The sequence below is a fragment of the Saimiri boliviensis genome, chromosome 5 (genome assembly GCF_048565385.1).
Source record: "Saimiri boliviensis isolate mSaiBol1 chromosome 5, mSaiBol1.pri, whole genome shotgun sequence".
Lineage (NCBI taxonomy): Eukaryota > Metazoa > Chordata > Mammalia > Primates > Cebidae > Saimiri > Saimiri boliviensis.
In genome coordinates, this window is record NC_133453.1 from 48,942,308 (window position 1) to 49,014,396 (window position 72,089).

The window sequence follows — 72,089 nt, forward strand, 5'->3', positions numbered from 1 at the left end:
CCCTGAGCCTCTGGAGGTCTAGGCTGCCGTGAGCTATAATCATGTCATTGCACTTCAGTCTGAATGACAGAGCAAGACACTGTCTCAAAAAAAACAAAAACAAATAAAAACCAAAAAAAATAAAAAAAGCTTTCCATCGAAACTGTTTATAGATAGTATGAAACTAACAAAATATCATTTACTCAATTATATATTTTCATAGCAGCAATTTTAAAAAGACATGGAATTTCACCACTATTCCTTTCTTTCTGGAATTAGGCATTGTTTTGATAATCTTGGTCAACTGAAAATATTCTCTCTGTAACTATCAAGTTGGTGTGAAGGTTTTTTTAGGAAAAAAATGCTTTTCTATTTTAGGCTGAATCACAATACATATGTATAGACATCAGTTTCTCGAAGAAGAGGTATTTTTAAATAGTGCATAAAATGGCGTTTAAAATAAGCCGATTCATCAGAGTTGCCTCCCTTGCCTAATAAACTATTCTGAGATTAATTAAATGATTCGATTATTCAGTTCAAGTAAACAAACATTAGTACCTAAGTGTTAGTTTCTACATGGGACACAAAGAGATGCTGCTCCCACATGGTAGGGGAAGGTTAGCTAAGGGCAGAGCAGCTGTCCCAGGAGCTGGGAGATGAGCAGGGTGAGCCGGGCAAAAAGAGTGCCAAAAGCTATGAAGATGCAAAGGAGGGAGGGAACAAATATTTGTTGAAAAGAAGTTATCCTAGAATACATCAGACATTCGTAAAGGTAGCTGTGGAGGCAGAGGCTTGGGATGAGGCTTGAAGGATGAGAGAGTTTGAAAAAAAAAAAAAATTCCTGGGCTTGGCTCCAGAGCACAAGCATTCAGCAAGTCCAAATATTTAAGATACTGTAATGATTTTTAAAAGAATATGCAAAATATTTTAATTTCACTCTTTCTAAAAACATTTATCTCTTTCCACTGTGGTGAACTTATCCAAGTCCCTGGGTCCCAGCCATTTTTGGCAGCCTTTTAATACGAAACCACAAGGATAGAAATCCCACCCGCCTGGAGACCTTTTGCTTTTGTGTCATAGTCACCCTGTCCCCAATAGCTCATACTGCATCTTTATTTGTGCTTGTACTGAGGATGGAATTTCTTATGGCTTAATCCACTCATTCAACAAATATTTAGTGAGCATCTGCTGTGTTCTAGGCATTGCCAGCCACCAGTATTAGAAAGAGTGAATATAAATCTTCAGGGAAGTGCAAATCAGAGCCACAATCAGGTGTCACCTCACAATTATTAAGATGGACATTATATTAAAAAAAAAAGTCAAGACAAGTGTGAGCAAGCATGTGGAGAAATTAGAATCCTTGTACACTGCTGGGGGGAATGTATAATGGTGTGGCTGCTATGGAAAACAGGATGGAGGTTTCTTTTTTTTTTTTTTTTTTTGGAGACGGAGTTTCGCTCTTGTTCCCCAGGCTGGAGTGCAATGGCGCGATCTCGGCTCACCGCAACCTCCGCCTCTTGGGTTCAGGCAATTCTCCTGCCTCAGCCTCCTGAGTAGCTGGGATTACAGGCACGCGCCACCATGCCCAGCTAATTTTTTGTATTTTTAGTAGAGACGGGGTTTCACCATGTTGACCAGGATGGTCTGGATCTCTTGACCTCATGATCCACCCGCCTTGGCCTCCCAAAGTGCTGGGGTTACAGGCGTGAGCCACGGTGCCTGGCCCCGCCTTTTTTCTTTCTTTTTTTAGACGGTGTTTCACTGTGTTGGTCAGGTTGGTCTTGAACTCCCAACCTCAGTTGATCCGCCCGCCTTGGCCTCCAAACTGCTTGGATTACAGGCATGAGCCACTACGCCCAGCTGGAGGTTTCTTAAACAATTAAAAATAGAACTACCATTTAATCCACCAATTTCACTTCTGGGTATATACCCAAAAGAATTAAAATCAAGATCTCAAAGAAATATCTGTACTCCCACATTCATTATTAATGGCCAAGATAAGGAAACAACAAACATGTCTCTTGACAGATGAATGGATAAAGAAAATGTGGTATATACATACAGTGGAGTATTATTCAGCCTCTATGAAAAGGAAGGCCTACCGTACCCGACAACATGGATGTACCTAGAGGACATTATGCAAAGTGAAATAAACCAGTCACAGAAGCCCAAATACTGCATGATTTTACTTACAGTAGGTATCTAAAATAGACTCAGAAACAGAAAGTAGAATGGTGGTTGCCAAGGGCTGGGGGAAGGGAGAAACGGGAAGTTACTGTTCAACAGGTATAAAGTTTCAGTTATTCTGGATGTTAAGTACACAATACAGTGTTGTTAAATTAGTACCTTGTAATTTAACAACACTGTATTGTGCGCTTAAAAATTTATCAGGAGGGTGTATCTCATGGTAAGTGTCCCTACCACAATAAAAAAAAAAAAAAAAATCAAGCTAAACAAAATAGAAGGGTGAATACACCCTTAAAAAAATCAGGTATAAACACGGGAGTCAAAGATAGAAAACAGAAAGGTAGCTGGAGCCACAGGGCAGAACTAAACCACTAGGGCAAAACATTCTGTAGAGGGATTGTGGGAAACAAACCACCCAGATTAGGGTCTCAGGCCCAATATTTCCTAAGTACTCCAGATTAGAACAGTATGTACATCCGGCCGGGCGTAGTGGCTCACACCTGTAATCCAAGCACTTTGGAGGCCAAGGCAAGCGGATCACCTGAGGTCGGGAGTTCAAGACCAGCCTGACCAACATGGTGAAACCCTGTCTTTAAAAAAAAGAAAAAAGAAAAAAAGAACAGTATGTACATACTAATTTTTTGCTACTTCGCCAATTTGATAGGCCAAAAACAACAACAACAACAAATGTTTCTTGTTTTTCCCTGGGACTGGAACAATATCACAGGCTTCTGGCCAAAGTTTCTATCCCATCAACTCCTGGCTGATCCCCTGTGAAAAGTGTCATCTTCTAGTTCTAGTTCTGGAGCAAGCTCCAGGATATATTTCAAAGGCAGCATCAAAAGACCGAGTTGAAAATCAGAAGGTTCCCTATGGGCTTCCTATTCTTTTTTGGTCTGAAGTGAGGGCATATCCTTCGGTAGAGAAGAGATCTGTGGTCAAAGACATGATCCCATCCTTTAAGGTAAGACTAGCTCCAGTTTAACAAAGACTGCCTTTATCTCCTGGGATCGAGATAGTACAATACCCTACACACAACGCAGTCCCCCAGCACACATAGGATGACAGGAGCGCACACTGGTCGTTCCCCTGCAGAGCCACCTGCATGAAAGGAAGGCTGGTAGGCACTGGTATAACTCAGTGAATGAGTCATGTCCTCCCCTGTAGACGAGGTGACTAGTGTGCCTGCAGCTAAATAAAATTCTGGCAATGCATTGGCTTTGCTGGGCCAACCTCTCCCCGTTCCAGCAACATATTTAGCCAGTTTCTTCACCTACTTGTAAAAAGAAAAAATGCAGCTGGGTGACATGTAGCCCCTTTGGGATTTGTAATCAGAAAAGGAAGATCAAGAGCTAAATAGAAATAATTAAGGTCTTCATTTACTGTGCTGTTTGTAAAAAGCTTTGTTGAGGCATAGTTTATGTACCATAAATCTTATCCATTTAAAAACACAATTTAAGACATTTTAATAGATTGACAGTTGTACGGAATTTGCCATCTCTCCATCACCCCCAAAAGATCTTTTACATTCAGTTATAGTCAATTCCAGCCCCCAAACAACCATGATTCTGCTTTCTGTTTTTATAGATTTGCGTTTTCTGGAAATTTCACATAAATGGAATCATACAATATGCAGGTTTTTGCTTTTGGCTTCTCTCAGTTAGTATCATGTTACTGAACTTCTTCAACACTGTAGCATGTATCAGCACTTCTTTACTTTTCACTGCTGCAGAATATTTCATTGTATGGCTAGATCACATTTGGTTTTTTATTCACCAGTTGATAGACATTTGGGTGGTTTCCAGTTTGGGCTATTCCTAATAAACCTGCTATGAATATTAACCTACATGCCTTCATGTGAACATATGTTTTCATTTCTCTTGTGTAGCTAGACAGGAGTAGCATTAGTAGGGTATATGGCAAGTTTTTGTTTAACTGTTTAGAAACTGCCAAACTATTTTCCAAAGTGGCTACATCATTTCCCATTCACACCAGCAATGCATGTGGGGTCCAGTTGCTCCCTGCCCTCCCTAATACTCATCTTTTTCACTACGGTATTTTCAGTTGGTTTATATGTTTTGAAGACAGACTTTTCCTACCCTCCAGGCCCAGAAACCAGCATGGCTAGGCATAAGATTTGGGCCCCAGATGGCTAAAGCTCTTGAGGCTGTGGTACCTGGGGAGGAGCGTGCTTGTGAGATGGACAAGCACATGCTGTAACATGGAAGGGATAGAGCAAGGCCAGATACCTCCACTGTCCAATCTATCATTCAAAGCAGGAAACCCACTTCTTCTAAGAACAAAGCGTGTCATTCAAATTAGAAATTATCTCAACTTGTTCATGCAAGGATTTATGAACGTTTATGAGCACCTTTAGTGAGGGGAAGAAGGGTATTTCTCATGTACTGCAAGAAATCAACTAATTCAACTTCAATGTATTTTTTATATCTGTTGCAAGAAAAACATCATGCTGGGAGAGACACGGGGCAAAACAAAATCTCTAATTAATCAAGGTTAAAATCTGTTCACTCCAGCACATGAAAATAGGGAAAAGAGGTAGGATGGGAAGGAGGTGGTACTATTGCCTCTGATAAAAATCGTTGAGTCACAGACACCTTAGCATGTGTCTAAGTCGTCAGTATATGGGGGTGTAAAGCAGTAGGACGTTCAGCAAATGCTTTAAAAATTAATTTGGGGTTTTTAATGATTATAACCTCAAAATGGGCATATATGCAGTAATAATTCTGAGAGTTTTAGCTGCCTTCCAATTAGTGACCCCTGAAGAAACTTCTGAGTAGATCCATTTATGACTCATTGCTTATGACTTTTAAGCTATTCCAGGGTTTGTCAACATCTTGTGAAATTAGATGGGGAGGGCTAAGAGGAGGCAAACCTGGAAAATGAGACAGTTTTGTGAACATGAGTTACAGGCTTGCCTTGTGTGGGTAGAGAAGGGATTCAGTTGGCTTCTCCATGTCTTATAGAATAGCTTTTCTCATTATCTCTGAGCTGTGAACCAATGGTATGCTAGAAGCCTGTGAAGTGTGTTTAGGGAGCAAAAGCCAGTTGGGTATATTTTTCCCAATTCTATATTCAGTGTCAGCTATAACCAGCAAACACCAGGAATCAGGCCTTCCCTTCGTCACCCACCCCAGAACCAGTTGTTGAATATTTGCCAGCACATCACTGTAAAGAACTGTACAAGGTCTCCAGCAAGGCATTCTGGATAATCTTCCTCTGAGCTTAAAGAGAGTTCTGAGGCTGACCTTGGAAGGAAGCTACAAGCACTACAAAAGTCTCAAATGGTTTAATACATGCAAAAAGAATAGGTATAGATAGGCTTTTTTGGCTAGAAGAATGACAGCAAAAGAGTGCCTCTGGATTCAACACAGAAGCAAACATTAACTGTGGGGAGTAGCCATCGGGAATTAAACTCGCGATCTTGTAAGATTGATAAAACAGCTTCAGAAATTACTGTGATATGAGACAGAAAGTTGTCAGAGGCACAATGTACAAACAAGAGGAGATTATTCAGAGGAGGCAAAGGCTGAGCCCACCACATGGCCAGATGTAGGGCCTCTCACAGGTGAGAAATGCCCGGGCTGAATTCCTTTCTGAGTCTCCTGTTGCACTAACACGGGAGGAAATGCTACAACAGGATTACAAACACTGCGGTTTGTTTCTACTAAATATATTACTACTTTGAACATACCTCCACACAAAATATAATGCCATACAATTGCAATCTTCATAACATTTTAGAAGTTATTGAAATGTTAAGTCACTGTGCATTACAGGGGATTTGGTTTCGATGGAAAGTAGTCTGATAAACATCCTTTTTGAAAACTGTTAGTGAATCTCAGTGACTACTTGTTTAACTTCTGTGGGAGGGCCGTCTAAACCTTAGGGCCATCTCGAAAGGAAAGTCCCCACCCTCAAAGCCAGGATTATAGCAAAGTTCATGACCTCCAAGCAGGACTTTGTCATACACAGAAAGAAGCATTTATCCAGTAGAAGTAGGAAATTCTCATTTTTGCTTAGGTGAATTACCCCGATAACAAGTAGATTGCCCTCAAATACTCAATTGTATCTCTATGGTATTTAATGATAAAACTTCCATAGCCTTCTATTATAGGTTTTTAAAAATAACATCACCTCCTGTTGACAATTCAGAAGTATTGTTACTCTTTGCTCTCATTATGTGACAGGGTAACTGATGATACAGTTTTGCCTTTTTAAGGGTTTGTCTGCTGCCCACTCAATGCTGAAGTCATTTCCTGGTGCTGTTGGCACATCTGGCCCCTGCAGCTGAGTTTTTTCTGGTTGGCAGTTACCCTGTACACTGGTTTGCTGCTATTTGGAGAATCCGATAAGCAGCTTGTTTACAATTGTTATGATAAATCTGTAACGTAAGAGATGGAGCTGCAACCTCTGACCCTGATGGGACTGTATAACCCACCTTCTGCACAGACTTTGTAGGCTAGAGCTGTGCCTGGGAGCTTGGTTGTTGCTGGAAACATGGCGTCACAATGAGGAGTTTTTAATATACTGTTATGGGCTGAATTGTGTCCCCCTCAAAATTCATATGTTGAAGTCCCGATCCCCGGCATCTCAGAATATGACTGAATTTGGAGATTGGGTCTTTAAAGAGGTAGTTCAGTTAAAATGAGTCATTAGTGTGGGTCCTAATCCAATAGGATTGGCGTCCTTATAAGAAGAGATTAGGACACAGAAAGGCACAGAGGGAAGACCATGTGAAGACACAGAAAGAAGATGACTGTCTAAAAGCCAAGGAGAAAGGCCACTGAAGAAACCAACCCTGCTGACACCTTGATCTTGGACTTCTAGCCTTCAGGATTGTGAGAAAATAATGTTTTGTTGTTTAAGAGACTCCGTCTGTGGTACTTTGTTACGGCAGCCCGAGCTGACTAATACACTAACCAGGCAGCTTTCACCTGTGGTGTGGGGTCCTGAGATTATGCCTGAGTAGAGAACAGTGAGAGCTATCCATAGGCCCCCCCTCACCAAGCCCATGTCTCAGGACAACTCTTCTACTTAACCTGTTGATATTATTGCTACCTTTAAGGTTTTCTATGTACGGCGCCACCAACTCACTGAAGAGAAAGCGGGAGACGGCTGGACTCTGCAAGGCGACAGAGAGATGAGCTTCGATATACACAGAATAATGAAGAATTTAAGCAGAAAAAAAAAAAGGTTCTCCTATGGGAAGATGGATTCTGAGCTATTAGTTAAAAATTAAGAAAAACACCGGAATGGTTAATTCTTACCAAAATCTATCAGTTCAATTAGGTGCTGAGACCAAAAAACATCATAAGTTGTGAATTTTTATACACAAAACATTTTTGTAAAGCACAAAAGTAAATCATCAGGGTATCCTTGAACAAAAACCACAGCGAAAGATGAATGAATATGTAAAAACCTGATTTGAATAATTTTTAAAAGACATCAGATAAAAAGAAAAGGCCTAGAGAGAATGAAAATTTGAAGGGAAAGAAGAGACTTCGAAACGAGGGCAGACGGGTCCAGGAAAAAGAGTAAGAAGGAACAGAACTGCAGTTTCTGAAAGTATGAAGATGAAGTCTTTGTAGACCTGTGCTGTTTCCACCAAACCTCCGAGTGCCAGACCTAATGAAAACTTCCGAAGTTTGAAAGTCTTGCTTTAGGATACATGAAAGACAATCAATCCTTGCCTAGTAGGTAATAGACAAGTGTTCTATTCTTCTCCCAGTTGTTGGCTGGACCAAAAAGAAATGTATATAGATTTGAAGTTGATTTGTATCAACATATTGGTGAATGGATAATATTAAAGGAAACCTGATGTTTGAGAAATTCTTAAGGAGCCGAGGCTGAATCCAGGGTGAGCAAACTCACCCACCCACCACTGATTCCAGAGCCTCTGCCTCAGATAGAATTCACTTGTGTCCTCGTGAGGCACAAACCAAAGATACCCTAGAAGTCTGGGTGGGGTTAGAGACACAGAACAGAGACTCTAGGTCTTTACATATCTTCAAGGGGATTTCATTTCTTGTTTCCTTACTAGCCTTAAAATTTTTCCATCTTAGAAGTGGGAGCCATTTCTAAGAATACACAAATAAAAGTATGTTTTTCCACTGTTCGTAAATGTTAAAGTAGAAAAAACTTAAACCAACTTAGAGCCCTCTGAAGTCCATTACTGCCTACTGAAAAGCAGTGCCCTTGTTTCCACATAATGCCTGGCAGGTGATTTCAGGCACAATCTCCTGACTCCAGGACTATTATCCCTGGGCTCGGAGATGTCCCTTGCAGATTGACTCCAAAGAAAGTCAGCATGTCCAGACTTGGTGTGGCTGAACCCCAGGTTCATGATCTGATATGATTAACACATTAGTTCCAGACGTAAGCACCGGCAAGCAAGGGGATGAGGCCTGGCAGAGCTGCTAACAAGTCAGATTCCACAGAACCTGACAGACTGGAAAAGCAAACACAGATGAGCATGGCCAGGTGTCCATAAATTGACCACTTAACTTCACCTGATTTTTCTTCTCTGGTGACCAGACTAGCAAGAACTTTAGCCACGTAACTCACAAACCTATGAGCTCTAATTAAAGTCTGTTAAGATCTTTGTAATCTGCCCAGACAACTGCTGTGGGAATGCAGAAGTGCTCATACACAGTGCTGCTCTTAATCGTTTGTTGTTGTTAGGATTCTTCCTGTTTCATAATAATGATTCAGCACATAATTGGCTGCAAAGATTCTATTTTTGTTGTGGGGTAGGAAGGCCTTATTTGCAATATGCACTCTTCCTTCTGACAGCGGTGCGACGTAAGCACCATTATGCATGTGCACAGCAGGGATGATGGATGGCCCTGAAACACCCATGCCCTCTCCTCAAGCCTCCTCTGGACAGAGGAATCAGGTATGAGGTGAACAGTCAAGGGTAGGGTGGAGGTGCTGTCTCTGGGCTGTCACTGAGGTGTTCTCCATGTGCACACATTGACTGGCATGTAACTCAAACCCCGTCTTTGATTTGTAAGACATTTTAGGTCTCATTCTATGACTTGAGATGTGAGTGCTAGAACAAAACAATTGACTTGCCGGGCGCGGTGGCTCAAGCCTGTAATCCCAGCACTTTGGGAGGCCGAGGTGGGTGGATCACAAGGTCGAGAGATCGAGACCAACCTGGTCAACATGGTGAAACCCCGTCTCTACTAAAAATACAAAAAATTAGCTGGGCATGGTGGTGCATGCCTATAATCCCAGCTACTCAGGAGGCTGAGACAGGAGAATTGCCTGAACCCAGGAGGCGGAGGTTGCAGTGAGCCGAGATCGTGCCATTGCACTCCAGCCTGGGTAACAAGAGCGAAACTCCGTCTCAAAAAATAAAAAAATTAAAAAATTAAAAAAAAATTTAAAAAAATTGACTAGGGGTGAAAGCTGAGCATTTAACTTCAGGATTCATTTAATTCAGAATCTAAAGTATACACCCACCACCAACACCCGCACAGTCCCAAACACCATAGAATTTTTTTTTTTTTGAGAATTTTTTTTTTTTGAGAATTCCATTCTCAAACATAAGCCAAATAAACACAAAATCTTTGAATCTGGAGGAAACTTACAGGTCTATCCAGTCCAAATTTCTGTACAATATGAAATCTCTTGATAACATCACCAGCATATGGTCATGTACCCTTTGTCTGAATCTCTCAAGACAGTCGGTAGATTTTTACCCTGATCCTAGTGAAATGTTCCATTTGGTGCCTCTCACTGCCAAGGGTTTCTTCCAGGCCCTGTGCTAAATTTTGCATGTACTGTATTTATTTTTTTTTTTTTCTTAAAAAGGGCCCCCAGAATGTATAAGCTTCTGGCCCCACAAAACCTGAGAAAGGGACAATAATACCTTTCCAAAGAGCAATGCAAAATGCTTTTTTATACTGGAATTAAATCTGCTTCTACACGTTCACCGAAAATATGAGAAACATGTTCTCAGTGATAAAGTGATATTTCTGAAATTGAGTGTATTCATTCAGTGAGTATTTAACAGAGTTATCCTGAAGTCCTACGTTTAGATTTGAAAACACTTGCTCTGTTTTACACCAGTACCTGCACTCAGGCTGACCCCTCTTCCTAAAAGTTATTACCTTTGTTTTGTCTAATTATCTCCTACTTTGCTTTCAGATCTCAAATCTTTAGCTCCTCAAGAATGTCTTCCCTAACTTCTGGACCAGGACAAACCTTCCTACACGTGGTGTCATCACACCATGCTTCTTCAGGGCACACACCACGTTGTAGCTTTTTGCTGTTGTTGTTGCTCACCTAAGGAAGTGTCACCTCAACCACATTGTAACTTTCACACATATTTGCATGAGTAGATTTCACTCTAAATAACCCACCAAGCTGAAAAATGCATGAGGCCCAGTCATTACCTCCCTTTTCTCACCTCTGCAATCCCAAACTCAGCACAGAGAAGACACTCAAGACATACTCACAGATTGAATCAATAATGCACAACAAGGGTTAACAGCAACTGGTAAGAAAACATCCTCTAGACTTAGGTTAAACATAAATTTAGTAAGAACTGAAAAGTCAGCCGGGCGCGGTAGCTCAAGCCTGTAATCCCAGTACTTTGGGAGGCCGAGGCGGGTGGATCACGAGGTCAAGAGATCGAGACCATCCTGGTCAACATGGTAAAACCCCGTCTCTACTAAAAATACAAAAAATTAGCTGGGCATGGTGGCACGTGCCTGTAATCCCAGCTACTCAGGAGGCTGAGGCAGGAGAATTGCCTGAATGCAGGAGGCGGAGGTTGTGGTGAGCCGAGATCACGCCATTGCACTCCAGCCTGGGTAACAAGAGCGAAACTCCGTCTCAAAAAAAAAAAAAAAAAAGAACCGAAAAGTCCACATGATAAGGAATTACATTTTAGCTCATTATGAAGTACAATTTCTGATAATGATTGCTGTCCAACAGTGAAATGGGCTACCTTAAAAAGCAGAGTAGGACACTCAAAGGTACATGTTCCCAACTAGGAAGGATTAGATTTGGACTAAGATCAGATAGAGCATTTAAAATTTGTTTCAACTAGAAATCTTGTGGTCATTGAGAGATAGCTTTTGTTAATGACAAGATGATGATCTGCATGTGTGTTAATATGGTACTGTGTTTAACGAGGAAGGCATTAAGCAGAATGAAACGGTTTCTGTTAGAAATTTATGTTCACTGGCAGGGCGTGGTAGCTCATACCTGTAATCCCAGCACTTTGGGAGGCCGAGGCAGGTGGATCACGAGGTCAAGAGATACAGACCATCCTGGCCAACATGGTGAAACCCGGTCTCTACCAAAAATACAAAAATTAGCTGGGTGTGGTGGTGTGTGCCTGTAATCCCAGCTACTCGGGAGGCTGAGGCAGGAGAATTGCTTAAACCTGGGAGGCGGAGGTTGCAGTGGGCCGAGATCGCACCTCTGCACTCCAGCCTGGCACCTGGCAACAGAGCAAGACTCCGTCTCGAAAAAAAAGAAAGAAAGAAAGAAAGAAACTTATGTTCACTATAGATAGGAACTAACACAGAGGAGTAAGTGTATGTAAGCAGTAACCACACTGGAAGGGGGAACCCAGAAAGAATGTGCCGTCTCACTGAGTAGAGAAAGATCAGAGTTCAGAGCACTTAAGGTGTCTAGGATTTGTAACACTGAATACTATCAAGGAGGGAGCTGCAGGGCCTGGGAAATACACAGCGAGGTCCATTCAGGTATTTGACTGAGTGCTAATCTGGGCAAGCATGAGAGGAAACCACCCCAGGGTGGGGAAAGAACCATGAAAATCAGTAGGCGGAAAAATGTTTGGAACTTACACAAGGCTGAGACTAGTTAATGGTCCTTTCAGCCAGAATGGAAAGACATCTTAATGCAAAGGACATCAGGTGTTGGCAAACTACAGCTCACAGGCCACATCGAGCCCACATGCTTTTTCAACAGCTCACAAGCTAAGAATGATGCGTATTCTTGAAGGACTGATAAAACAAAGAAATATATGCAACAAACTATGTATGGCCTGCAAAGCCTAAAATATTTACCGTGTGGCCACTACCAAATAAGTTTACCAATCCTCAACATAGTCTGTAGAAAGTTATCAGTTTTATTATTATTATTGTTGTTGAGACAGTCTCTGTCGCCCAGGCTGGAGTGCAGTGGGATGATCTCGGCTCAGTGCAACCTCCACCTCCCAGGTTCAAGCGATTCTGATGTCTCAGCCTCCCAAGTAGCTGGCATGACAGGCACATGTCACCACATCTGGCTAGTTTTTGTATTTTTAGTGGAGACTGGGTTTCGCTAGGTTGGCCAGGCTGATCTCAAACTCCTGACCCCAAGCGATCCACCCACCTTGGCCTCCGAAAGTGCTGGGATTACAGGCATGAGCCACTGCACCGAGCCTGTTAACAGTTTAGTAGTGGATATTAGTTAGCCCTAAGATAAAGACTGCCCTGGACCTACCCTAACAAACTGGGGAGCAATCCTCAAGAGGATTCTACTTGTAACTTTACTGTAACTTAGCTTGCAATGAAACAGAAGCCTAATACTATTTAATGAGATACCACAAAATTAGTTCCCTAAAATATAAAATTCATATTGGTCATTCAGTAAAAATTTGACACACTTGCAAATAATAGGAAAATATTACCCTGTGTATTTATTGCTGTATAACAAAGTACCCCAAAAGTTGGTGGCTTCAAACAATAAACATTTCTTATTTCATGTAGTTTCTGTGAATCAAGAGTCCTGGCAAGACACAGTGGGGAATGCTTGTTTCTGCTTTAAAGCGCTTGGGGGCTAAGCTGGAAGACTTGAAGTCTGGGGCCTGGAATTATCTAAAGTCTCATTCCTCTGTGTTTCACAGTTAGTGCTGATTGTTGGCCACCTTTTGTGAGAAAAGAGTTAACAGAGCAGATGTGGTCATATATTCCTTGCATAGCTCTAAGAGAGCCTAGAACCATGATTGACCCTTTGCCAATAACTGGGAATGTGGCTCTTAGATGTCAGGGATTGATGATTTTGTTGTGTACACCCGAAGCAATGGACTGTGCTATGCTAGCATTTCAGGTTGCTTTATACAAGTATCAGGATGAATGATGTGCACCTGGCTTCATTCTTGGAGTCCTGTACTTCAGTTGCCATGGTTGGTTGCATAGCCAGATACGCTTGTGTGACCAGCATGCCAAAAATTCTTTGGATCCTGGCTAGAGACACTTCACACATGTTCCCGTAAGTTGCTGCTAGAGAGAAAGTACATCCCGTGTGGCCTCTAATGAAGACGGACTCTGAAGCCAATACTGGTCCTCTCTGGACTCCACCCAGTAAAAATATTTGTCCTGCTATTTTCTCCGTTATCTTTTGTCATAATAAACTGTAACTGTGCAAATAGCCCTCTCTTGAGTCTTGTGAGTCCTGACCAACCACCAAACGTGGGGTGGTCAACATATATTTATTACGTCATTGTTTCTGTAGGTCAAGAACCTGGAGTGACTTGACTAGGTGTGGGGCTTGGCCAGGTCCAAAGGGTCTGCATCCAAGCCCATTTACATGATGGTTGGCAGGAGGCGTCAGCTCCTTGCCGCCTAGATTCTCCACAGAGCTGTTTATGACATGCCGTCCCTGAGAGGAAGTGATCTGAGATGAGTCAAGAAAGGGAGAGAGAGGCAAGGACAGGGGCTGTGCAAGAAGCGGTAGTCTTTTATGACCTAATCTCAGAAGCGAAATAACATCACTTTTGCCAGATTTTACTGGTCACACAGACCACCTTTGGAAAAATGTGAGAGAAGACTACACAAAGCTGTGTTTACCAAGAAGCAGGGATGATTGGGGACTATCCTAAAGGCTGATTACTATACTAGAATAGCTGTATTAGCATGAGACAAAGGGGACTCTAAGAGAAGGAATACTATTAGTGATAAAGAGGGACATTTCCTAACACTAGAGGGGCCAAATTCTCAGGAAAACTGAAAATCTTAAAAGTGAATGCAGAGCTTCATGCCAAATTCTGTCCCAAATAGAGATTTTCTTCATGTGTGTTTATAAAAGGAAAGTTTTTGTGGTGGATTTTAGCATATTTCTAAGTCTACAACAGCATCTTCACTGCAGTTGTCTTCATCAGCACCAAGAGACTCTAAAGACCAACTATTTTCTAATTTTAGAAAATAATTATGAAGATGCTGTAACAAAAATAAAAGTTCATTTGCAAATAGTTCTGCTTTAAGTAAAAGTACAATGAGAAAAAAAAAGTCATCTAGGAGTTAAGAAAGGGCATGGGGATTTCAAGAAATCATAGTTGAGCAAGGCAAACAGGAAATCATAACCACAAACCAGGAACAAGGCCGAAGCAGCAGAAGGTGACGTTTAGGTGATGCTTATTTTTAATAGTTGATAGGCAGGCAAAGTTTGACACTGATGATGTCTGGGAAGTGAGGAGAAGATGCCGGAAAGTCTGTCAACCAGGCTATGAGCTAAGAATGTGTCCTGCTCACCATTGATACCCTGGCACCTAGCATCATACTAAGCACATGAAATAACATATGAGTAAATTAATTTTTAAAATATTAACTTTTTAAGAACAAAACAGCCAATGGAAGATCTTTCCAAAATGTACCAATAGTTTTAAGACATCATTTGAATAAGAACTCTAGAATATAGACTTTTTTTTTTTTTTAAGATGGAGTCTTGCTCTGTCACCCAGGCAGGGAGTAGAGTGGCATGGTCTCAGCTCACTGCAACCTCTGCCTCCCAAGTTCAAAGGATTCTCTTGCCTCAGCCTCCCAAGTAGCTGGGATTACAGGTGCATGCCACCATGCCTCCCTAATTTTTGTAATTTTAGTAGAAACAGGGTTTCACCACGTTGGCCAGGCTGATCTCGAACTCCGGACCTATCCACTTGCTTCAACCTCCCAAAGTGCTGGGATTTCAGGCATGAGCCACCATATCCAGTCGACTTATTTTTTAAGATTAGGTTATCTAGTCTCATCCTAATTTCTAACGGCTTTTAATAAAAACAAAGGAAATAACTGGAAAAAAATCGAAACAGCAAATATCATATTTACCCTGGCATTCAAGATTCTCCATTATCTGGCTCTACTTAGTGTTCCAGATTTAGCTACTGGTTCTACTTTCTGGAAATCTGCCATTCCAGTCAAGTTAACCAAATACTTTTATTTTCTTGAATTAACTTGAACATTTACTCACACTTTTTAAAATCTCTCAAGTCAAGATGTTTTACAGTCAGTACATTTGGATTTGACAAAAGGAGGTGACCTCCCTTTAAACATGTCCTATTTTTCTCTTCCCTTGAAGATTTTTTTTAACCTCTTTTACATTTGCTGAAATCTAACCAATCTTTCCAAACCCAGTGCAAATCCAAAATCTTCTAAAAAGCCTTCCTGATCAGCTTTTCAAAAGTAAATTTACTTTTTTCTGACTTATACTACTTAATATCATTTTTATATATTTTCCTAACTTATTTATTTTTCCAGATTATAATAAGAATCCAATGGCCAAAAACTATGTCTCTTACCACTTTTTGTATTTCCATAGCAACTAGAATGCATTTTCTTCATTTTGATAATCAAAAAATATTACTTAACTAAGCAAATGAATAAATCACTACACACAATTATGCTTAAAGAACACAACTTATTATAAGAATGGGAAAGTTATATTTGTAACAATCTGAGATGTCCATAGTACATTGTTAAAGATGAAAAATACCAAGCTGCAGAACAGTATGGATAGAATTACTCTATTTTTACTAAATCATCAGCAATAGATTTCTCCCTACACACAGAATATGAATTGTTATGGATATACCTAAAAAGGTGTTTGGAAGATCACAGCCCTAATGGTTAATATCAATTATCTTTGGAAAGTGGAGTCGAGGTAATGAAAGTGTAGTTCATGATAGATTTTTTTTTCCTTTTACTTGTTTACTTTACATGTACACGTGTGTGTGTGCTCACAGACACATCTATGTTCTTTTTCAAAAAAAGTCAACGAAGTATGTGAATTCGTTTTATAGTGAAAATTGAGAAAAAGTAATAAAAGGGAATGGTTCACTGTCTTTCAGGTATATAGCTTTATGATGAAGGGGAAAAAGAAGCCCAAAATTCACTACATAGATGGATGTGAATTATGAGATATGACAACCAAGAAATAGATTAATTCAGTAAGCTGGAGAAGAAAATAGTTTTCTGAACCCAGATATAACCAAATTCTAGGGGCTCCTATATTGGTTGATATAAAACCCACCATCACACAAAACAAAGTGGACAGTTTAGGGCAGTGAGCCAGAGTGGGAAAGTTAGTTATCTTAACAACAATGACCAAAAAAAAAAAGCTCTTCCTTAAAAAAAAAAAAATTAAATATTAATGGGGTACATATTGATGGGGCATGTGAGATGTTTTGATGCAGGCATACAATACATAATAATCACACCATGGAGAATGGGGTATCCATCCTCTCAAGTGTTTAACCTTTGTGTTACAAGACATCCAATTACACTTTTAGTTATCTTAAAATGTACAATTAAGTTATTATTGACTATAGTCACTTCAATGTTATTTTAAGGTATAACTGAAGCAAGATTCCTATTCAAGAGACATCACTCAAATGTATTTCTCGCATCAGAGGCATATTGCTAGATAGAATATTGTCCATTTCTGTGTAATCCAGTGACATCACTGATGTCAACTAAACATACTGGATGAGTGAGATATCTGTATCTACCAACTGTAACAACTTTTTGCTTTCTTTTTTTTTCCACTGCTAACCATGTACCAAACACTATGGTGTTTTACAGGTGTTATCTGTGCCTCCAACAACCTGTAAATTCCCCCACTTTGCAGATGGGGAAGCTGAGACTTACCTCAGTTTAGCTGATGCCAAATCCCTTAGTCTTTGCCTCTGCACAGCTCTGTCTGCCACATGGTAATACTGTTAAGTAAGCATGAGGTGATTAGCTTGAAGTTGAGTCTATACTTTGCATTCCTATATAACAAACTGCAACCTAACTTAGTATGTAAACAAGCTGAAACCTAACTTGGAAGTTTATAACCAACAGCCGAATTTCAGCCAATCACAGCCAGCCAGCTCGTCGCGCCAGGCCCGGATAATGCAGACACCTAGCTGTAGCCAATCAGATGATTGCTCCGCTTTGCTTCTGTATCCGGACTATGAAAGAGTTCGGCTCACTCTCCTGAGCGGACTCTTCCGAGCTCTTCTGGTTCTGAGTGTTGGCCAGTTTGTGAATTGTTCTTGGCTCAAATTCTGTTAAATTTAATTCCTTTGAAGTTTGTTTGTTTGTGTTTGTTTTTTGAAACAGAGTCTCACTCTGTTGCCCCAGCTGGAGTGCAGTGGCAAGATCTCAGCTCATTGCAACATCCATCTCCCGGGTTCAAATGATTCTCTTGCCCCAGCCTCTCAAGTAGCTGGGATTACAGGCACCCGCCCCCACACCAGGCTAATTTTTGTATTTTTAGTAGACATGGCGTTTCACCTCGTTAGCCAGGCTGCTCTCAAATGATCCACCCACCTCAGCCTCCCAGAGTTCTAGGATTACAGGCATGAACCACCGCACCCGGCCTGAAGTGTTTCATTTAAAAATACCTATCGTTGCTGTACAGCCCGTGTATAGAACATTATTCCCCATTTCACATTGTTGTTCTACTATTGTGTAAAGTTTTTTCTAATTGCCCATATTTATGCCAACATTACACCATACGCTGCATCACAGTTCAGTTTTTCCGTCCATTCAGCTTATTTTTACTAGAAACAGTTAAAATACTCTGTTGAAAGGCAGATGATCCCAAATATTCCTATTTTCCTTTGCTAACTTCTTGTAGTTCCAATACTTAATTCATCTATTTTCTTTTTTGAACAGTGCATATTTTCAGCTGTATTCAGTGTGCAGAGGGAAAAGTATGTTAGCCATTGCATAAGGCAGTATAGGCTGACAATCACTTTTCTACCTATTTTGAAGTCCAAAGATATTTGATAAATGAAAGACTTTTCATAACTCGTTTGGCATCGACCTGACCTGAACTCATTTGGCAACAAAACTTGTCCTGAACTGACTTGAGGCTATTTTTAATCTCCATTGATCACAATCAGTGTGAATGTTCACACATTTCACTGATGCAGTATCAATTTGTTTGATTACAGGGTGCTGCCCCAGCTCCCACTGTGTATCTTATCTGTGACATGATGTATTTACCTTATTTGTCACTCCAAGATTCAAAATGTCCTAAATTACAAAACACTTCTGGATCCTGAGGATTTTGGATAAGTTATTTTAGATATGTATTTTCTTTTTTTATGCTTTTTTTTTTAAGTTAATATGTTTTCCCAAGTTGATTTGGTGAACGTCTATGGCCATCTTGTACAAACCCATTTTGAGTTTAGAAAATTCAAGTGTAATAGAGGAAATGCAACCCTTTTTAGAACTTTATGGTCACACAAAAGTCATTATATAGTATCTCTTCCCTCACCAACTGTTTCATTGTGTATTGATAGGGAGCCACGGAAACACCTACCCCAAAGGATTAACATTTTTCCCCTTCAGACAGTTTCTAAATGTAGGATAATTTTTTTTTCTCTCTCTCTTTTGAGAGATAGAGTCTTGTTCTGTTGCCAGGCTGAAATACAGTGGCGTGATCTCAGCTCAGTGCAACCTCCACCTCCCAGGTTCGAGCAATTCTCCTGCCTCAGCTTCCAGAGTAGCTGGGATTACAGGCACCTGCCACCACGCCTGGCTAATTTTTGTAATTTTAGTAGAGACAGGGTTTCACCATGTTGGCCAAGATGGTCTCGATACCTTGACCTCATGATCCACCCACCTCGGCCTCCCAGAGTGCTGGGATTACAGGCGTGAGCCACCACCCCTGGTCCCATGGGATACCTTTTTTTCAGGCTATTAGTTGTTTATTTGATTGACTTTTTTGGAATATGTAAAGTAGTTTGTAACTCCATGTGGGATCAGATTAACCACAATGTGATTAAAATTAGGGTGATCCAGATGAACCTTAAATTTTAGACTGGTCTGGATTCTCCCAATCTGAATTTTCTGTATATATTTATACAAACCGACACGTTGATTTTCTCATTCATGGTCACATGACTATCTGGTATTCTGGCATGCTTTCAGAACCTTAGGTGCTAAACCATAACATCTGAACATCCATTAAATCTGGCACTTTAGAGATTTTTTTTTAAGTCTAAAGAACTCCACAGAATTGTTGTTCATTGAATGAAAATTTTCATGATAGGTGTCTGAGTCACAAAGCTTAATTCTAAGAGTCAAGGAAAGAGTCCCAAATAAAGGGTAAGGAAAAGCACCCCTGACTTAAGACATTTCCCTGTTTTTCTGTGGTTAATCAGTTGCTATGACAGTAGACTTACGCAGAGAACATGCACTTAAGTGCTTAAAATAGCTGAAGAGCACTTTTTCCCTTGTGAATCAGATTCTTCAAGGAATTGTTAAGTCTTACGGTATTTATGCAAGCATTGTTTCTGCCATTAATAACTACAGTTACATGGTGGGGTTAAAAATATCCTACTGTTTACGATTTTTCAGTTTTAGCCAAGAAAAAAGAAAGGAAATTCCTTAGTATTTAACTCATATAGATATACATGTCTGTTAATTTTACGGGTCTTTTATTTGGTTCAAGTTGAAATAATTTTGATTTGAAGTCCACACTTAAAAGCATTAATTAATCCTCACAATAGCATCTGTATGGCATACATTAATGAAATTATGCCCATTTCACAGGGGACTGACTAAAGATGCCAAGTATGTTTTTTACTTTAAATTCTCATTCAGAAATAAAATGGAAGACCTCAGATTCTTAGCTCTCTGAGTAATTGCTGTATAACATGACTGCTTTTCTCCATGTATCAAGCTATTCTGGATTATTCTCAAATTCTCCCGTTTGTCTTTACTCAATGTTTGTTGGGCAAGCAATGTAAATAAGGACTTCAAGTCTAGATGGGAAGGCAGCAGCTCCCTCAGAAAACAGGGAAGGTGGTGGACATGCCAGTGGGGCTCCCTGTGGGTTATCCACAGCTCTGAGTTGCCGTTCTTGTTGGACAACATCCATGGCACTCGTTCTCTTAGCTGCCCCTTCCCAACCAGTCCAGGCTGCCCTCACTCTTAAATCCTTCTGCAGTTCCCTCGGTCAGCCATTCCTCTGCACACACTTCACTCTGCTGCCAAAAGCAATCAATCACCTGTCAGAGTGGATGTGCGTGGGGCTCTTACCAAATGGGAACTGAAAGCCAGAGCATTTCATCTCCATGAGGTACCAAGGGCTATTTCTGAAAGCAGAAGTACCAGATTCACCCTTCAGCGTTGGTCCTTCGGGGTCATCATAGAGTGCAGAGAAAAACCCTTAAGAAAGTGGAATCATGAACTGTAGATTGGGGAATACTGGAAAGAGAATACATGCTACAGACTTCGTGGCTTCCTGTCTCTTTTTAAACAGCTATATATTTTGTTTATGTGCTAAGCACATATTTCAGTAAATGGGAACTTCATTCAAGTTCCTTCATCCGATAAAATGTATTATTCTACTTCCACTTAAACTTTTTTTTTCAGTGAATATAGGTATAAGAAGAAATCCATTAGCATATTTTATCCATTCAGCCAGTATGGGGCTTACTAAGCTTGAGGAGAAGCCACTGAACACTACAGGCTTATCCCTGCCTTCAGGGAGATTCCATTTTGTGCACCTGAGATAGCCTGAGAACCCTAAAGTCTTGATAAAGAAATCATTTGTCATATAATGCTGCTTTGAAAGTTTGGCATTTCTTGAAAATGAATAAGGATATGTTGGTCTATATTACATATTCAGAATCAAGTATCAAAATAAAATTTATAATAGGCTTTGGCATAACTCCAAATGAGGATTATGAAGGATAAATGTTCTTGGCATTATCCTGGAAGTTTTTTGGAAGAGAAGTGCTGTAAAAGCAGACTCTAAGGCAGTATCTAAGATAATACTAAAACTATTGGTTAAAAATTTAAACATTATAAAATTTGTAATAAAAAGCCATTATTTCTCTGTGTTCTTTGAATGGCATTTAGCCAAAGATATATGTTAAGTAATTAGTGATTTCAGTTAAAGTGATTGCACAAGTTGCTCATTTCTGCAGCGATCATGTGAGGGATGCAAGTAGAGATTGCATTTTGTCTGTTTTATGAGGGCTAATTTTCATTGGCAGTCCTCAATCCTTGTCCCCACTTCCTGGGAACAGATGCTACGGATCTTCTCACTTCTAGGTCAACCTACACTCCCACTGTCTCTCAAGAGATGGTGTAGCTCTTCTCGTGAGCCTCTACTTGATCATCTTTATTATGAGCAGAGTCTTTCTTACTAGGCTGCTTTTGAAACTCTAGGCCCATGTTTTTGTTCTCTGCTTAAAAGCTGCTAATAGGCTGGGCGCGGTGGCTCAAGCCTGTAATCCCAGCACTTTGGGAGGCCGAGGAGGGTGGATCACGAGGTCAAGAGATCGAGACCATCCCGGTCAACATAGTGAAACCCCGTCTCTACTAAAAATACAAAAAATTAGCTGGGCATGGTGGCACATGCCTGTAATCCCAGCTACTCAGGAGGCTGAGGCAGGAGAATTGCCTGAACCCAGGAGGTGGAGGTTGCGGTGAGCCAAGATCGCGCCATTGCACTCCAGCCTGGGTAACAAGAGCGAAACTCCGTCTCAAAAAAAAAAAAAAAAAAAAGCTGCTAATAACCACCTTTGTGGTTCCACTCCACATAGCTGCTTTGTCCTGAGCCAGCCTACACCCTGCCAAGGAACAATTCCCTGATTTAGGAAATCAGATCCACTGCACAAACCCTCTGGCTCTATTGTTAATGCCCCTGTGGGCACGGGTTAAATGCCTCTGCTAATATCATCGTCAAGAAATCATATTTGAGACCTGGAGACCTGGGGTGAGAAATAGGTAGCAAGATCTACTGCTGTAGCCCTGTACCTCTAGACCAAGATTAGCAGGGCCACAAAGTTCAACATCCAGCCAAGGATCCACTGGTCTTCCAATTCCTAAATGAGACTGAGAAAAATAAATAGGCTTGGAGAACTTCCTGGACATTACTGTTGAATACCAACATCAGCCCCTTTTAATTATTTCTAACAAACAGATAAAAATCTAAACAAATCTCAGGTGAGCAAAAGAACTACTATCTTGAGTTCTCTGGAAAGTGTTCAAGCTGGGAAGATACAAGGACATGCTGGACCAGAGACGGAGCGCTCTCAGAGGCCAGTGAACAGGCCAGGCCTGCAGGGCCATCTGACCCATACGGAACAGCCAACCTGACTTTCAGGGGATAGTGTAGAGCTAGACTCCTTCAGCGTAACTTCCTCAGAGGACAGTGGCCAAACATTTGCATGAAGAGCGTATACCATTGGAGGATCCCAGCACAAGATAATTTGTGCGTATAATCTTCATTGACATCTCAATTAGCATTTCCTTCTGACTTATTACTAATGTTAGCAAGTCCCCCATCCTACTAGCTTCCATTCAGAAGTTAGTCTTCTCAATTCCAATCAATTATTCCAAATATTATTCCAAGTAAGAAATTATTTAATCTAACAAAAATTATGTTTATACCAAAAAAAGGGTATAAAGATGTCTATATTATTTTTTAACCTAGCACAATAAAGGATACAAGTGTTACATATGTGGATCTCTAGAACAAAGACATTCTGTGAGTTTCATCACCTTATGTTCTAGAGGCACAGAGGCTGAACAAAAGCATCCAATTGTATCTGTTTTTATATACACCTTTCCAATTTTCCTTCACACACATAAATGTATACATGCATGGCACTATTATCTATGAAATAAAAAAATTAGTAGTAACCTAAAAGTCCAAAATTAGAAAAAATTTTTATCTAACTATACTATGCCCAATTGCTGAAATATTTTATAGCTGTTCAATAATGTGGGGAAAGAACTTTAATTTTAAATGAAAAGGCTAGCATACAAAATTATTTATATGCAATGAAACAATCTATGTAAAAGTAAATGTACATGATAGGGATGAGGGTACCAGAAGGGTATACACAAACCTAGTAATAGCTGGTGTTTTAGGGTAATATACTAATAGATTATTTTCTCTGTATTTAAAAAAAGTTCATAATGTTGCTACACTGACTTTACACAAAATTAATCATATTATACATATACACGTGTCTCTTTCAAAACAGTTCAGAACTATACTAGGCCATGGATTTTAATATTATGTATTAGGAATATAATTAAATGGCAGGGCACAGTGGCTCAGGCCTGTAATCCCAGCACTTTGGGAGGCCGAGGCAGGTGGATCATGAGGTCAGGAGTTCGAGACTAGCCTGACCAACATGGTAAAACCCTGTCTCTACTAAAAATACAAAACGTAGCCATGCGTGGTGGTGCGCACCTGTAATCCCAGCTATTCAGGAGGCGGAGGCAGGAGAATCACTTGAACCCAGGAGGCAGAGGTTGCAGTGAGTCTAGATCACACCACTGCACTCCAAACTGGATGACAGAGCAAGAAAGAAAAAAGGTAATTAAAGATTTTATGCAAACTGGATTAAATCTAAGAGAATTTATGAAATTATATCACTGGAAAGAGTGTGGACCACTCTCAGGATGAATCGTTCCAAAGATTCATGGGATCCTCAGTGCTCTGGCTCCCTTGCTCTTGACACTGCCTTCCTGCTTTTGTCACACTTCTTCCCTTGTGGTGGAAAAATGACTGCAGCAACTCCATACTAGTTAGAGAAAGAACAAGATCAAGCCTTCCACCAACATCAGATGACCGCCTCTGCTTCCCTCTGTTTGGACCAATGTAGACCAATAGCCAAGGCCAAGGAACTATTACACGAGCTTCAGGTAAAATGATGCCATCCACGTATCAGTCTGTTACTGTTCACAAATATTTGGCTGCTCCTCCCTATCAGAGGACACTACTTCCCTACCTTACTGACATCAGGTTTGATGGTAACTTGCTCCGGCTATCGAAATACAAAATACCACTGTTCAATAATGAAATATGATATAGTTGTTCAGCAGCACTATTGGCTTCACTAAAGCGGTTTTGTTCCTTTTCTCGGGTATTATACGACCGTTCAGAGCCAGTGTGTGGTTTTCTGTGCTCCCCTTCCCCTCTGCTACAACTCCAGACAGAGGCTTCACTGTCAGCCTGAGTGCTAAGTGATTATGTAATTGAGTGGAGCCACAGCCAACCAAAAATGCACATATAGTGTGAGCTACATGCTTGTTATAAGCTGCTGAGATGTGAGAGGTGTTTGTTACTGTACAACTTAGCCTATCCTTACTACGCTAAATTCCCTGATTACCCATTTCCTAACTTTGTGACCTTGGAAAATGTACTTATTTATCTGAACTTTAGTCTCTTTATTGATCAAATAATGATAATGTGTAAAATTCCTGGTATACTTAAAAATGACAATTATTGCCTGGCGTGGTGACTCACGCCTGTAATCCCAGCACTTTGGGAGGCTGAGGTGGGAGGATCACAAGGTCAGGAGTTTGAGACCATCCTGGCCAAAATAGTGAAACTCCGTCTCTTAAAAAAAAAAAAAAATGACAATTATTAATGCTAAGAATTATAATTCTCACTGCAATGGGGAATTTTCTTCTAATTTATCTTCTGAAAGAGGAGGTTTATTTTTACTAAGGCAAAGTTACAGACTCACAGTCTCAGTGTATTCACTGATCATCTGTAGATAGAAAAAAATTCTTCCCCTAGATATGAATCTTAGTACCTTGGAATCCTCCTTTTTTAAGAAATAAAAAAGATTAACCCAAAATTTCATAAGGGAAAAATGCTTTTTCACGCTCTATACCAAAATGTGATATAGCTATTCAACATTACAGTTGACTTCACTGAGGTAATTTTGTTCCTTCTCTGAGTTATCTATTATTGAAGATAGTCAAGCACAGATATTGAAATAGATTATTTTTCTATTCCATTGTGAAAACCTTTGTGTTCCCTACACCTCTTCCCATAAGTGATGAATTCTATAATGCGAGATAGAGAGCAACAGAGAGAAGGATTATAGTTAGAGAAATGCAATTTAAAAGCAAGAATTACACTTTCTCTTTTAATTGAAATTGTAATTATATTTAGACTTGAATCTAACTTGACTTGATTTCATAATCAATAATTATTTTACATTATACAACACATTTTCTATCTTAAACATCCATCATTGACATCTGATTCCTCCTAAATTCTTTCAGATAGTGTAGGTTTTATCTTGCTTAGTTTTCTGGTATCCAGTAATTAAGATATGAGACAGTTATTTGTCCCTTTAGATGAAAAATGTGTGCCCAAAAAAATTAGCACAAGCTAAATCATGGTTTAAATGCATTACAGCAGTAGTTCCCACACAATGCTACGTAACAGAACAACCTGGAACTTTACACATAAACCTGCACACATTCTCTCTCTCTTCTAGGCCCTGCCCCAGGATTTATGAATTAAGCAGGATTCAGACATTTTTGCATAAAAAGCTCCTGTGGCACCAAGATCTTGATTCTAAATATCATTTCCAGGATTGGCACAGGGGCTCACACCTGTAATCCTAGCACTTTGGGAGGCTGAGGCAGGAAGACTGTTTAAGCCCAGGAGTTCAAGATCAGCCTGGGCAACATAGGAAGACCCAGTGTCTACAAAAAACAAACAACAACCAAAAAAAAAAAAAAAAAAAAAAACCACTATTGCCCACTAAAAGAATCTAGTGATTCCTTAGTGAAATAGGGCTGAGGTGGGAGAAACCTGAGCTTAGAATATTTTTTGTGCCAGAAAGTAAACATTCCTCAAAAAGATGTAGATCATGTCAAAGGAAACAGAAGCAAGCAGACTCCTGCAGGCCAGATGTAGCAAAATTTGACCATGAAAATAAAATTTAATAATAGGTTAAAACCCATTGAAAATAATTAGAATCAATACATCTATATTGTTAAGACAAATGGAGGGAGCCAGGCGCCGTGGCTCACGCCTGTAATCTTAGCAGTTTGGGAGGCCGAGGCGGGCAGATCACCTGAGGTTTCAAGTTCAAAACCCGCCTGACCAACATGGAGAAACCCCATCTCTACTAAAAATACAAAATTAGCAGGGCGTGGTGGTGTGCACCTGTAATCCCAGCTACTAGGGAAGGCTGAGGCAGGAGAATCGCTTGAACCTGGGAGGTGGGGGTTGCCAGTAGCCAAGATTGCGCCATTGCACTCCAGCCTGGGCAACAAAGAGTGAAACTCTGTCTCAAAAAAAAAAAAAAAAAAAAAGAAAAAAAGAAAAAGAAAAGAAAAGAAAAAAGGAAGAAGGAAAGAAAGGAGAGAGGGAAGCACTTAAAACAGAATGCTAACCAATAAATGTTGAAGAAATGATGGAATTAGAAAATCACCAGTTGGGTTAGAATTATCAATAAATAATGAAACTAATGGGTGAGAATTGTGATGAGGAATAAAATATTGATATGGTCCTCTCACAAATTACTTTTTAATGCCAAAGAGAAAATAATAACTTCGCAGTGAAACAAGCTGGCAGCCACCAAATGTACTGGATTGAATGGTGACCCCGCAAAAGACACTTTCACATCTTAATCCCCAGGACCTGGGATGTGACCTTATTTGGGAAAAAAAAAAAAAAAAAAAGGCAGGAGGGGGATCTTTGCAGATGTAATTAAACTAAGGATCTTGAGATCAGATCAGTCTGGATTAGTCAATGAACCCTAAATCAATGACAAGCATCCCCAAGAGAGACGGAAGAGAAGACAGAGACAAAGAGAAGGAGGGCACGACCATGTGGAGGTGGAAGTGGTGATGAAGTGAGGCAGCCACAGAAGCTGGAAAGCACAAAAAGGATTCTCCCCTAGATCCTCCAGAGGGAGTAGGGCCTGGTGAAACCTTGATTTTTGGACTTCTGGTCTCCAGACTGCGAGAGAAAAGCTTTCTACCTTGTTCAAGCAATCCATTTTGTGATGATTTGTTATGGCAGCCCTAGGAAACTAATATTCATCCTAATCAAATGATCAGCGTTAACTTCACCAATAAAGGGATTTACCTTCATCAAGTGGCTCCTGAGGAGATGCACTGAGAAGTTTACAGCATTACTCACTGATGTTTGTGCTAAAATTACATAACATGAATCTAATCGTAAGGAAATATCAGACAAACCCAAATTGAGAGCCATTCTACAAAATAATTAGCCTGTACACTTGAAAAATATTGAGGTTAAACAATGAAAGTCTAAGAAACCGTTCTAAATTAAGGAGGCTAAAGAGATACAGCAACAAAATACCATGCGTGTCCTTTATTGAATTGTGAACAGTGACTAGTGACAAGGAACATTTTGAGATAACGGCAAAGCTTGAATATGAACTATGGATTAGATAATATTGTAGTAATCTTAAATTTCCTATTTTTGCTAATTCTACTGGCATTATGTATGAGAATGTCCTTGTTCTTAGGAAATAAATAATGAATATTAAGGGGCAAGGGAGCACCTTGTATCCAATTTAATCCCAAATGAGTCAGAGTAAAGCATTTATGCATATAGGTAGAGAAAGAATGAAAAGCATATCTGGCAAATACTAACAATTGGTACATGAGAGTTCTGTGTATTATTATTGCAATTTTTCAGTAATTTTTAAATTATCCCAAAAGAAGACTTTTTTTAAAAAACAAAGGCTTACTGTATTATTATATTGTGTAACTAGGTATGAAAAACACTGCATTAGAACCCCCCTCATGAGTCAGTCATTCTCAAATAGGATGATTTTGCCTCCCAGAGGACATTTGGCAATGGCTGAAGACATTTTTGACTGTCATCACCACACAGGGTAGGGAGAGTAGGGTCTGGGGATGTGCTACTGGCATCTAACATGCAGAGGCCATGGATGCTATGCAAAATACACAGACAGTTCCCCACAGCAAGTAATTATCTAGCCCAAAATGTCGATAGCGCCACCGTTAAGAAATTTTGCTTTAAGGAAATTATACACCTTCACTAATATAATCAGATTCTAAATACCCATAGGAAATAACACCAAATTTGTATAGATTTAGATTATTTACTACAGCAAAATTTTATATCAAAAAAAGATTCCCGTTTTGTAGGTAAAAATGCATTTGCATTTCAAGACTTAGAAATCACAAACAGAATGCATACAGAAAATCACATCACCCCATGCATCAGACAAGGGTAGTGGAGGACTGGAGAGGCACAGAAGTTCAGCTCATCCATTTTAACAGCAACCAAGTGTCTTATAGACAATTGGACAATAAATCCACAGAAAATGTGATTTCAAGGCTTTAGAACAGCTCTGTGAAAAAGATAAATAGACTTTTCTCAAACTTATGACTGGACTCATAAAGCAGTATAAATATGCTACATTTACAGGTTACCTGGGGTAATCTATATCACTTCTTTCAAAACCTAATGAGATTTCCAGTTTTTATATTATTAGCATAGGAGGGCTACACAACTCTCACCATAACTAATAAGGGATGAATCCAACAGTATTAGTCAAGCTTTTGCATTACAGATAACCACCAAATCTTAGTGACTCAATAGCATTCATTCCTCACTCATGGGTCTGCGCACCTGCTGGGTTGACTCAGCTTCAAGTTCAGGTCTGCTCTGCGTGTCTCTCACTCCAGGACCAATGGTTACCAGAACAGATGGCTGCTACCTCATGGCAGCTAACAGAAGCTCAGGAACCTAGGCCAAACTCTGCAAGCACATTTAAAGCCTCACTCACATCACATCTGTTAATGTTCCATTGGTGGCCAAAGCATATCATGACCCAGCCTACAGACATCAGAGCAGGGATGCACACGTTGTGTCTTCTACTGGATGATACTGCAATGTCATATCCACATGGCTAGATGTATAATCCTGTTACACAGAAGCAGAGAGGACTTGAGAACAATAACATAATCTATCGTATACTGCTAAAGGCAGTTTACAATAGCAGACATTTTTAATGGACCTTTCTGATGCTACTTACACTTACTATGTTAAGACAGGGGCTGGCAAACTTCTTTAGTAAGAAACTGGCTAGTAATTATTTTAGGCTTTGTTAAAACTCTGATGTTTCAAAAGAAGTAAATGTTATGCAGACATCTTAAAAAAAAAATTGGAGCATGAAAGCAGCCATAGACAGTACGTAAACAAATGAATGTACCTGCACTCCAATAAAACTTTGTATATGGACACTGAAACTTGAATTTCATATAATTTTATCTGTTAAAAGATGTTATTTTTTTTCAGTCATCTAAAAATGTAAAAGCATTCTTAGCTGGAGGGCTATACAAAAACAAATGGTTCACCAAATTTGATCCATGAGCTGTAGTTTGGCAGCCTCTGAATTAAACCATCAACCAGCAAAGCACTTGATATTTATTTATCACAGAAGACAGTACAATAGAAAGAAAATGCAATAACCAAGGAATTTACAGTATCATTGAAGACGTAGAATACATGCATGTAAAGACTATTTAGAAATATTTGAAAAATAATATATATGGTAACACAAGTCCTAAGCCACAAATTGTAGGAGGCATGGTGCCAAGAAGTTATTCACGTAGAGTAAGTAGGACAGAATTCCATGCAAAACTAAGCTTTGTAGATGAGGACATGTATTCGCTGAAAGGTTACTCAATTATTTCCTCATATACTGAGAAAAAAACTTTTAGAGGCTGGGCGTAGTGGTTCACACCTGTAATCCAAGCACTTTGGAGGCCAAGGCGGGTGGATCACCTGAGGTCGGGAGTTCAAGACCTGCCTGACCAACATGGTGAAATCACGTCTTTATAAAATAAAAAAATAAATAAAAATAATAAACTTTTAGAAAGAATGAGTTCCAATAGTACAGTCTATCTTATTTTATGAATTTTTCTTAAATATAAAATATCTGATAAAAACTGTATATATTTTAAATGTGCAATGTGATTTGGTATGTGAATACGTTGTAAAATGATTACAACAATCAAATTAACACATCCACCACAACGTATAATTATATGTGGGAGGGAAGTTCTTTTCTACTCTCTTAGCAAATTTCATCCTAAAGAAAATGTAAAAATTTTTAATATTGTGAAGTAATCAGTATAATATCAAAATGTTGAAAATAGAAAGTTGCTCTATAGTCCCCCAACCCAGACATATTCTGTTAACAGCAGGATATATAATTTTAGTTTTCTCTATACAGACACATACATATTTTATTGTTGCTTATGAAAATATTTCATTATACCTAGTGTTTCACAACTTGCTTTTTTTTTTTTTTAGGACAGGATCTTGCTCTGTCACCCAGGCTGTAGTGCACTCGCACAAACACAGCTCAGTGTAGCCTCAACCTCCCAGCCTCAAGCAATCTTCCAGACTCAGCCCTCCAAGTAGGAGGGACTACAGGCACGTGCCACTACACCTGGTTAATTTTTATATTTTTTGTAGAGACAGGGTGTCACCATGTTGCCCAGGCTGGTCTCAAACACCTGAGCTCAACAATTCACCTGCCTCAGCATCCCAAAGTGCCATGATTACAGGCATGAGCCACTGCTCCTGGACTTCCTTTTTATTTATTTATTTTTTTTCATTTAGCAATATATCCTGAACATCTTGCCATGTCAGTATGAATAGATTTATCTAATTTTAATTGTTGCATATTATTTTGTAGCACATGAATACTATCATTTATTAAGTCCCTTATTGAGGTATATCTAGGTTATTTCTAATTTTCCCCTATAATATGTAAAGTTGTCATAAACAACCTTGTGACTAAATCTTAAAATTAATCATTAATTTCTAAGGAAAAAAATCTTAGTTGGAATTTCTGGGTTAAAGAATATGACACATTGGCCGGGCGCGGTGGCTCAAGCCTGTAATCCCAGCACTTTGGGAGGCCGAGGCGGGTGGATCACGAGGTCGAGAGATCGAGACCATCCTGGTCAACATGGTGAAACCCCGTCTCTACTAAAAATACAAAAAAAAAAAAAAAAAAAAAAGAATATGACACATTGTTTTTCAAAAGATTTTTCTTTTTTTTTTTTTTTTGAGACGGAGTTTCGCTCTTGTTACCCAGGCTGGAGTGCCATGGCGCGATCTCCGCTCACCGCAACCTCCGCCTCCTGGGTTCAGGCAATTCTCCTGCCTCAGCCTCCTGAGTAGCTGGGATTACAGGCACGCGCCACCATGCCCAGCTAATTTTTTGTATTTTTAGTAGAGACGGGGTTTCACCATGTTGACCAGGATGGTCTTCGATCTCTTGACCTCGTGATCCGCCCGCCTCAGCCTCCCAAAGTGCTGGGATTACAGGCTTGAGCCACCGCACCCGGCCCAAAAGATTTTTCTTAATGTTATCTGGTATTAAAATCAAGGTAGTCAATGTTAGAAAGTCAGTTGGGGTAAGGGGATTTGCAATATTAACCACATAGAAGCTAAGTAATCCAGTAATGTATGTGGTTTATATGTGTATATAAACGGAGAGGAGGGGGCAAGAGGGGAACAGAGAGAAGAAGGAGGAAAAGAGAAGGGAGGGAAAACGAGGGGAAAAGAGATATATTGCTGCATTCTGCAATATTTAATGTGAGAATCATCCAAATTCTATGTAGAACACTAATCAGATGTTATAAAGACTTACTTGTGGAAGTAGGAGAACACTTTCTGAACAGCAAGTTTTACTCTTACTGATTTGTAAATGAAATAAAAAACCAAACCCCCTCAAATCCGAAGCTATCTCAATGTTGTATAAACTTAGGTAGCGATTTTTAGAAGATGCACAAATATACAGCTAGTGTTGTAGGGCTTTATAGTTTTTAGCTGAACTTTATGAATGTTCCTTCTTTCCTTTTCTCAATAAATCATTAACAGCAATGGTTCTCAACAGAGGTGGGTGGGTGTTACAGTTTGTTATATTTACTGTGTAACAAATCACCCCAAAAAACTCAGTGGCTGAAACAGCAATTTATTATTACTGCTTATCGTTGTGTGGGTCAGCTGGGAGCACTTCTCCAATGGGCTCTCCTACGAAGCTGCAGTCAGATGTTGTCTGGGGTCAAAGCCCGCAATGACTCCACTGGAATGAATGACCAGGATGGCTCCCTCCCACAGCTGGCAATGGATGTTAGTTGTTGGCTATGAGCCAACAAGAGGGGCCACATGTGGTCTCTCTTTGCAGCTTGTGACGCTAACAGGATGGCAGTGGTGGTGTAGGAGGGTGTGTCCCAAGAGTCAGCCATCCAAAACTCCCCGGTAGAAGGCACAAGGCTTCTTATGATCTAACCTTGGAGGTCCTAGAAAATTTCTTCTACCGCATTCTTTCAGTTCAGCAAATCACTCGGGAGTGCCCAGAAGCAAGAGGAAAATAATTAGACTCTACCTCCTGGTGGGAGAGCAAGTCCCATGGCAGAAGAGCATGTGGGATGGGAGCTGTTATGGTGGCTGCCTTCAGAAGACACAATCTGCCACAGTGGGGGAGTTGGCAGGGGCCCTCTGAAATTATGGACTCATTTTTCTCATGTTAACATCTTTTTCAGAAGAAAATCCTGACATTAACAAGATTCTCAAAGGGATCTAGGGAAGAGGAGAGGGAGAAGGAGGGGATGAGAGAAGAAGAAACGGTCACTGATCTAGGAAGATTATATGCTGTTACATAATTAAATTTATTTTATACACTAATATTCCTCTTAAGGTTTGAGGATATTTAATCTCTACCACTTACTTGGAATTGCTCCACATCTAGCTATGATTCACTAAGAAACTCAACCAATTAAAAATTTTAAAGAAATCAGAAGAATTCTGACTGTGATTATTACAGTGAAGAACCTGGATGGACACACACACACACGCACACACACACACACACACACACATACAAATGTTCTGGATTTTAAACAGGGGCCGGGGGGTGCTGATTAAATGGGATTTGTATTATATTTTGGACCACTATTCCCATTAGAGCTAAATGGGATTTGTATTATATTTTGGATCACTATTCCCATTACAGTTACCTACATTTGATAGAAAGAGTTCTAATCAAGTATTAGTAGTCTGCACACAGGGGCAAATTTTTTAGGCCCCTGAAGCACAATCCTGCACAGTGCAGCAATGGATTTCCATCACAGAGGATGAAATTTGATTACTTTTATCTCAGCATATGAAACTATAACTGTTATTATTAGTTATAAACATTATCTGGTGTTTGTTGCAACATTGGACTGTGTGATGCCCAGAATATGTGACTACCTCAGACAAGCTCTAATTTGAGTTAGAACTGTTACCAGAAAGGGGTCCCCCATTCAGAACCCAAGAGAGGGTTCTTAGATCTTACGCAAGGAAGAGCTCAGGGTGAGTCCATGAACGGAAAGCAAGTTTGTTAAGAAAGTAAAGGAATCAAAGAATGGCTACTCCATAGAGCAGCACTGAGGGCAGCTGGCTGCCCATTTTTACGTTATTTCTTGATTATACGCTAAACAAGGGGTGGATTATTCATGCCTCCCTTTTAAGACCATATAGGATGACTTCCAGACGTTGCCATGGCATTTGTAAACTGTCATGGTGCCGGTAGGAATGTGGCAGTGAGGACAACCAAAGGTCACTCTCATGGCCATCTTGGTTTTGGAGGGCTTTAACCAGCTTCTTTACTGTAAACTGTTTTATCAGCAAGGTCATTATGACCTGTGTCTTGTGCTGACCACCTATCTCATCCCGTGACTTAGAATGCCTTCACTGTCTAGGAATGCAGCTCAGTAGGTCTCAGCCATATTTTACCCAGCCCCTATTCAAGATGGAGTTGCTCTGGTTCAGACACCTCTGACGGAACTATTTCTGTTTATACCTCTATACTGGCTATTACTTTCATTAACTTCAATGGAGGTGAGGAGTGGTTAAGAGAATTTGGGAAGGAGTGCAGGAATCACAAGCCAGCTGCGTTCTTTACAAGAGGTCAGTAGGAACACTAAGCACTCAACATACCAACGACTCTCTTTTGCTAGAATACACATGTGCATATGCACATTCAAGATACAGAAATAACTAAGAAAGTGGAAGTTTTTCCTTTGCTGTAGTTGAGGTTGCTCTTAAGTGTCATGAGACGAAAGAGGTCATCGTGCCTCATGATAACCATGAAGCGTGGTCATGTTCCCAAGCACGGTCATGTTCCCAAGCACCCTTTTTTCAAGCAGTGGCTTTTTAAGCAGACTGGGTAGTTGTTCCAGAAAATTCTGGATTCTGCAGATTTTTTTCAATCTCTTTCTGTGCCCTATAAGTTACATATGAAGGCTTGGTCAGATTTAGGGCTTAAATTTGTGGTATGGATGCTTCACAGGTGGTACTGTGTGCTTCCTATTCATACCATCAGAAAGTAAATAATACCCATTTGTCCTGCTTTCAGTCGTGCTAAGACTCATCAATAGATTCAGGTGGTAGCTGTTGATCCCTGGTTGTAAAGTTGTTGTGTGACCCTTTGGCATCCTCAGAACAGCTCTCCCTCATCAACTATTATTTTGCTTACAAATAGAGTTGTCACAGAAAATGCAGATCAAGACCTAATTCTTTTCTCTTAATTATTAATTTTCAGAGTACGAAGTTGATGGACGGCCTCCAGCTGTGACAAATGAGTTGCATTGGTTACTCTGGCTTTCTCTTTGGGTATTATAAATTCATGAATTTTTATTTAATTAGTGAGCTTCAATAAATTACCATCATTATTCTTTTTGATGGTGAAATTGTCCACCACTGGCCAGTGGTCAGCATCCTTACTTTCGAGCATAATAAGGTGATTCATTCTCGGATTGTCATTTCCCACTCCTCCCCTGAAGCTAGTTATTCTTCCAAGAACTACTTGTTTTTAGAGAATAGCATTCAGAGCCCATTGTGTAGGTGCTAACACTGTCATGTTCTCATTGTTTCTGGCTATTTTTTTTTTTTTTTACATTTTAAAGACATTATGAACTTATATTTATATCCCAAATTCAAATATTCAAATATGTTTGAGTATTTTATACATCAAATTCAAGTTTCAATTTCAAATGTACAAATAGTTCACATTCAAATTTAATAAATAACCCATTTTAAATTTTATACTCATTATCTTCTTTCTCTTACATTGAAAATTGTAATTTCTAAAAATGTCAACATTAATTTTATACTTATAAGTATAGCATACATCAGTCTCAAATATAAATATAATATGGTCTATTAAAATATATAGACATTAATATTACTACTAACAAAAATTTGTGTTTTTGTTAGATTTTATTCTATAGATGATATGTAATATAATCCATATTTTAAAATACCCAATGGACTAGCTGCAGGTAAAAGCTTTTCCCTTGAGGAAGAGAAAAGGTCTGGCTAGGACAATGGTCAAGATGGCTTCAGTTACCTCATCTCCCCTCTCCCCAGAAAGCCTGAGAAGAGTGGAAGGGCGAGGGTGAGCAGTGTGAGGATACATTAGCCTGTTGACAGGTAGCCCAAGAAGCTCTGAGCCCCACCCTCCGGGATGGTCGGGGGATTGTGGCAGCCCAGGAGATATGCCTGAAGACATGTTGAACAAAGACAGATGAAATAGGAGATGTGTGTTTATCTGTGCACAGCGTCCGTGCAGCGACTGCAGCCATGAGATAGCCAGACATTTCACCACAGTGATGAAAATGTTTCATTGCAGTTGGCACTTAAAGAACTAATAAATTGCATAAATAAAAAGTACACATTCCCATCCCTACCCCTAGATCATCCAGAATATTTCACTGGACAGCATGTGGCGTCAGCCTGACATTTTTGGGTGCGTCACAGGGCTCATTGCTAATATTTATCTTGTTCTTCTCAAGTTGACATTTAAGCGCCTTATCGCCATACATGAGAGAAAAGATCCCATTTCTTTGGCCTGCGTTTTTTAAGCCTGTGATTCAGAAGCACTGATAGGCTGCTCTTTTAATTTTGAACCGTACTCCCATTTCTGCTGGGAGGCAGCAACGCGGAAAATAACAGGTGAGGCTTGCAGCTCGCAGGGAAATAGCAGGTGGCAAGAGAGTGATCAGGAGAGCAAGAAAGGCTTTGGTTTTCTTTAGGTAAACTGAAATGTTTCTCCTGCTTTGAGACACCATGAGCTGATAGAGGCTTGTTTTCTTCTAACCTTTTCCCCTCTGTTTTGCCCACACCCTTTTCAGGCTCAGAGAGATGAAATAACTTGCTCAAGTCTGATTCTCTATCTCTAATTAACTAAGCCTGGCCCCTAGGAGCCTGCACGTTCACTTCAGTCTACTGCCTGCTGTAATGCATCAACATTAATTACTGGGAGCAATTTAGACATTTTGTTGCCGATTTTTCTAGTCCTTTTCTTAACCCTTTATATTTACAAAAATTTGCTCGAAAGCATCCTAAAGAGGGAGGTTGCTAGAAATAGCAGAGCCTCTGTCTTGCATTTAAGTTCTGAACTAATAAGATCAGATCTAATAGCAGGCCTTTAGTGGTACTAACAAAGGAAGTCCAAGGTTTGCACTTCAAGGAAAAATGGCTTAAACATTAAGTCTTAAAGTATGACGAGTGGAGAAAATCGCTAAAGGATAACTCTTAGATCCTGTCTATGCTCTCGTTCAGTTTGGGAAACCTCAGCGGGACATAGCAAATTTGTATGTACCTTGGACATTGGAATACTACTCAACAGTAAAAATGAGTGAACCTCTTATACACACAACAGGGTTTAATCTCAAAATCATTACATTGAGCCGGAGAAGCCAGACCACAGACGAGTGCATACAGAGAGAAATCACATCAGTGGTTATTTGAGGAAGGGAGAGAGTCTGTTGGGAAAGGAGTCTGAGGGAACTTTCTGGGAGATGAAAATGTGTCTCGATTGACAATGGTGTGTATTACGGGCGTACATGCCTTTGTCAAAAAGATGGATCTAATCGTACATTTGTGACCTGCGTACATCATTGTATGCAAATAATACCTTAATAAGTTTTTCATCTTGAATTATATGGGGTAATAATTTTTTTGACCAATTTATATCTTTTAAAAGTACGTAACAGGCCAAAAAAGAAAACTTCCATGTTAGAAAAAGATCTAATAAAGTGCTGTACACATGGTAAGCACTCAATAAAAATGTAATTTACGATGAATGGCTATGCAAGAGTAGTTCATTACAAAGACTTCTTTGCTTACAAGATGGCTCCTTTCAGCCCACAACGTAGTCAAATTCAACACTGTGTATAAGATTAAAGTTTCCCAGCCCCATATAAATATTTTCAGTAATCTTCTCTTCCATCAATCCAGTTATACAGCCTTTTCATAGGAGTACAGTAAATAAAATCAATACATTTTATTACTTCGGCACCAGCAACTGTTACTACACCCAGATTCAAAGGCATAGGCTGTCTGCAATGTTGATCCAAACTTTAGGGAGTTCTTTCTCAGGAAAGCGCACTGCTGTAATTTTGTATGAATAAGAAAAGCTATCCTTAAATCTTAAGGATTTCTTAAGTTGAAAAAAATACGTATAAGGGCTATCAATCTCTCTGTATGATCTCTACTGGATAAATATGGTGGGGGGGGGAAGGGCACCAGCTAGTCTTCCAAAGAAATAAATTTTCTAAAACTATATAATGGATGAATTTTATATTTCTATAATAAAAAGTGCCCACTACCAAGTCTCGTCTCAGGCAAATTGGACAAATCACTTAGTAGTACTTACTTTTCTTAATTGTGCTGTTGCTAGCAGTGACTGAGGTCATAATGTATCTGTGACTATCTTCCTTTCTTTTTAACATTTTTACTCACTTTAAGGAGTATGACAAAGAAAATTCCTAACCAAAAATGCAAATAAAACTGTAAGCTTCGGATTAAAAGAAAATAATTTACTGTTAGATTATATCTCCATAACGCTAAAAATGAGTCTGAAAACATTTTTTATCAACAGGAACTCCCCAAATATTTTCAATTGTTTTCCCTCTACAGAATTCACGTATAGAGAAGAAATAAGCAATAAAAGATTATAGAACAATGATCACAGGAAAAGCATGATTTTGTTTTTCAATTTCTAGAAGATAAAATTTTTAAAGGAAAAAAATAGAAATAATGAAAAAGTAAGGGTAACTTAAAAACTGAGGAAGGTTTTAAATTCCTTGACCACATAGAAACATTTTTTGGCCGGGCGTGGTGGCTCACACCTGTGATCCCAGCACTTTGGGAGACTGAGGCAGGTGGATCACCTGAGGTACGGAGTCCAAGACCAGCCTGGCCAACATGGCAAAACTCCATCTTAACTAAAAATACAACAATTAGGCCGGGCGCGGTGGCTCAAGCCTGTAATCCCAGCACTTTGGGAGGCTGAGGCGGGTGGATCACGAGGTCGAGAGATCGAGACCATCCTGGTCAACATGGTGAAACCCCATCTCTACTAAAAATACAAAAAATTAGCTGGGCATGGTGGCGTGTGCCTGTAATCCCAGCTACTCAGGAGGCTGAGGCAGGAGAATTGCTTGAACCCAGGAGGCGGAGGTTGCGGTGAGCCGAGATCGCGCCATTGCTCTCCAGCCTGGGTAACAAGAGCGAAACTCCGTCTCAAAAAAAAAAAAAAAAAAATACAACAATTAGTGAGGTGTGGTGGTGTGAACCTGTAATCCCAACCACTCGGGAGTCTGAGGCAGGAGAGCCAATAGCACCTGGGAGGCAGAGATTGCAGTGAGCAGAGATCGTGCCACTGCATTCCACACTGGGCAGCCGAATGAGACTTTGTCTCAAAAAAAAAAAAAAAAAAAAGAAAAGGAAAAAAGAAACATTTCCATTTTGTAAGAAAAGAATTAGAACTTTCACAATACAAACTTTATTCCAGGAATCTCAAAATGGGATCTCCTGCACCAGCAGCACCCAGACACTTGTTAGAATTGCACATCCTGGGCCTCGCCCAGGCCGACTGAGTCAGAAATTCTAGGGGTGGGACCCAGCACCTGTGTTGAAACAAGCCTTCCAGGTGAGTCTGCTGCAGGGTAAAGTCCAAGAACAATTGACTCATTCCAAAAACATTTGTTGGGTGTTCACTTTGTGCGGAGCTCTGAGAAAAGAATTTGAGATACAAAAATGAAGATTTATCATCATCTGTAGTTTAATTGGTCACCAAAAAAGGAATATTTGCTCATGGTGTTTTGAATACAGGAGAGTTGCCTGGGCGCTGCTGAATCAGACAGGACCACCATGGATCCCAAGGTTGCTATGGAGGTTGGGGCAGTGGTGCTTAGCCACAGTCTCCTGGGAGGATTTTTTCACAAACACAAGCCTTGTCCCTCCCCAGGCCTTTGGAATCACAGGCTTTGGGAGTGGGGCTCAGGAAAGTGGTATTTTTGTCATTCCACCCGTTAACTCTGATGTCCACCCTGAATGAATCACGCTGCTGCTGTAGAGGCTGTACAGTTGTCTGAGTTCCGTGTGTTTTTCATCACTGCCCTCCCGTCAGCTTCTGCAGGTATGGGCTAGGGCCCACCTGAACGGAGGCACCTATGGCAGTCCTGCTACGGACAGTGGAATGGGAGTTTGCACACACGTAAGGGCACATTCCCCCGTTCGAACCACGGATCTACTGAGTCAGAATCTTGGACGGCAGGGCTCTGGAGCATGTATCTTTTAAACAAACCCCCTACAGATTTTTAAGCACCCAACAATTTGAAGTGACCACTTTGTCAAGCCCTCTAAGGAGCTACTTTAACTGGCCATTACAGTCTCGTCCCCAAGAATCTCTCAGAGAACATTCCCTACATTCTTTTGTCTCTCTATATACATGATAGGAAGTAATAACCCCCACAAAGATGTCCACATCCTAACTCCCTGCATCTGTAAATATGTTATCTTACGTGACAAAAAGGACTTGACAGACAAGATTGAGAATTTGTGGTGGGGCCGAGCATGGTGGCTCAATGCCTGTAATCCCAGCACTTTGGGAGGCCAAGGCGCATGGATCATCTGAGGTCAGGAGTTCCAGACCAGCCTGGCCAATATGGCGAAACCCCATCTCTACTAAAAATACAAAAATTAGCTGGGCATGGTAGCACACACCTGTAGTCCAAGCTACTTTGGAAGCTGAGGCAGGAGAATCACTTGAATCTGGGAGGCAGAGGTTGCAGTGAGCCAAGATTGCACTACTGCACTCCAGCCTGGGCAACAGAGCTAGACTCCATCTCAAAAAAAAAAAATAAACAAATTTGTGGTGGATGACTGATTCTCCTTGATCATCTGGGTGTGCCCAATGTAGTGAGAAAGATCCTTATAAGAGGAGGCTCACGGGGCAGGCAAGGGGCTCACGCCTATAATCCAGCACTTTGGGAGGCCGAGGTGGGTGGATCTTGAGGTCAGGAGTTCAAGACCAGCCTGGCCAACATAGTGAAACCCCATCTCTACTAAAAAAGTACAAAAAAAAAAAAATTAGCTGGGTGTGGTGTCAGACACCTATAATCCCAGCTACTCGGGAGGCTGAGGTAGGAGAATTGCTTAAACTCAGGAGGTGGAGGTTGCAGTGAGCCAAGATTGCACCACCGCACTCCAGCCTGGGTGACACAGCAAGACTCTGTCTCGGGGGTGGGGGAGACGAGGAGGCTCACAGAGAGACCCAGAGCCAGTAAACCAGACATGGGGTCTTGCTGGGGCCTTTCATACAGAAAAGAGTCCGGTGGCGGTGGACTGGACAAACCCGAAACTGCTTGCAAAAGGCATGCAGTTTATACGGCATTTTTCTCCGACTGGCAACCTTTACTTACCCAAAACAATCCTCTGTATGACTTGCATTCCATGGGCCTGGGGTGGGTGCAGAGCCAGGAGGGTAGTGCTCAGACGTTTCTTACTGAGAAAGACTGACTCTCCCAATTGGCCAGTCTCTGCTCCCTTAGCTTGGAATTCCAAACACACATTCAAGTGCGCTGCCACAGGATGATTCTCAGGATATGCTTAAGCTATTGCTCTCAAGTGCATTTGCCATACACCAGCAATAGGGAAATAATGCACTATGTAGAAGATACAGAAAGAAAAATAATTTAGAGACAAACAGTGCTATTACTGAAGAAACTTACCTCATTTGGAGATTCTAACACATAAGAGTTGGCATCTTCAGTATTTCCTTGGGAATTGTATTTATTAAACAGCTTCTTTGACTAGAAGTCTTAATTAGATCTGTAATTACAGTAATCATAAAAAATTACAGAACTTTAAAAAAAAGCACCTAAGTTGCTTCACAACAGTAAGGTTTTCCTTTCTGTTTCATTTCACCTTCACAACACTGTCAGATGATACAGAATACCATCTACTGTGTACAGCTGATGACACCATTTCACTCGTGTCTAATTCCCAATAGCTGACAAACCTAAAAATATTTATTTGGAAGAATTAGGAAAGTCATTCATAATGGACAAATTTGACATGATGTCATCAGTTATACAGTTAAACCTGTGAAGGAACATGACAGGGAAAAAGCCTTAAATCCCCTTAAATTATCAGCCTAGTTTGAAAGATTTAGAAACAGATGAATCGTTGCCACCTTCTCCCACCCACCCTTGCTTCACACTTACCAGTAAAGGGCTCATTCCTCTAAGCTGTGGTTCTCATTCCAAGTGTGCATCAGAATCGCCTGGAGGGCCTGTTAACACAACCCAGGTGGCTGGGCCCCACCCCAGGGTTTCTGACACAGTAGGTCTAGGGCAGAGCCTAAGAAGGTGCATTTCTAACATGTTCTCTGGTGCCACCCTGCAGCTTGTCTGGGGTCACGCTCTGAAAATTGCAGACCAGAGCAGTGGCTCTCAACATTGGCTATCGGCAAGCATTACCTGAGCACGTGTAAGAGCCCTGATGCCCAAGCCACACCCAGGCCAATTAAGTCAGACTTCTTGGGAATGAGATTCAGGCATCAGTATTTTAAACCCTCCAGCTGATGTCAATGTGCAGCCAAAGTTGCAAACCACTGTTCTCAAGGCCAAAATAACAGTGAAGGCCAGACTCAGTGGCTTACACCTGTAATCCCAGCACCTTGGGAGGCCAAGGTGGGCAGATCACCTGAGGTCAGGAGTTCAAGACCAGCCTGGCAACATGATGAAACCCTGTCTTTACTAAAAATTCAAAAATTATATAGGCATAGTGGTGCATGCCTATAATTCCAGCTGCTCAGGAGGCTGAGGCAGGAGAACCTGGAGGGTGGAGGTTGCAGTGAGCTAAGATTATGCTGCTGCACTCCAGCCTGGGGAACAGAGTGAGACTCCATCTCCAAAAATAAAATATAAGCAGTGAAGGCCCAGCGCAGTGGCTCACACCTGTAATCCCAGCACTTTGGAAAGCCAAGATGGGTGGATCTCCTGAGGTCAGGAGTTCAAGACCAGCCTGTCTTGAACATGGTCAACATGGCAAAGCCCTGTCTCTACTAAAAATACAAAAATTAACTGGGCATGGTGGTGCACGCCTGTAGTCCTAGCTACTCAAGAGTCTGAGGCAGGAGAATTGCTTAAACCCAAGAGGCAGAGGTTGCAGTGAGCTGAGATTGCACCACTGCACTCCAGCCTAGGCAGCAGAGCGAGACTCCATCTCTAAATAAATACATAAATAAAATGAAGAAGGAGAGCAGGCAAATGTTAGGGAGAAGAGGCAGCAACACTGCCCGTGAGATGCTCAACCCCTCGGCTGCTCCTTGAACCTAGGATCCCCTGCCATGCAAATGTTTCTCCTGCCTCAGAGTCTAAGTTTAAAAACATCTGATCTCAAGGAATAAGAATGTGATGCTACAATATACTGCCCAGTCAATGGATATGATAGTTTGAGGAAAATAGTGGCCTGCCGAAAGCAATAATGCAATTCTAAACACTCTATATAAAAATTTGGAATTGTTTTGTATTAAATTTTAAGACAAGCCTTTAATCTTTCTTTTTATAGAAAGACTCAAAGGAACCAGTTTCTTATATTAAATAAAAATTCAGTGATTTATCTCCCAAGTAGCCTCAGTATTTTCTGTTTTTTCAGGCAGTTAATATCCCATGCTTCATATCCAAGCGTTTCTCCCTTTCTTACAAACACACACCTATGTTTATTGTCATGAATATTTATTGGTTCCAAACAATGTCTAATTACCAGTGTGTCAGTAACCTCTCAATTCAGGTTTTGTTAATTTAAATGCTTTGTTTTCTGTGTATATCTACATGACCTGGAATTTAGAAACCCTACCAATATGCTACTTCTGCTCCTTTTTGAAATAACTGCAAGGTGGTACTACTTTCTAGCACAGCTTTTCTCTGCTACCAATGCTGAAGAAGCTCGGAAAATAAATGCCTTTTAAGGGACTGACGTTTTTTCTTGTCTGCCCTCCCAGTAGTGGCTCCAATTTATTTAAAAAATTTTGATACATGAGCTAATATATTTACTCATTTTTATCCTAAATTTGATGGATCTATGTACAGAAAGACGCTTTGGATTTTAGCATCTATCAACAAGTATCATAAATCCCTTAAGCAAATGTGTCGATAACATACTGTGAGAAATAGGTGTTAGTCACATGTATTTCTCCCAGGGTATCTGACGTGTAAATTTCTTAAATATTTGCTTATATGAAAGAAATTTACAAATTATTTCTGCCTTTCCTTCATGGTGGGAATCAAGCTCTAAATGCCCTTTTCAGTTTTCTTTAGGTGATTGCGAAGGATAAGCTTGAAAGACTGACCTTTACTTCAAACCACACCTATTTTAGCCCATTTTGTTAAAAGATACTATGATCCTGGCCAGATGTGGTGGCTCACACCTGTAATCCAAGCCCTTTGGAGGCCAAGGCGGGTGGATCACCTGAGGTTCGGAGTTCAAGACCAGCCTGACTGACATGGTGAAACCCCGTCTTTTTTTTTAAAAAAAAAAAAAAAGATGCTATGATCCTATGTCTTATATCACAGAGTTAAATCTTCTCCAGAACACAGACCAGATTTTATTTATAGTACTAACTTACTAATATAAGTCAGCCCACAGGACAAATTAAACAAAGATGAATTATAAGATTTAATTCATTAGTGCCAAACAAATTAAAATGTGAAAATGTATATCAAATGGGTTATTTAATATCAAGTGTGTTACACACATGCACACAAATTTAACTATTTTCACACTTATTTCCAAAGTATATATGTCTTTGTTCCTATTTGCCTGATAATACGTAATGGCCAAAAAGAATTCACTTATTTTGGGAAAAGTAAAAGTTGATATATCTACTCTTATACCCTGTCTTAGTAAATGTGGGCTGCTATAACAAAATACCAAAAATGGGTGTCTTATAAACAAACATTTATTTTATTTTATTTTATTTTATTTTATTTATTTGATTTTATTTATTTATTTATTTATTTATTTTGAGACGGAGTTTCGCTCTTGTTACCCAGATTGGAGTGCAATGGCGCGATCTCGGCTCACCGCAACCTCCGCCTCCTGGGCTCAGGCAATTCTCCTGCCTCAGCCTCCTAAGTAGCTGGGATTACAGGCACGCACCACCATGCCCAGCTAACTTTTTGTATTTTTAGTAGAGACAGGGTTTCACCTTGTTGACCAGGATGGTCTCGATCTCTTGACCTCGTGATTCACCTGCCTCGGCCTCCCAAAGTGCTGGGATTACAGGCTTGAGCCACCGCGCCCGGCCACAAACATTTATTTCTCACAGTTCTGAAGGCTGGGAAGTCCAAGATCAAGGTGCTGGGAGATTCAGTGTTTGGTAAGGGCCTGCCTCCTGGTCATAGACAGGACAGCTTCTCCCTATCTCCTCACAGGGAGAAAGGTCAAGGCAGCTCTCTGGAGTGTCATTTATAAGGGCACTAATCCCATTCATGAGGGTGCCACTCTCCCTCTTTACCACTCCTTCCCGCCTCCCGAAGGCCTTAATATCATAACTTTGGTGATTAGGTTTCAATGTATGAATTTTAGGGGGATGCAAACATTCATAACATAACATACTCCTATGTTTTGGTAAACATATGTAGGTCCATACCATAAACACCATACTTGAACTGCATTTTTGTTGTTATTGTCAGATCATTCTCCATGTAAATACATGAAGATTTCCATGGAAAGACTTGCAGACTATTTCTATGTTTGGATAGATGCTACTGTGATTTAACTAATTCCTTATTGATTGACATTTATTTTCATTATTCAATACCATAAACAACTTTAGAAGAAACAACCCTGTGGCACATATCCATTTCCTTACAATAAATTCCTAGAAGTGGAATTGCTAGGAAAGATAATATACGTATTTGAAATATGAAAAGGTATTACTAAATGTCCCAAAGATGTTACACCGAATTTCATGCTTACCAAGTGCTAGTTTTCCTCCATGATCACCAGCACAGGTTTCCGCCCCCCGCCCCCACCCCCAGGGAGAGCAGAGTTTTATTGTTACTCAAATCTCCCCAGAACATTCAGGGAGCAGGATTTTTAAGGATAACTTGGTGAGTGTGGGGAAGCCAGTGAGCCAGGAGTGCTGATTGGCCAGGGATGAAATCACAGGGAGTCGAAGCTGTCTTCTTGTGCTGAGTCAGTTCCCGCGAGCGGGCCACGAGATCAGATGAGCTAGTTTATTGATCTGGGTGGTGCCAGCTGATCCATCAAGTGCAGGGTCTGTAAAATATTTCAAGCGCCGATCCTAGGAGCACTTTAGGGATGGTCAGAGTCTTGGGGCCTCCAGCTGCAGGACTCCTAAGCCATTGTGGCTAATGTTAGTCCTACGAAGTCAATCTCGTCAGTTTGACCTTAAAGCATTTAACAGATCTAATATCTGATCTTAATTTAGACCAAATGTCTACATTTCCAAGACATTTTATTTTACCAATAATAGTTTTGTTTTTTTTCTGTTTTGGAGTTTTGTTTAATTTATTTTTTTTAAAGATGGGGTTTCACCACGTTGGTCAGTCTGGTCTCGAACTCCCAACCTCAGGTGATCCTCCTGCCTTGGCCCCCCAAAGTGCTGGGATTACAGGAGTGAGCCACCATGCCCAGCCTGTTTTTTTGTTTTCTTGAGACAGGGTCCCGTGGTGGGATCTTGGCTCACTGCAACCTCCACCTCCCGGATTCAAGTGATTCTCCTGCCTTAGCCTCCTGAGTGGCTGGGATTACAGGCACCCACCACCACACCCAACTAACTTTTGTATTTTTAGTAGAGACAGAGTTTCACCATGTTGGCCAGGCTTGTCCCAAACTCCTGACCTCAGGTGATCCACCCACCTCAGCCTCCCAAAGTGCTGGGGTTACAGGCATGAGCCACCTCGTCCAGCCATTAACAATAATCTGGCCGGGCGCGGTGGCTCAAGCCTGTAATCCCAACACTTTGGGAGGCCGAGGCGGGTGGATCACGAGGTCGAGAGATCAAGACCATCCTGGTCAACGTGGTGAAACCCCGTCTCTACTAAAAATACAAAAAAAAATTAGCTGGGCATGGTGGCGCGTGCCTGTAGTCCCAGCTACTCAGGAGGCTGAGGCCGGAGAATTGCCTGAACCCAGGAGGCGGAGGTTGCGGTGAGCCGAGATCGTGCCATTGCACTCCAGCCTGGGTAACAAGAGCGACACTCTGTCTCAAAAAAAAAAAAAAAAAAAAAAAAAAAAAAAACAAACAAGCCGGGCGCGGTGGCTCAAGCCTGTAATCCCAGCACTTTGGGAGGCCGAGGCGGGTGGATCACGAGGTCGAGAGATCGAGACCATCCTGGTCAACATGGTGAAACCCCGTCTCTACTAAAAATGCAAAAAATTAGCTGGGCATGGTGGCACGTGCCTGTAATCCCAGCTACTCAGGAGGCTGAGGCAGGAGAATTGCCTGAGCCCAGGAGGCGGAGGTTGCGGTGAGCCGAGATCGTGCCATTGCACTCCAGCCTGGGTAACAAGGGGCGAAACTCCGTCTCAAAAAAAAAAAAAAAAAAAAAACAATAATCTTTAAAACTGTCTTTATTTCCAAAAGATTACTGAAGTCACATGAACAAAAAAAGATTAAAGTTTCTATTTTTCTGACAAAATATTTGATTTAATCACTTATTTTTCTAAGCTAATTAATCAGAGCTCTTTTATATATAAACAAAACACACACACACACACACACACACACACACACACACATAAATATAGACGGAAGATTTGGCACTTGTGAGATTTTTCATTTGCCAGTTTCTTAATTGGATTACTGGCTTCAGGATGGAGGCCTTGGAGGAACAGGGTCAGGAAAGCATTTCTAGGGCCAAATAAGCAGCAAATAAGCAGCTGAAGGCAAAGACAGATCCCCAAAATTAAGCGTGCCATTTTATACTGGATTCTGACTCTCCAAAAGGAAGGAAATACTACGGCATAAGACAGTTCAGTGCTTCTACCATGCATTTCATTGCAAGGCAACAAAACCCAATCAGCCCATTTTGTAATCAGCCCATCCCCCATGGGAGTCTCATCTTCCAGTTGGCGGAGGGGATGTTTTCTTATCTTCCAGGTGGCTAAGAGCATGCTTCTATGATCCAAGTGTGCAGAGTCAAGTGTCCCTCTACAAGTGCTATTAACCATCCCTTAAAGCATATTTCCTACCTAATTATTACACACCAAAACTCTCTCATAATGCAGAGTCATTTCTGATACCCCCAAAACCCAAAACTGTCAGATAACACAATGCAAAAGACAACAGAGCCTTTGATTTTGAGAGGGATCTATCCAATTTGAATTCCTGGGATTTCATGAGGAAAACGAAGGTTTTTTTCCCCACGAAGGGGTCTGTGGTGCCTCCTCTGTTTTTCCCAATGAGTCCCAGGCTGCCAGAAGAGCCGCTCAAGTGCGTTTTTTTTTTTTTTTTTTTTCATGTGCGCATTAAGAGTGTATAGACAAAAAAAGAAAATGGAGAAAAATAATTCAGTCAACTGGGAAGAAAAAAACTTTTTTCCATAAAAACAAGTTTCAAGGAGAGAAAAACAGAGAGGCCTTTTAAATACGTCTATAGCTTGTTTATCCACTTTTAAGTAAGCTTTTAACTATGGCACTCTTTTAAAAAAATCCTTTAAAATTTTTTTATTACCCAACTTTAGCCACACCAAGCAGCCAATATTTTTGGTTTTTGAATTCTACCACAGGTAACTTCCCACATGACATTAATCAGTTTTAACTAAGGTTGTAACGTTTTCTTTCTCTTTGAGATGGAGTCTTGCTCTGTCGCCCAGGCTGGAGTGCAGTGGCGCCATCTCGGCTCACTGCAACCTCCACCTCCCAGATTCAAGCGATTCTCCTGTCTCAGCCTTCCAAGTAGCTGGGATTACAGATGCCTGCCACCGCGCCTGGCTAATTTTTGTATTTTCGGTAGAGAATCGGTTTCACCATATTGGTCAGGCTGGTCTCAAACTCCTGACCTCGTGATCCGCCCACCTCGGCCTCCCAAAGGGCTGGGATTATAGGTGTGAGCCACCACACCTGGCCAAATAAGGTTATCACTTAACCAGGGGCACATCGGTGTCTCAAAGAGATGGTAAACTATTTTTGTTCAAGATTTAGAATCTCCTCCAGGGTAGTTTAGAGAAAGGAAAATTCGACCCAAGAAATCAGAAGCTATCCATGACAGGAGAAAAACCTCAATAAATGGCAAAGTTACGTAAATTAAAAAACAGAAAGGAATCATTCCAGAAACCAAGAATAGAAGCCAGGCCACCATTATAAAAAACAAAGCGTTAGCGACTGAGTTAGAGCAATGAGCAATGTCTATTGCTCTTCCCAGAAGGAGCCAATTTCAACCTTGCAAAGGCTTTTAACTACTCAAGATAATTTTTAGGGCTAACTATGACATGAACCTCAAAATTCCTGTCCTCTGGATGGTGGAAACCAAGAGAAAGTATCCCCACATGGTCACAAGGTTAAGCTCTTAAGGACACAAAACAACACAGAGAAATTACATATAGCATTGGTTTCAGAGACCCGTAGGAAATGTTGTAACTCGTAAGCCTGATGGGCTGGCTTGAAAAGCAGTCATATAAGGGTCTAACCCCACATTCTATCCTGTGATATTCCTTTCTCCATTACAGAACACAGACAGACAAATTCTTAGCACAAAGTACACCAGATTTGCTACTGCCTAAGACTAGTCTCACAAATCCTTTTTCTTTCTTTTCTTTTTTTCAGAGACAGAGTTTCACTCTTATTGCCCAGGCTGGAGTGCAATGGTGCAATCTCAGGTCACCTCAACCTCTACCCACCAGGTTCAAGTGATTCTCCTGCCTCAGCCTCCCGAGTAGCTGGGATTACAGGTGCCTGCCACCATGCCTGGCTAATTTTTTATTTTTTTATTTTTATTTTTATTTTTCATACTTTTACCACAATTGTGTGGTTTTTAAAAAATTTATTTATTGGTGGGGCGCAGTGGCTCATGCCTGTAATCCAAGCACTTTGGAGGCCAAGGCGGGTGGATCACCTGAGGTTGGGAGTTCAAGACCAGCCTGACCAACATGGTGAAACCCCATCTTTATAAAAATAAATAAATAAATAAAATAAAATTTTAAAAATTATTTATTATACTTTAATTTCTGGGGTACATGTGCAGACCATGCAGGTTTGTTACATAGGTATACACGTGCCACGGTGGTGGTTTGCTGCATCCATCGCCCCATCATCTACATTAGTTATTTCCCCTAATGCTATCCCTCCCCAATCCCCCCGCCCCCTGCTATTTCTCCCCTAGCCCTCCACCCCCCAGGCCCCAGTGTGTGATGTTCCCCTCCCTGTGGCTGTGTGTTCTCATTGTTCAACACCCACTTAGGAGTGAGAACATTCAGTGTTTAGTTTTCTGTTCTTGTGTCAGTTTGCTGAGAATGATGGTTTCCAGTTTCATTCATGTCCCTGCAAAGGACATGAACTCATCCTTTTTCATGGCTGCATAGTATTCCATGGTGTGTATGTGCCACATTTTCTTTATCTAGTCTGTCATTGATGAGCATTTGGGTTGGTTCCAAGTCTTTGCTATTGTGAACAGTGCCACAATAAACATATGTGTGCATGTGTCTTTATAATAGGAGTATTTATAATTCTTTGGGTGTATACCCAGTAATGGGATTGCGGGGTCAAATGGTATTTCTATTTCTAGATCCTTGAGGAATCACCAGACTGCCTTCCACAATGGTTGAACTAATTTACACTCCCACCAATAGTGTCAAAGTATTCCTATTTCTCCACATCCTCTCCAGCATCTGTTATCTCCAGATTTTTTAATGATCACCATTCTAACTGTCATGAGGTGGTATCTCAATGTGGTTTTGATTTGCTTTTCTCTAATGACCAGTAATGATGACCTTTTTTTCATATGTTTGTTGGCTGCATAAATGTCTTCTTTTGAAAAATGTCTCTTCACATTCTTTGCCCATTTTTTGATGGGGTTGTTTTTTTCTTGTATATTTGTTTAAGTTCTCCATAGATTCTGGATATTAGCCCCTTGCCAGATGAGTAGATTGCAAAAATTCTTTTCCCATTCTGTTGGTTGCCAGATCACTCTATTGATAGTTTCTTTGCTGTGCAGAAGCTCTTAAGTTTAATTAGATCCCTTTTGTCTATTTTGGCTTTTGTTGCCATTGCTTTTGGTGTTTTAGTCATGAAGTTCTTGCCCATGGGGTTTGTAGATGACATGATTGTATATTTAGAAAACCCCATTGTCTCAACCCAAAATCTCCTTAAGCTGATAAGCAACTTCAGCAAAGCCTCAGGATACAAAATCAGTCTACAAAAATCACAAGCATTCCTATACACCAATAACAGACTAACAGAGAGCCAAATCATGAGTGAACCCCCATTCACAATTGCTACAAAAATAATAAAATACCTAGGAATACAACTAACAAGGAATGAGAAGGACTTCTTCAAGGAGAGCTACAAACCACTGCTCAAGGATAAAGAGAGGACACCAAAAGATGGAAAAACATTCCATGCTCATGGTTAGGAAGATTCAATATCATGAAAATGGCCATACTGCCCAAAATAATTTTTTTTTTTTTTTTTTTTTTTTGGAGACGGAGTTTCGCTCTTGTTACCCAGGCTGGAGTGCAATGGCACGATCTCGGCTCACCGCAACCTCCGCCTCCTGGGTTCAGGCAATTCTCCTGCCTCAGCCTCCGGAGTAGCTGGGATTACAGGCACGCGCCACCATGCTCAGCTAATTTTTTGCACCATTAGTAGAGACGGGGTTTCACCATGTTGACCAGGATGGTCTTGATCTCTTGACCTCGTGATCCACCCGCCTCGGCCTCCCAAAGTGTTGGGATTACAGGCTTGAGCCACCGCGCCTGGCCACCTGCCCAAAATAATTTATAGATTCAATGCTATCCCCATCATGCTACCAATGACTTTCTTCAAGATGTGGAAAAAACCACCTTAAACTCCGTATGGAACCAAAAAAGAGCCTGCATAGCCAAGACAATCCTAAGCAGGGAAAACAACAACAACAAAACAAAACAAAACAAACAAACAAACAAACAAACAAAAAAGCCGGAGGCATCACACTACCTGACTTTAAACTATATTACAAGGCTACTGTAATCAAAAGAGCATGGTACTGGTACCAAAACAGACATATAGGCCAATGGAACAGAACAGAGGCCTCAGAAAGAATGTCACACAACTACAATCATCTGATCAAACCTGACAAAACAAGCAATGAGGAAAGGATTCCCTATTTAATAAATGGTGTTGGGAAAACTGGCCAGCCATATGCAGAAAGCTGAAACTGGATCCCTTTCTTACACTTATACAAAAATTAACTCTAGATGGATTAAAGATTTAAACATGAGGCCTAACACTATAAAAACTCTAGAAGAAAACCTAGGCAATACCATTCAGGACATAGGCATGGGCAAGGACTTCATGACTGTGTTTTTAGTAGAGATGAGGTTTTTCCATGTTGGTCAGGCTGGTCTTGAACTCCCAACCTCAGGTGATCCACCCGCCTTGGCCTCCAAAGTGCTTGGATTACAGGTGTGAGCCACCACGCCCGGCCCAGCCAATGGCTTTTTAAGTCCAGGCTTATATGGAACCCCACCCAAAGTTTTCATCAACACAACTATTATCCGTAATTTATTTCCTTACTTCCTCACCTTCATGTCTATCTCACATGTGCCCAATTTGATGCCAGCATCCCTGAGGTCATGCAGTTTAGGAGAAAAAAAACTACAGCTTCAATTCTATTTTCTATTATTTGGACTCTAGAAACAGTTCGTGTTTCAAACTCCTTCATGCCCCAAAATATCTTCTCCCTCTGTATTTCTTTTTATTTCTGCTTGGAACCTGTCAAGCAGATTCCTTTTTTTTTTTTTCTTTCTTCTAATACCTTCTTAATGGAAGCCAGTAACCACCAACACATACCACAAAATTCTGTTTTTCAATCTTTTCCCCTAGAGCTACAGGCTCTATAAGTACCTGGCTGCCTTTATGCTATTTCCAGTGACAGTTTTAACACATATTTTGTTTTACTTACTTCTTGTTTAACTTTTATTTTAGGTTTGGGGGTACATGTGCAAGTTTGTTATATAGGTAAACTCGTGTCATGGAAGTTGTTGTACAGATTATTTCATTACCTAGGTATTAAGCCCCAGTACCCAATAGTTATCTTTTCTGCTCCTGTCCCTCCTCCCACCCTCCACCCTTAGGTAGACCCCAGTGTCTGTTGTTTCCTTCTTTGTGCCCATGAGTTCTTATCATTTAGCTACCACTTCTAAGTGAGAACATGCGGTCTTTGGTTTTCTGTTCAGCTCTATTCACGTTCCTTCAAAAGACTATAATCTCGAACTGTTCTATAGCTGCGTGGTATTCCAAGGTGTATATGTACCATATTTTCTTTATCCAATCTGTCCTTGATATGCATTTAGGTTGACTCCATGTCTTTGCTATTGTGAATAGTTAACACATATTTTACCACTGTATTACATGAGTCTCCATCTTCCTATCTTCTCATATTAATGTCCTCACTGCCCAATGCTAATTCCACATATTTTAGGTTTTTATTAGAGAGTAGTACCTCATTTTCAATGCTAATATCTCTATTAGTTAAGATTATGCTAGCGCTAAAATGAATAAGCCCCCAAATCTCAGTATTTTAACACAATAGAATTTTACTTTTCATGCTGACGTCAATTCAAGCCAATGGGAATGAAAGGTATTCTGCCCCACAGTTCTTCAGAACCAGCCTGACAAATTCTCTGCTGTCTTTCACAAATGCCTTCCAAGCTCACCCTGCATTGACACACCATCATTAAATAAGGAAAGAGAGAGCCTTGAGAATTGTGTAAGAGGTAATTTTGGGCCAGACCTGGAAGCACTGTGCATGATTTGATCACTTCTGCCACATTCCTTTGGAAAGAATTCATTCTCATGTCTTTACCTCACTGCAAGGGAGGCTGAGAAATGTAGCCTATCTCTGCACCCAGAAGGAAAATCAAGCAAGTTTGGCAACAGCCAGTATTTACCACAGCTTCATGTTAAACACTTAGCCTTTGACTCAATAATTCCAGTTGTAAAGATTTTTGCTAGCTGGGCGTGGTGGCTCACGCCTGTAATCCTAGCATTTTGGGAGGATCATGAGGGTAGATGGGTGGATCATGAGGTCAGGAGTTCAAGACCAGCCTGGCCAAGATGATGAAAACCCCTCTCTTAAAAAAAAAAAAAAAAAAAGATCTTTGCTAAAATATATTCTGAAATACAAAGATGCTAATTCTTAAGTCATTTAAAGTCACAAAAATAAATATATAAATAAAAAGAACACTAAATATAGAGTTCATTTATGTAATAGAGTGTTACATAGTAATTAAAAATTATGTTTATCACCGGGCACAGTGACTCACGTAAGTAATCTCAGTACTTTGGGAGACTGAGGCCGACAGACCACTTGAGGTCAGGAGTTCGAGACCAGCCTGGCCAACATGGTGAAACCCCATCTCCACTAAACAAATACAAAAATTAGCCAGGTGTGGTGGCGTCCCCCTATAGTCCCAGCTACTTGGAAGGCTGAGGCATGAGAATCGCTTGAACTCAGAAGGTGGAGGTGGCAGTGACCCAAGATCATGCCACTGCACTCTTCATTCCAGCCTAGGTGACAGAGCAAGACTCTGTGTTAAAAAAATAAATAAAATTATGTTTATTAAAAATTTTAAACACATAGGAAAATGTTGCTGATATAATATTAAGAAAAAAGCTGGAAACAAATTTGTACATATGTATTTTTTTAATAGAGCAGTAAAATTATTAGAAGCAAATATGCCAGAATGATGACACCTATAATCTGTAGGGTAGGAGTATAGATTTGTCCAGTTTTTAGGTGTGTGATTCTTACGATCAAAACTCCTTACAATGTAGTGTCATTATAATCAGAGAGAACATAAATATCTTTCTAAAATATAATAAATATATAGCCATATCCATACCTTCTAGTACTCTAAACGTCTAAAATGTCAATATCTTTAATAACAAATTCAGCCAAGTAACATAATGATAAAGTAACATATCTTTTTCTTTTTTTTTTTTTTTTTGAGACGGAGTTTCACTCTTGTTACTCAGGCTGGAGTGCAATGGCACGATCTCGGCTCACCGCAACCTCTGCCTCCTGGGTTCAGGCAATTCTCTTGCCTCAGCCTCCTGAGTAGCTGGGATTACAGGCACGCACCACCATGCCCAGCTAATTTTTTGTATTTTTAGTAGAGACGAGGTTTCACCGTGTTGACCAGGATGGTCTCGATCTCCTGACCTCGTGATCCACCCGCCTCAGCCTCCCAAAGTGCTGGGATTACAGGCTTGAGCCACCGCGCCCGGCAAGTAACATCTTTATAAGTACCGCGCGCTAACCAATCACACGACTGGAGCCGTAGTAACATATCTTTAAATGTAAGTCAGTATTATCGTTATTTAATTACATACATCAGAAAAATACTTTGAGGTGGATAAAGCTAGTACAATTTCCTCAGAGATGACAGTACTTTAGGAATGCAATTTTGACATGTATTTCCCTACTATACGTCTTCTGTGTTTTATGTTTTAATTTCATTTCTAAAAAATCCACAACTGTTTCTGAAAATATATTCTAATAGTCTCTCTCTCTTTCTCTCTCTCTCCCTCTCTCTCTGCAATATATAACCTGTCAAAGTACACTTCAGCAGCTGCTGGCAGATGGACTTTATCACTCAACAAGGTTTTTAGTAGATTATTTGTATATGTCCATCAGCTTCTGTATTTGGGACAGACAGACAAAAATGACCAAAACCACCAGATTATTACATTGTTTCTCAGGATATAGAATGGATGGTGGCCACATTTCATGAACAGTTTCTATCAACACTTATTTTGTCAGTCTTAAACTCTTCATAACCAGATATCCCCAAATCCCTTATACTTACCTGAAATGCAGCTATTATTCTCACCTATGTATCAGTACTGCGAATTTATCGATTGTCAGTATTCAAGAGCTGTTGACTTTTCTGATCACATTTTAGAGTTATGTATATGTTAGAATGAATGATGCTCATCTTTTTCAGCCATTGTGGAAATAAGACTACTTACCTGAATTTTTGGCCAATTAACCTCCATGACTCGTTATGCATACCCATTCAAATGTGCTCCCATGGGAATTATTGTGTGTGTGTGTGTGTGTGTGTGTGTGTGTGTGTGTGTGTGTGTGATATACACAAAAAACATTGTGAAAATAAATCAGGGGCTAGCATATAGAATGGTGTGTTCATGCTTTTTTAACAAAGTGCTTTGCACTTAATTTTTTTCTATTTAAAAATGAATTTATATCGTTCTGTCTCTTCACTCATACCCTAGTATTTAGATCGTTGTCTATTGTGTTTTATTTTTTCTTTTATTTCAGAAAGGGCAAAACTTTAAAATTCAGATATCTTATTAAATATCTTTTTATTTCCATTTATAAATATATTTTTTCTGTTTCTGACAATGCTTAATGTACAGTGGGTAAGTATGAATAGTAAAAGTTGTATGGAACTACTAACACAATTCTGAAATCTAATCTTTAATATTTTGCCAGGGATTATGCAGAAACTTATAATTATGTTTTACTTTGGATTTACCCCATCTTTACTTTATCTCACGTTAAAATGTAATCAAAATCAGCCTGTTTCCAATCGGTTGCAAATCCCCTTCTTAAAGCACCTATTCAAAAGTTTCCCCAATTTTCATTTTCTCTGTCTTTTCTTATTATATTAAATCCTGATATCTGAAAATTGAACCATATAGTAGCATTGCCATGTTCCTTTAAAAATACAGATCATATCTATTCTTCCTGTATTTTCACATTATAACTATGTTTTTTTTAATCCTTGACAGGTTGCAATTAGATTTCTAGTATGCCATTGTATTATAGTAAATACCATTATTATGGTAGAAATAATTCACTTTGTTTAGTGCACTGTTCAGATAGTCTGCTGAGATGACTCTGATACCAAATGTCATTTTCATTCTTTAATTATAATTTTTAATCTTTCCTGGTTTACCATTCTTTCAGTAGATTAATTATTTTTATTCTAAACTTCAGAAATCGTCTGAGTTTAATAATGTTTATTAATAAGAATTATAATATCCTATTGCTTCTCCCCCACGCACCCCCTCCCCACCGTAGAACAGTAGGAGTAATTTTGTTATTCTCCAGCTCTCTGACCTGTAATATACTGGAGCATTGTGTGGAAGAACAACTCAGATGCATTTAGTAGTTGAAATGTATTTCTGAGAGTAGTTGTTACTTGCATTCCAAACAGTTAGTAGTCACCACCTGAAAAGTCACTCCATCAGGAACAGAGTTTCCTGTGTCTAGGGCTGTTGTTTATATACACAGTGTAAAATTAGACCAAATTCTTACATTACAAACAAAATTTAAAGCATATATGTATTAAACACATCCATAATAAGATTAGATGCCCTGTGAGGACAGGGACAATGTCTATCATGCTTAATCATTAAATCCCTAGGACATACCGCAATGCGTTGACACATAGTAGGTACTCATTAAAGATGACTTTGCTGAGTAAGCGTGCCCATGAATGACCCACACTGGATTATGTGTTCAGTTGTTGTCTCTATCGCTGCTTACATAGATACATCTTTATCTAAATTTCAATTCATTCTAAGCAAATCAGTATGAGTGCGCGATGCAGTGCGGTGGAAGAGGATGCACTCTACAATCTGATTAGAGCTAATTCTTGTTCTATTTCTCCTAGTGGTATGATTTGCTCCAAGTTGTTTTCATCACTCTTAGCCTTGATTGCTTTATCTATACAATAGAAAAAGAATGCCTACTCTGATTTGCGGTGAGAATTCAATGAAGCATTATTTGAAAATTGTATACTACTTCGTCTAATTTGAGCATTCGTGATCATTAGGTTTGGGGGATAAATATTGGTAGTCTCAAATACCAGTCAGTGATTGCCACATATCAAACCACCACCCAGCTAATACCAGCTGAGTGGCTCTGAGCTGCAGTTGAGGTCCAAGTCTGCTCTATGTGTTTCTCATCTTTCTCGGACCAGAAGGACACCTAGACATGTTGTTTCTATCATGGTCTTCGCAGAGATGCAAGAGGGCAAGCCCCCTGAACAAGCCCGTTTTTAACCTCTGCCTTTGTCATAACATTACATTGGCTCAAGCATGCTCTGTGGTCATCCTGAAGTCAAAAGGTGAGGAAGCGTACTTTTCACACAGTATTTTTAAACAATAGTCCAACTTAACACAACTTTCATAACTATAGGTAGATGAGAGTCATAGGTCTTTTCTTCTAAACCCTGGTGACCAGGCAGAATGATACAATGGAAAGAAGTTTCAGATGGAATTTTGCCACACATATGGACAAGTAGGCACAAAAGCAGGCATAGAACCTGTTCTGTAAGCTTGGCAAGGTCCAAAATCTCTACCTTTTTTTTTTATTATTATTTTTTAAAGAGACAGGGTTTCTCCATGTTGGTCAGGCTGGTCTTGAACTCCCAACCTCAGGTGATCCACCCTCCTCGGCCTCCCAAAGAGCTGGTATTACAGGCGTGAGCCACCGCACCCGGTGATCTCTACCTTTTTATGTGCTCTGATGGCTCCTTGAATGAAAAGGTTTATTATAGTGGCAGGATTTACCTAATTTTTTAAATAGAAATGATTAAGTTTTTCAAATCAAATAGAAATAATCTATCGGTTCAGTCAAAAGTCAGGAGTGCTACTCTGAAAGCTATCAAGTATTGGGACTGTAAATATATTGGAAAGACAGGAATTTCTGTAAAATGTTTTCAGAAAATCCACATTTCTTTATCATTTCTAATTTTACCAGTACAGAAATAGTTTCTAGTAAACGTATTTCTAATAATTTAGCCATTAACAAAATCTCTGGTGTTGATCAAAACTTAAGAAGAAAACTTGCTGAAGTGTCTCTGACTCATGTCTCTCCAGTGTTGCATAACTATTTCCAGTGTTCCCAGTCAGGGTATATTCCCAATCAAGGTACTCCAAATGCTAACCAACCTTCCCCTGAGTAGAATTGTACGCTGACACGGTACACTAAAACTATATCACTGCGTTAAAGTATTTTAAAAGTAAATTACAAAGCCTGTAATCCCAGTACTTTGGGAGGGCGAGGCAGGTGGATCACGAGGTCAAGAGATCGAGACCATCCTGGTCAACATGGTGAAACCCCATCTCTACTAAAAATACAAAAAATTAGCTGGGCATGGTGGTGCGTGCCTGTAGTCCCAGCTACACAGGAGGCTGAGGCAGGAGAATTGCCTGAACCCAGGAGGTGGAGGTTGCGGTGAGCCGAGATCTCGCCACTGCACTCCAGCCTGGGTAACAAGAGCGAAACTCAGTCTCGAAAAAAAAAAAAAAAGTAAATTACAGACAACACAATTATATGTCTAAAAACAATGTTTATTGGGTGATTTCTATGCCTATCATCTTACATTCAAAACTGTAAATTACTGTTAAACTGTGTCATTCTGATTCTAGAAAAGAAAATTAAATATGCAATAAACACTTGTTGATCTAAGTATTTAGCAAAACTTCATGTTGATCTTTTAGTTGCACTGAATTCATTCTTTCTACATCACAAAACCAAGGATGTAAAATTGGGCTAATAATGAATGAAAACAACCATTTAGGCCGGGCGCGGTGGCTCAAGCCTGTAATCCCAGCACTTTGGGAGGCCGAGGCGGGTGGATCACGAGGTCAACAGATCGAGACCATCCTGGTCAACATGGTGAAACCCCGTCTCTACTAAAAATACAAAAAATTAGCTGGGCATGGTGGCGCGTGGCTATAATCCCAGCTACTCAGGAGGCTGAGGCAGGAGAATTGCCTGATCCCAGGAGGCGGAGGTTGCGGTGAGCCGAGATCGCGCCATTGCACTCCAGCCTGGGTAACAAGAGCGAAACTCCGTCTCAAAAAAAAAAAAAAAAAAGAAAGAAAAAGAAAAAGAAAACAACCATTTAAAAATCGTATCACAATTCATGACCATGAGATTTAATTTAGCTTTTACTTGAGAACAAAGTACTCAAAATAGTGTTAGCATTTCATATTCTTAAGACTTTGGCCAGAAAACTAAGATGAGGACAATAAATCTATCCTGGGGACTTTTCTGTAGCTGTGGGGTTGTTCTGCTTAGATTGTCTGGATAGATTGATGTGAAACTCCCCAGAATGTCCCTGTCATAGAAATCTCAGGTGATTATAGCTGTCCCTGATTATCCATTTATTTTAAAACACAGAAGGGAGATGGCAGCTGTCTTTAAACATTTGAAAGGCTGTCAGGCCAAAGAGGGAGAAGAATTATTCCATGTTTTCCCAAGGACAGAACCAGGTCCCATCAAATCTAAGAAAGGTAGTTGTGCTCAGTGTGAGATAAAGCATTCTAACAATTCGAGCAGTGTGAATTGTAAATACTGCCTTAAGTAGAAGTAAACCCCGAGACCGCTATCTACCCTACAATTGAGGGAACAGGAATTAGGTGACGTCTATGAAACCTCTGCTGCTAAGATTCTATGAGTCCATGTTACAAGAAAGGAATCGCATATTCTCACTGGCTTTGCTATCTTTCCTTTGCCCTATTTCCTTATCTTCCCTCCTTTCTGCTTTCCATTTGAGTAAAATTTTCTGGCCAAGAGCCTCTTCCATTGTTTAGTGTCAGACCTAACTCTGACTTGGGCAGCTATGTGACCTTTACTGATGATATTTGAAGAGAAATCTCAATCCTAAGCGTTTACCTTTTAGGTTGTGTGTGTGTGTGTGTGTGTGTGTGTGTGTGTGTGAATATATATATTTGAGACAGGATCTTGCTCTGTCACTCAGTGAAGTGGTGTGATCCTAGCAACTGCAGCCTCAAACTCCTGGGCTCAAGTAATCCTCTGGCCTCAGCCTCCTGATTAGCTAGGACTACAGGTGCATGCCACCATACCACCTGAAAAGTTACCACCTGAAAAGTCACTCTATCAGGAACCAAACTCTATCAGGAAATAAACATGGCTACATGCTTATTTAGAAGGATAATTCCAATAAAATGTTTTGGCATGTTTTCTATTTCTGGTTAGTCTTTAATTCCTTTATCAACAATAGGGAGGAAAACGGATTTAGCTAAAAGTTACAAATAGGTTGCTAATATTTCACAATCTTTGCTTGTATTCTTGCCTAAAACCAACACATTTCCCTCATTTATGAAAGCTACTTTCTCTTCCATATGCAAATTGTAATCTTGGAAACATAAATTGTTTTAGTTAGAGAATTTTACTCTCATTATACACTTATAATACTTCTGTGGTCTCTCTTCAATAAATTCCCTTCATTTTTTGCAATAAAATATGGACACATTCTGAAGTGTAAATCCAGTGGTGACTTGATGAGATACAGAACCAGCAGCACTATTAAATTACTAGAACTGATCCCTTTTGGGGTTTCTCAACCCATGAAATACTGTCGTAACTCTCTCAAATCACACAGGTTTCATACATTTAATTTTTGAAATTATTATTTCTCCAATAATAACTATTATTTGAATTATCAAGAATACTATTTATTTGTAGAAGCAAATATCAAATAACAATTATGCCTTAGTCCTCCAATTTTGTTTTGTTTTGTTTTTTTTGAGATGGAGTTTTACTCTTGTTGCCCAGGCTAGAGTGCAATGGCACGATCTCAGCTCACTACAACCTCCACCTCCTGGGTTCAAGCGATTCTCCTGCCTCAGCCTTCCTAATATCTGGGACTACAGGTGCCCACCACCACGCCCAGCTAACTTTTTTTTGTATTTTTAGTAGAGACAGGGTTTCACAATGTTGGACAGGCTGGTCTCAAAACTCCTGACTTCAGAAGATCCCTCTGCCTCAGCCTCCCAAAGTGCTGGGATTACGGGCGTGAGCTACTGCACCCAGCATCCTCCAATTTTAAAGTAGCGTTAGTATCACTTATAAATCACCGGAAAGTCTGTCTCCCCTCATCCAGGGATGTCATGAGTGTGTGTGTGTGTGTGTGTGTGTGTGTGTGTGTGTGTGTGTGTATGTAACAGTCTCAGTCCAGGGCCGTGCTGTTTAATGATGGGAAGAGGCAACATTCTCATCAGGCAATGGTGTTCTGTGAAGTGTGGGACTCAGGACTAATGAGCTGTACACTGAGGACTTCTCTGAAGGAACTGGAATTGGGTGGCTGGGCTTGTCCGATTCTCATAAGTTTTCATGCAACAGTGGTGGGAGATGAGAGTCAATCCAGATGTCGAACACCTATCTTTTCATTAGTGAAAAATTATTTTTGTATCTCTTATGCTAATTATGAAGTTCTTATGAGCAGATTTCCATGGCAATATTTGAAGTGCTCGGTAATCATGCCTGAAGTGTGTGTTCCTGATCAGGATACTTCAAATACTAAGTAACTGATGGCTAGGATACAAAGGAAAAATTACTTTTGTTCATAAATCACACTGTTTATCTCAAAGTATTGTGAAAGTAAAATTTTAAGATGTAGCATAATCTAAGGCCCAACTCAGGAATCGCTGTAGCCTTTTCTCTTTGCCTGTGTGCTAGTTGAAAAACATTGACAGCATTTTTGTAAATCTCAAGGCTGGGTTAATATGAGACAAAATGGTGAAGTCACTTTTCTGTTTCCTCCATCCCCCACCTTAAACTCAGTGTCTAAAACTCAATGAGAAAAGCAGCATTTCCTCAAATTTGTTCTCTTCTAGGTATTTGCCACCACAATCCTACCATCTGTCCTGGCCAGAGATTTGGGATTCATCCTTATTATGACTCCTTCATCAAACAAACATGTTCATGTTTAACTCACTGTGGTGAGTTAAATGGTACCCTCCAAAAAGACATAACCATTTTCCGATCCCAAACTTGTTAATCAAACCTTATTTGGGAAAAGGGTCCTTGAGTTAGGATCTTGAGAAGACATCATCCTGTATTACCTGGATAGTCCCTAAATCCAGTGACAAGTGTCCTCATAAGAGAAAGGCAGAAGACTGCGCATGGAAAGAAGACAGAGAAGGAGGAGGCCATGTGAAGAGAGATATGGGCAAAGATTGGAGTCACTCAGCTAGAAGCCGAAGAAGACTCAGAGTCACGCGAAGCTGAAGATATGAGGAAGGATCCCCATTCATGCCGTTTAAAGGAGCATGGCTTTGCTGGCACCTTGATTTCAGACTTCTGGCCTCCAGAACTGGGAAAGAATAAATTTCTGCTGTTTTAGGATGCCAAGTTTGGGGTAATTTGTTGTGATAGCGCTAGGAAACTAACACAGTCACCAAATCCTCCTAAGACTACCTTTTTAATATCCTTTGTAATATCCTATTCATCCTTTTTTGCTGCTGATATAACGCATACCACCATTACATTCCACACATATGTTAATTGATAGAAGAAGTTGATAGGTAGAGCCAAGACAACCTTCTGATCTGAGTTTTATTAGGTCCTGGTCATAAATACTCTATGCTTTGGATCCACTATCTGGTCCCACTGAGCACTTCTAGAAATGGGGAAATAATGACATATTTCATTATCATAATCAAACTAACCTGCCCCACACCTGGCAGCCAGTAATGCCATGCAGCAGAAACATATATAGTTACATTTTCCAGAGTCTGAAAAACTGCAGCCATGTCTCATCTACCCTTGAAGAAGGAAAACAAGCTGCTTCATTTTGCCACATATTTCTGATACTGCCGCAGTGTGCTGAAAAGCACAGACCTCCCAAGAATCTAAATATTTCTTCCTTCTTCTTGGACTCAGGAAAAGCTATGGCAGAAAAAGAATGCCATTGCTCTGTGGGATTAACCAGATTAAACCCTGAGCTGACTGATTGGAAGGAGACGTCAACAAAGGCTTCCGGGCAGAGACAGCAATAATTCCATCTGTAAGATTGATAAATAGCTGTTCAGTACCTGGAGGAATGTTTTTGAATTATTCTGAGCTTTAATGCCTGCAAAAAAAAAAAAAAAAAAAAAAAAAATCTTTCCACTAAGGCAGGTGCCCATGGGCAGATGTTCCAGCAATGGTACCCACTCTACAAAGTATAGAGATCCAGTCCCCTGGGGCTAATGAGATTATTGATTCCTAAGAACTATCTGGCTTTAGGCAAACTACCTACTCCCAGAAACTGAAATCTATGCTAGTGTGAATATTGTAGTCTGTTTTCCCACTGGCAAAGTGCAATTTCAATAGTCCTTACCTATAATGTAAGAATTTAACAAATACCTTATCAATGGGTTGCTAATTACAGATTATAGGCAATGATGCCAAGAATAAACTCCTTAAACCTTCCCCAGCATTAGGACCCTTCAGAATTTCCCTTGATGGCTGTTTACACATTTTTAGAGTCTAGTACTTTCGCTCTTCCTTCTCAATATGATCCATCTCCACCCTGAAACTCTAATAATAAGACTATAAACATTACAGCATATCAAATTTGGAGAGAGGCAGCGAGAAAATCTGGGAGAACGTCCCACTCGAAGCCTCTTCTGTTAATGTCCATCACAGCTTCTCATTACCTGAGAATAGAAATCACAATGAATGTTTCTGCCATTAAGAAGTGCAAGAAATAACAAACCACACTGTAAAAAGAACAGTTTTTATTATATATAATTTGGGTAAGTATAGAAATAGGCCATCAAGGAGCATGTATATGTGCGTAAACATAGACAAATATTTTGGCAAAATAAAATTGCGTTGTTGCAGAATTGTGACCATAAAGTAATGAGATTAGTTTCCTTGTCAAACCTGTGGAAATCGTATGTCATTCTGTATATGTCTATATTCTAGAATTGTATTTCAAATGTAGCAACCTTTAAGTAATTGGTCTCACAAATACATTGGAGTGTCTTCTCAATTCCACATTCACCCAGTTAGATTTATGACTCTCATAAATGATCCAAAGATTCAGGCTCCATGATTACAATGGACACGTAGACAAATTAGGTAGACAAAAGGCATTAGGGCAAAACACATAGGCCCACCCTAATTGCGTAGGCAGCTACCACTCACCGTTCTTACAAGCCAGTTTCAGCTGTCCTAGAAAAGTCCTCCTATCAACTGGAGAAGTCCAAAACTTTCCATCATTTTCATGCCGGACACCCGCATGTCCAACATGCCTTTAACTACCATGTATGGACCAGGCACTTCATATATATAATCTCTAATCCCTATAGCCACTCACAAATGTGCGTATTACTGTTGTCATTACTATTTAATATGTGAGGAAATAGACTCATAAAGGTAAAATGACTTGCCTAAAGGCCCACAAGTGTTAAGTAAATGAACACAGATTAGAACTTCCTGTTACCAATCTTCTGTCTTATTACCAAGCCTTGTGAATCAGAGACAAAGCCTGTCATGCCACAATTCATGTTCAAATGCAAATGTAGACAGCACCGGCTAGTAAGACTGTGTAACTCACACTAAGGACCCAATGAGGAGAGCAATGGGTCCCCCATAGTTGGTAAGAGTGGGGAAAGAAAAGGTTGCAAAAGTGAGTCTGAGGGGTCTGGGGACACAGTGTACCTTCTCACAATTCTACCTGGGGATGGGGGAGGGCGGGGTCAGTTGAATTCTCAAAGCCTTGTCTCATTTCATCTCATTGAAGCAAAAGCTCACTTTCATTCTAGGGCTTCAGAGGTAGCAAGCCCATTTGAATTACCAAATTTGTCATAAAAGTATTTTTAGGAAAATGCCAAAACTATCAAAGATGAATTAAATTTTTCTGACAGCTTGAGTCGGACTCATGCCCCTTTCTTCTTTCATCTGATATATTACTGCTTGGTTTTTCACAATCACAATATCCTTGCTTAGAAGCAACATTCTCAGCCACCAGGTATCCACTCATGTTTCAGGCCTGAGTTCAAATTTTCAGAGTTTGGAGGAAGGCAGCCCAAGGTTCACCGGAATTATAATAACTGAAGGGAAAAAAATATACCAAGTTAGGCTCATGGCTTCCTCCCCAAACACCCAAGGGAAAGAGATAGGGAGTAAGATAAATAGATGACATTTTTTGTCATTGTTTTTCCTAAAGGTAAACGTTTCTTCAACTCTGGTTAAATTTTCAGCGTTCTCGCCTCTGTGTGTTCCGTCCAGCCCCTCCTATTGCTATAATTTTGAGGAAGTCACTGAGAGAAAGTGCTGACTCACAACATTAGAGACTGGAAGCCAGTCAGTGACAGCACTTACAGGCAAGGCTGTATTAAAAATGTCATGAAGTCAAGAAATTTCTCCGGGGGTTTGGCTACTTATCAAAGTAAAATAACTTCTCCACACCTTCGTTGTCCCACTTTGTTGCTTTTCATATTTGCAACCTTGATGACCAAAAAAAAAAAATCGCAAAAGAAACAACCCAAAACAAAACAAAAACAAGCCGAGGAAGAAAGGGGGCAGGAGAGAGGGGGAGGGGGAGAGAGAGAAACAGAAAGAAAACCAAGCATAAAAAAAGGATTTGTTGTCAGTGCCCTCTTCTGGAAACACAGGAAAGCAGCTCAGAATCGAGCTGTGGCATTTCTTTGATGAGAAGGCAGATATTTATGCTAGCAGACAGCATCAGGCCTCCATGTGGCTGATGCTGTTCAGTGTTGACATCATGTAGTAGAAAGAGCCCTAAACTTAGAAGTCAAAAATTGTGCATTTAAATCCAGCTTTTGCTCCTAACCTTCTAGAACCTCAATATTTAAATAATTTAGTGTTTTAAGTATAGACCATATGTCTGGATTCGAATCACCATAGGCTGTTGCAAAAAGTACAGAGTCCCAGGGTTCACTCCATCATTGGAAGCAAATGTCAGGAAGACAGGAAGAGTTATAAATCTGAATTCTAAACAATTTCCAAGGAAATCTTTTTTTTGAGATGGAGTATCGCTGTGTTGCCAGGTTGAAGTGCAGTGGCACAATCTCAGCTCACTGCAACCTGCAACTCCCCAGTTCAAGTGATTCTCCTGCCTCAGCTTCCCAGGTGGCTGGGATGACAGGCACACAAATTTTTGTATTTTTAGTAGAGACAGGATTTCACCATGTTGGCCAGGATCTCAATCTCCTGACTTTGTGATCCGCCCACCTTGACCTCCCAAAATGCTGGGATTGCAGGCGTGAGTCACCACACCCAGCCCCAAGGAAATTCTTAAGTGGTGTTCTGGCTCACCTATCTAACCTGAAGATAGATTGAAGATGACTGATGATTTTCTTAGATTAAGTGATTTATAACTCCCCTTACACATCTAACACTTCATGATCTTATGAAACAAACCAGAAGGAATGATTCCTCAGCAGATTAACAAATTGTGATAGGTTCATACAGTGGATTACTTCTCAGGAGTAAAAGGGAATGAAGCAACATGAATGAATCTCAAAATATTTATGCTGGGTGAAAGAAATCAGATGAGAAAAGATGATTTCATTTTCATAAAATCCTAGACACTGCAGAGTAATCTACAGTCACAGAAAGCAGACTGGAAGTGGGGCAAACAGAAGGAGGTTTTACAAAGGAGCAACTATGAAACTTGAGGGGTAAAGGAAATGTTCATTATCATGATTGAGGTGGTGGTGTCCTGGGTAAGCACATATGTCAAAACTTATGAAACCCTACATTAAATCTCTGCCATTTACCGTCAATCACTTACCTCAATAAAGTTTCTTTTGTTTTGAGACAGAATTTCACTGTTGTCGCCCAGGCTGAGTGCAATGGCGCAATCTCAGCTCACTACAACCTCCACCTCCCAGGTTCAACCAGTTCTCCTACCTCAGCCTCCCAAGTAGCTGGGATTCCAGGCATGCACCACCATGCTCAGCTCATTTTTTGTATTTTTATTAGAGACGGGGTTTCACAATGTTGGCCAGGCTGGTTTCAAACTCCTGACCTCAGGCGATCCATCGGCCTCCCAAAGTGCTGGGATTACAGCCATGAGCCACCATGCCCAGCTGTAAAGTTTTTGTTTGTTTGCTTGTTTGTGTTTTTAAAAAGTAATGAAATAGAGTAGGATCTTGGGGAAGTTTTGATATCCAAGATTTCCTGTCTTCCTGTAGATGACTGAGATGATGGAATTAGAGGACAGGAAGAGTCAGGGCCCTGGGCCGAGTGCAGGAAGCATTTGTTAAACTGAGAAGGGTCTGCAGTCATCCTAAATTGCTCCACTTCAAAGGCCAGAGAAGTAATTTGGAAGCCGTAAGAGCAGAGCCTGTGTGGTGGTTTGCATAAGCTGCAGGCCAGAAGCCTCTGCCTGCCGCCCATTCCATCCACAGCATTGTGGATGCTCCCCACCTATCTCCCTGTTTTGTTACAGAGCTGGGTAGTGCCTGGATCAGTCCTCACACCCATCACATTCAGCCCAGGCTGGCATCAGGGCTTTTGAGATCATATCATTGGGAAGGCAGTGTCTGTTTAAAATTACCTTGCTAGGCCAGGCACAGTAACTCATGCTTATAATCCCAGCACTTTGGGAGGCTGAGGCGGGAGGATCACTTGAGGCCAAGAGCTCAAGACCAGTCTGGTCGACAGAATGAGACCCCCATCTCTATAAAAAATAAAATAAAATAAACAAAAATAAAAATAAATTAGCTGGGCATGGTGGTACACACATGTAGTCCCAGTTTCTCAGGAGGCTGAAATGAGAGGATCGCTTGAGCCCAAGAGTTCGAGTCTCCAGTCAGCTGTGAGGATGCCACTACACTCCAGCCTGGACAAGAGAGCAAGACTCCATCTCTTTCAAAAAAGAAAAAAAAAAAATGGCTGGGCGTGGTGGCTCACGCCTGTAATCTCAGCACTTTGGGAGGCCGAAGCGGGCAGATCACACGGTCAAGAGATGGAGACCATCCCGGCCAACACGGTGAAACCCCATCTCTACTAAAAATACAAAAAAAAAAGTTAGTTGGGCATGGTGGCACGTGCCTTTAGTCCCAGCTACTCAGGAGGCTGAGGCAGGAGAATTTCTTGAACCCGGGAGGCGGAGGTTGCAGTGAGCCGAGGTCGCGCCATTGCACGCCAGCCTGGTGCCTGGTGATGGAGTGAGACTCTGTCTCAAAAAAAAAAAAAAAAAAAAAAAAAAAACTACCTGGCTAGCCCAAAAAAGTCTCAAATTGGAGTCAAGTTGAGGACTTGCTCCAGGCTCTTCTAGAAGAATGTTCCCAGCTCCCCACTGCCACCTCAGCTGAGACTGGCATTGTGTTCTCTATCCACACACTCCCTTCTCTCACCCTCCCAATTGGTGTCCCCCTCCCTCTCCCACAGAGCCCACTCTCTGAGCTCTGAGCTGTGCTTTCTGCAGGCTTGAAAGAACTTTACTGGAAGCTCTGGCAGAAAGTTAAATTGAATAAAGATCAAAGTTAATAAACTTCCTGGTAAACCCACAGATGGTCCACTTTAAAGGCAACAGTCCCATTCATTTCTGATTAAAATAGAAATTGTCTATAAAGAAACTCCCCAGAACAAAGTTGAATGATGGAACTATATTAAGAGAGCAGTTCATTACCCTTAAGTGAAAAATGCACAAAGTCATCATTCAGAGGCAGTAATGCAGTGCGGATGGTAAATAGGTAATTAAAGGGACAACCTACATTTAGCTGAACAATTTTGGAAATCCTCCAAGGCGCTAAAAATAGAATAGTCTCCGCCAAATACATATTATCTTCGGGCTACCTAGATGATCAGATTGGCGTCACATTTAATGCGTAGGTCCAGTTACCTCTGAGTATCAGAGTGCAGACATTAGAAGCAAGTTCTGCCTATGGCCACTAGTTTGGTTTCTCTGTTTTTGGAGAAAGCATTTACTTGTGTCCATTCCCTCATCTCCTAATATTTATCCCCATTCGCAGGTGCATGTCACCTGACCAATTTTGGGGAGGCATATATTTATATAATCAGTTTTCTCCTTCCTACCCCCAGGGACACCTCCCATTTCCCAACTTCAGAAACAATGAAACTTCGTAGAATCTTATCAGTTTTGTTAAAGAATAGAAATGTACTGTTCATTACACAAAAATTGCTGGCCACATTAATTAGACTCTGAATCATTGCTATTCCTCATTCCTTCCCCCTTTCTTTCCACGTCAATGTGGTATGCAACCTTATTTACAACAAAGACTTTCTTAGGAAAAGTATAAATTATAACATTCTAAATTCTACATTCCTTAGCCACCACTCTTCAGTAAACCTTGGTGGGTTCTGTTTGGAAAAGATGAAGATCTCCAAGATTAACTGGAAATTTGTAGACAAACTTTGGTCCAACTCTCCTGTGCTGTTTGCTTTTTTTTTTTTTTTTTTTTTTCTTTTCTTTTCTTTTTTGAGATGGAGTCTCGCTTTATCATCCAGGCTGGAGTGCAGTGGCTGCAATCTTGGCTCACTGCAACCTCTGCCGCCTCCAGGGTTCAAGCAATTCTTCTGCCTCAGCCTCCCGGGTAGCTGGGACTACAGGAGCGTGACACCACACTTGGCCAATTTTTGTATTTTAGTAGAGAGGGGATTTCACCATGTTGGCCAGGCTGGTCTTGAAATCCTCACCTCAGGTGGTCTGCCTGCTTAGGCCTCCCAAAGTGCTGGGATTACAGGAATGAGCCACTGTACCCAACCTGCTGTCTGCATTTTAGAGATGGAAAGGACTAACTGTGGAGGTGAAGTAGTTAGTGAATATACGCAGACACACAGCAAAGACAAGTCGAACCTGTATAATGATAGTATGCTTTAGATCTGATGGCCAAAGCTAATTTTAACTAGACAGAAAGGCCACCCAAATCTCCCAATTCTTATCCCAATTGCTGCTGACTTAGAATTACCCTGGGGAATTCAATTACCATCATCTTAACTCTATTTTCTTCTGACATTCACTACCAAGTTCCCCTGAGTATACTGAAAATTAACAAAAAAAATTCTTTGACTTCTTAAGATGAAAAGGAGTCCAGGCAGATTAATAGGACACAGAATTGCAATCCTTAATCACTGAGATTTCTGAAGGCTGGCAGGTGTAATTAAACAGTCATCAGCCCATAAACTGCAGGGTGAGAGTTTAGTGCCGATGTGTCAAATTGGACACAGCTAAGCAGAAGGCTCACCTGAGGAATGAAACTGGGAGACACTCGAGCTTTAGAGTGCCCCATTAGAATCAGGCAGTAATTATAAGACAGGATTCATGGAGAGCTCTTTCAAATTCCAGTGAAAAGCTCATTTCTGAAGCCATTTGTTAAGTTATCACCGCCGACTATTGCCATCACTGCAATCGCTTTTGCAGAGCCAAAAAAGAAACGAATTTTAGCTGCAGTCTTCTTCTCCGTCTTACCTTTCCTAGGAATTTTCTTCGGAGAATCTGCAAGTTGAATCTTCTAGTAATAAACACTTTAGAAGATAGAAAGCAAGAAAAATCTCAGCCGAGAATCTTTTCACAAAGTAACTAAAGAGGCATTATTGGAAACAAGTGGAAAGGGATGGCAAACCGTCACAGCTGTGGCTGCCTGCTCTTAGACGTAGGAATGCGGTGGAAAGAAAACCTTGCGGAAAAGTTAATATGACCATGGATGCTAGGGATGCCGGTGCTAGGCGCGGGCCTGGGAGTAATCACTCACTCCAACCAGTATAAACTCCAGAGAGCATGAGATGTGGCTCCCCTTAGAGCTCGTCAGACACTTCTGGGGACCCACAGGAAGAGGCGTTGCCCATCTGGGTGGCTGACAGTGCTGTTTTGGAAACTTCATTATTCAGGAATACGGTGAATGATAACTCCAGCCCATGGGGCAAGCAATTTATGATGAACCTCATCATAAATCAAGTGGAGACACATGATTTTTTTAAAAATATCCTTAAAATTAATGCCTTCTGTAGCCCAGAAGAAGGTGGTGGAGGAGATGTGAAGCCTCTTGAGTTTGGCGCTCAGGCAGGGAAAAGTTGGGTCTGGCTATAAATGGACCCTGGGGTGAGAAACCTGAGGAGGAACCTCAGATAGGATTGTGGAAGGGACTGTGCTGCCTCCGTGTGGACAAAATGCTTTTCTTCATGGCTTTGCTCCTCTGACTCTAGGTTGAAGGTCACAGGATATAGGATTAATTAGAGTGGTGAATATTCTGCGATCTGCTGGGAACAGGAAAAATCATTGCTTCATTGCTCACACCAACACAAGCCTGGCTTTGCCATAGAACCCTGGACCTGGTGGCATTCTGCAGTTTTGTTTTGTTTTGTTTTACTCACTTCCTGCCTTATATATTTGTTGAGTTCTGGCCCTGGGACCATGATAAGCTCCTGGGATGGTCAAAAGCCTGAGGTGCAGTCCTTGCTCAATAAGCAGATAAGACAACGCTCACATCTATGAATGCGACCTGATAAGGTGGCAAAGAGAAGAGGGAGCAAAGGTCTGTGAGCACAGGAAAGAATGGAGAAGGATTTATTTCTCCAGAGAAAGATCAAAGAAGGCCTC